Consider the following 72,089-nt stretch of genomic DNA (forward strand, 5'->3'; position numbering starts at 1 on the left):
TTACAGGGGAAACCCCCTTTGTGCTCGCTTTTGGAGCTGAAGCAGTCATCCCTGTAGAAGTTGGAATATGTTCCTGGCAATGACAATATTTTGACGAGCAGAACAACAATGAAAAGCTAAAGGCGGAATTAGACCTCCTTGAGAAAATGCAAGACCAAACACAGACGAGAATCGTAGCGTACCAACAAAAGGTGGCCAGATATTACAACACCTGGGTTAAGGCATGAACATTCAAACTAGGAGATCTGGTCATAAGGAAGGTACAAAGCAACCCTGCAGAACCTGGTTCAAGCAAACTGAAGCCTAATTGGTAAGGACCATACAACGTAGCATCAAAAATCAAGTCAGGAGCTTACACTTTAGAATATCTAGAGGGAAAGGAGATAAAAAAAAAAAACACGGAATTCGGATATGTTGAAAAAATAGTACTCTTAAAATTTCATTGTATAAGTTGTACAATTGAGTTAAAAGGCTTGAAAAGCCCGAGTACAATCTCAAAAGCAATAAAATATTGACCTATAATTTCTAATCACCAGCCTTACTTCCTTCTCCGCCTTCCTCCTAAAATGCCTCGATCTCATCCATCTCCTCCTCTGATTCTAGGCTCTCATTAGCATAGCTATATAAGCATACCCCATCTAGAGAAAGGTCAAGATGCATTGTCTTGACCTGCTCTTGGCACCTCTAAAAGCCTATTTGATAAGACTTGGAAGTATTAAGGATGAATTTCTTGGAGCTTCGGTAGTTTGATATTGCAGCGCTGGCAGCCGCAGCAGGGATTTCCTCATTCCGAATCCTCGCTATCTCTTCTTGAGGAACTCTCTCACACCAATCAGCAACGGCTTTGGCTTCAAACAACACATTCTAGGTAGCAACATATTTATCCCATGACTCTGTAAAGATCTGGTACATCTCAGCCACCTTGTCTTCAGAAGCTAGAGACATAGTAGCTAGCTGCAAGCAATATCGAAATTAGAACGCAGTAATGAATGGTAGAATCAAACCCTATAAGAAGAACTAACCAAGCTACCTGATAGGTGGTGTGCCCGATACCGGAAAGCAGGTTTTTAGGGAGGGTCAGCTTCACCTCCACAAGGTCCTCAACGTGCATTGCACACTGAAGGGCAGAACCAGAAAGAGTGGGATCATAGAAGATGGGTCCTCCAGAAGAAGTAGCCACAGAAGGAATCAACTGAATAGGTGGAGGCTTGTTGTTCACAACAAGAGTGTCCTCCATCTAAGAAAAGTCACCTTGTAAGCCTTGCTTCTTCTTCTTCCTACTCGCTCTCTACTTTTTGGCCTCAACCATTACAACCTCATATTGATTGAAGTCCATATCTGCAAAAAGAAAAGAGGGGGGGTAAGGAAAAATAAAGTGGACCAAGGTACACGTATATGCATAAAGCCCAAGAAAAGCAAAGACCAAGAGAGACACGACTTAGTCCCCACTGCACAAGCACTCGCTCCTTGAGTAACTATTCGTGGGGGATAAGCCCCTATCAAGCACTAGCTCGCAGTTCTCGAAGGATGGCTTCCTCTGAGTGAGATAGAGTGGGAACCAAGTGCAGCAACCAGGCTGAAACAAAGGATATAGTTATATAATAAGGAATATAACTTAGGAGGCATATGCAGAATAAATAAAAGGTGAAGGGAGGAAAATCACCATCCGAAGGAGTGGACCACACGCGAGGCCCATGATAATCTAGCTCCCTGGACGCAAAAAAGAACCAAAACTTCCAATCATGAATAAAAGAGCTACCAGGGGTAAATAGCTTGTAGTCAGGAAGGGAATTGAAATAGTATAGGTATTTCTCTATGGTATGCCTTCTCATTTGATAACAACTCCGAAACAAAGACACTATGGGTTGGTGGTCTCATTTGAGGAGAAGGATGGAAAAACATGTTAATGTCAGGTAAGAGTTGGGGGCCAATTGCAAAGGGGCAATGTTATGAAAACGAAGCACATTAGAAAAGAAAGCTAAAAAAAAGAAGCCTAAGACCTAAGTCAAGGTAATCAGTATGCAAACAAATCTCATTAGGGCCAGGCTATTGAGCAGACTCAAACCTGGTGGGCAATCTAAGGCTGATAGTGTCAGGGACAACAAATAAACGGTGTACGGTCTGCAGCTCTGCTAGGGTGAGGTTAGATCGAGCATTACTAACAGTTACAAGAGATTTGTACTGAACCTCAGAAGAATCCATAGCGTTGAAGCTTTAAAGTGTCAAAAAGAGAAACAATTTACACTATACAAAGATTTGGATCAATAGTGCATATTTCCTACAATTTATAAAGAACACATCCAAGGAAAATGAAGAACGCGGAGAACATTCAAGCAAGATATGAAGAAAATTAAGAACATATGAAGAATATAGCAAAAACCAACACACAATGCCAAGAAAAAGAACAAAAAGACGCAAGGAAAAGGACGGAGTGAGAGGTACCTAGCGGCAAAGGAACCTCACGGTTGAGACAAGGAGCAAATGAGCCAGCAAGTGCCTTTTATAGAGAAAATTTGGCTTGAATCCCCACAAAAGCACAAATCTAGAGGAGCCAGAATCATTGATTATTTCACGTCTCGAGGAAAAAACTGCAAGTCCCCATACGGGCGTGCGGTCCAAAGAAGATATCTTCTAACAGGCGCATGCTGGCAAAAACTTCATAAAAGCATGCATTCCAACCAAATGGAACACCAAAGAGATGTATAATGTCAAGACCCAAGGAAAATCTCGATACTCCACAGACACGACTCACTTAACAAAAAATCTTGAAACTCTACAGGTGCAACCAAAATTATGGAGGCTCTCTAAACACTGCAAATATATTCCAATTGGCAAACCCGCCTCAAAAGTTAGCCTAAAAGATGAGCCCAACTCATTAGGTTCAAGAAGTCCCAAAATATGAGCAGAGCTCATTAGGCCCAAAGAAAAACCCAAAATACGAGCATGACTCGTTAGGCTAGAAGACAACCCAAAAGATGAGCACGGCTCATTAGGCCACACCAAGACCTCTAAGATGAGCAGAGCTCATTAGGCCCAAAAAAGAGCCCAAAAGATGAGCATGACTTGTTAGGCTCGAATACGGCCCAAAAGATGAACACAACTCATTAGGCCACAAAGATGCCCAAAAGATGGGTACAACTCATTAGGCCTCACAAGAGGAGCTGCTCTGAACAAATCCTTGGAAAGAGTTGCTCAAAACAATTCCTTGGGAAGAGTTGTTTGGAACAAATCGTCGAGAAGAGTTGTTCGAAACAAAGTTCTGTAAGAGGAGCAGCTCGGCATAATTCCTCAAGAAGAGCTAGTCAAAGCAAAGTTCTGCAAGAAGAGCTACCCGACACAATTCCTTAAGAAAAGCTAGTCGAAGCAAAGTTCTACAAGAAGAGTTGCTCGAAACAATTCCTCAAGAAGAGCTAGTAAGAGCAAAGTTCCGCAAGAAGAGTTGCTCAACACAATTCTTCAGGAAGAGCTGGTCAGAACAAAGTTATGCAAATGGAGCTGCTCGACACAATTCCTCAAGAATAGCTGGTCGAAACAAAGTTCCATGACATGAGCTGCTCGGAAAAATATCTCAAGAAGCACTACTCGGAACAAAGTTATGCAAGAGGAGCAGCTCAGCACAATTTCTCAGGAAAAGTTGGTCGAAACAAAGTTCTGCAAGAGGAGCTGCTCGGCACAATTCCTCAAGAAGAGCTAGTCGGACCAAAGTTCCGCAAGAGGAGCTGCTCAGCACAATTCCTCTTGAAGAGTTGCTCGGAACAATTCCTTGGGAAGAGCTGCTCGGCACAAATCCTCGAGAAGAGTTGCTCAAAACAATACCCTGAGAAGAGCTACTCAACACAAATCCTCGAGAAGAGCTGGTCGAACAAAGTTCCACAAGAAGAGATGCTCGACGCAATTCCTTAGAAAGAGTTGGTCAGAACAAAGTTCCACAAGAGGAGCTGCTCAGCACAATTTTTCAAGAAAGCTGGCTGGAACAAAGTTCCACAACATGAGTTGCTCGGAAAAATATCTCAAGGAGCGCTACTCGGAATAATTTTCCACAAAAGGGGCTTCTCGGCACAAATAACTCATGAAGGGCTCGTAAGAAGAGCCACTCGGCACAAGCCCTCAAGAAGAGCTGGTTGGTGCTTGGCACATATGCCTTGCAAGAAGCAGCTCAGAACAAACGCCTGCGAGGGCCTGCTTGGCGTGATTGGCTTGGCAAAGCTAGATGCACCTCAATATCAGCTCGGATCAGCTGACCTTCCTCGAACCCGACTCGGTAAAGCCAGATGTGCCTCAAACATCATCTCGGATCAGCCGACCTTCCTCGAACTTGGCTCCACAAAGCCATACGAGCCTCAACATCAGCTTGGATCAGCCGACTCCATTTTAGCTCAGAGAAGCCGGTTTCCCACAAACCCAGCTCAGCAAAGCCAGATACGCCTCAACATTGGCTCGAATCAGCCAACCTCCTCCGAACTTGGCTCGACCAGCCCAAAATATACATAGGAAGTAATAAGATAACTTTCAAACTTTCAAGAACAAGTTCCGAAAATTTGAAACTAAGCGGGGACAACTGATATACCCTAAATATATCAAGGTCAAAAGAGTCTGTCTGCCATAAAGGATCATTAAGGCACAATAACAATAAGGGTCATCATCACTGAGAGAATGTTGCTCAACCAGAGCCATTGGCGTCGACTCCATAAAGACTAGAGCGATTCACGCCTGTACCATAATTCGCCAATAAATGGCATTACACCCTCTGGTCAACTTCCATCACTATAAATAGGGACTTGGCGAAGAGACTAAGGTATTTCATTCTTAACTCATCTTTACCGTTGCTTACTACCTCTCTAGAGCAATCTCTTACTTAGGCATCAGAGTGATCCCCCAGAGTACACCCTGGTAGGAGTGAGCAAACGGTCGGTTCGGCCAAATTCGATTAATTAACCAAATTAACCAAAATTTTCAGTTCATGAGAACTATTAACTGAATCGACCAAATAGAGGCGCCTCACCGAACCGAACTCGACCGAATTACCTTTTTAGGTAATTTGGTTAACTGAATTTAACCGAATTAATTTGAAATTAATTAATAAAAACATAATATAATTATAGATTTTTTACCAAATACTTATTAACATATTAACAAATTGACATATACTAATTAACATATTAACAAATTAACATATACTAATTTATATTTAAATTTTAATTAATTATTAAATTGATTATTTCGGTTAACCGAATTAACATTTCTCTTAACTGAACTGATTAACCAAATTTTGTAAAATCATAATCGAACCGACCAATCTTGTGTTTTTAACCGAACCGAGTCGACCAATTTCAGTCGATTAATTCGGTTAATTCAGGTTTTCCCGAATTATGCTCACCCTTATACCTCGAATTCTCCCAGCCTTATTTTATTTTTTTAATAATATCCTTTTCAAGGGATCCAGATCGGAATTTAATGTCATGGCTTTGGGAATTGATATTGACTGCTCGCTGACATGTGCATGGATTGGGGTTTGGATTGTTGCGTATATGCGGCCCAATCAATCCAAAGCTTTTCTCTTTCAGCGTAGCCATTGGAACTGGCATCAGAGTTGGCATCATAATGCATTGCAACTGGTCTCTTTAATTTTGTGGGCTCAACTGAATATATGTTTTTTCAAAGTTAATTACTTAATTCAACTTTCACTAATTAACATCTAAATAAATCACTAAGAAAATAATTTTTTTATCATGACATCAACTAACAATATGCACCCTAAAATGTTATGATTTTGATTGAATCATAAAAATATTTTTAAAAATGAAACATGTAAATACCTATTCACACATTTAATAAATGTATTTTATTTTTAAAAAGAGTTAAGAAATATGTGCTCATATTATTTTTATTTATTTGTACAAAAATATTTTGAATGATCATTATAATTTTTTTTAATTCCAAAAATTAACATTAAATTTTGGAAGCCAATGATTACCCTAAAAAGAATATCTGCAATACATGATTGAAGAAGATGATGAGATCATCAAAGACAACATTTTCTCATTGCAACTTGTAAAGAAATAAAATCCAATGAATTCTTTTTTTATTGTTTTGCTTTACATGATTGCTTTCTTTTTTTTTCCTTCATATAATTTTGTCCAAAAAGAAAAAGAGAAAATTGAAATTAGGTCTTCTATCAAAATTTTGAAATTTAAGAAAATGAGTTGGAGTTTCTTGTTTGCATTCTCTCAACCATTTTAACCATTAGAAGAATTATTTTGTTCATAAGGTTTAAAGGTTAAATCATGTCAATTATTATTAACCAAAATTTAGCTCTATGAGCAATTTAACGCTACTATTTATAAGTATAGTGTATTTGTACTCTTTGGAACCTTAACAAAATTTTCAGTTCATCACGAAAAAGTCATCACACGATCTTATGACGACTAATGTAAGTTTTCAAAATTAATTAAACTTTTTCACGCTCAATCAATTTCAATAAATTATGATATTTCATATTATTTGTGAGAAATTCTTATAAAAACAGAGTTTTCCAAACTTAATTAACATTTAATATATTAAATACACCATTAAATATAAAACTAAAAATAAATAATGTGTCAAACTCATGAAAAATACAACAGCAATATATTAAATACACCATTAAATATAAAACTAAAAATAAATAATGTGTCAAACTCATGAAAAATACAACAGCAATATTTTAACACTTTAAAACATTTTTCATTTACCAGGGAGGACATAACTTTATGCATAATTACAATCACTCGAAGAAGCAACAAAGGCAAAACAGAAAACGAAAGCCATCGCCATTTGTCGATGTATCTTTCGAGGGAAAGAGTTCAATCATCTTCAACAGAGCAAATGAAATTAAATAAAGCAACATTGAAAGGGAAAGAGCCATGATCACACCACATGCAACAGAGCCCCCACTGCGCAAACACCATTATAAGCTCAGATAACCAAACCTGTGATGTCACACAGAGAGATCACAATTTCTTGAACGCCTCTGTTTCTTCTTGCTCTGTTTCAGAGAGAGAGAGAGAGAGAGAGAGAGGGGGGGGGGGGGGAACGGAGGGAGAGGGAGAGATGGTGGGGAGGTGCTGTTCCGGCTCCGGCGATGTGCTGCCATTCGCGGCCATAGTAGCCATGGAGTGCGCCAACGTGGGGCTGAACACGCTATACAAAGCTGCAACTTGGACAGGGATGAACTACTACGTCTTCATAGTCTACGCATATGCTATTGCTGCTCTGCTTCTCCTTCCTTCCCCCTTCATCACCCACAGGTCTCTCTCACTTTCTGTTTTCTACTCTGTCAAATCAAAAAAGTACTAACAATTCTTCTGTTCGGCTGTTTTTTCCCCCAGAAAAGGGCTGCTTCCTCCACTCAACTTCTCTGTTCTATACAAAATTGGCCTACTGGGACTGGTTGGGTACATAAATTTACAACTTACAACTCTGATGATTCTGGTTCCCCAGAAAATATCTATTTCTTGTTTTGAGTTCTTTTATTGATTTAGTCGTTGACTTCGTGTTTAATTTTTGGGTCCAGTTCTACATCTCAGATCATGGGGTACAAAGGCATCAATTACAGTTCTCCTACTCTTGCCTCTGCTATCAGCAACCTCACGCCAGCTTTTACCTTCATCCTCGCGATCCTCTTCAGGTTCTTCCCTCTTTCCTCTTATTTTACTTCAGTCACATCCCTGAATTTTTATCTTCTTTTGCAACATAGTTCTGTTTCTGTTAACCCTTTTGTCGTGTTCAGAAGGGAAAGCATAAAAATCAGAGGATGAAAAATGACAAAACATATATAGATCCTTTCACTATTGCAGTTTTTTCTGCATATCAAACAGGGTTGAGTCGAGTCCATATGAGTGGACATTGGGCACTCACCGATTGAGTTAAAGAGTAAGCTTTTCCCTACAAATATGTTGTATTTGTGTGCGACTCTTGTGCTTATTCAGGTTCATAAACAAAGAAAGAAAAATATATAGATGAAAACTTTGTGTTGTGCAGCAGTGACTCGTCAACGAGTGTCATGTGCTCGTCGATGAGTAGATACTGAGAGATAGAAAATTGCAAAAGTTCTGAGACTCGTCGACGAGTGGTCGTACTAGTCGACGAGTGGTCTTCTCTCTCTCATCGACGAGTGCTCTGGGACTGTGAGGAAAAATTCAAATTTTGAAATGGAACGTTGGGACGGTTGGGCATTCGGAGGGAAGCCTCCGAGGGGTTGTTAAATATGTCCTTTTGGGCATATTGTGTACAGAGAGAGGGTGAGTGAAGGAGAGAAGATTATTGTATATCATTGTAGTGTGTATCTTTGATTTTTATAGTGAAATCTTTTACTGATTGCTCTCGTAGATGTAGGTTTTTCCAAACCACGTAACTCCTAGTTCGTTGCTCTTATTTTTTATTTTTTTTCTTTATATTGCTATGGTTGTGGAAGTATTCTATATTTATTATTTAGATTGTTGCAAGTGTATGTTTGATCCTTTACAACAATATTATTATTCTGCTGTACATTGTTGGAAGAGGCATTATTTCACAACAATTGGTATCAGAGCGTGTTGTATGGTCTCTACATTGAAGGATCTCGTGGTGCAGCAAGGCTTGGTGTAATTTTTATACAGAATTCAACCAGATAGCATGGCGAATGAATTGGGAGCAATCATTTGTCTTTGTTTGGCTAATGATGTGTTGTATCACGTCATGAATGAGAATACGCTGACATTAGTTTGGTGAAAATTGGAATGTCGAAATATGTCTAAGGGTTCGTTAAAATCTACAAGTGTAGTGAAGAAAGATTCAGAATGTAGTGATGGAGATATGCTATGTGTTTCATCAGGTTCGGAGTGCCTCACGGGTGATTCTTGGATCTTAGATACCGGATGCTTTTATCATAAAAAATGATTTGACACCTACAGGTCAGTTTATACTGGTTGTATTTTAATGGAAAAAGATATTTCATGCAAAATATTTTTTATTAAAAATGTCAAAATCAGAATGTATGATGGTGTTATAAACGCCATATGTGATGTAAAGCATGAATCAGGTCTAAGGAAGAATGCTATTTCATTGGGTATTTTAGACTGTAATAGATATTGTTACAAGTCTGAATGTGGAGAAATGAAAGTGTGTGAATGTGACTCGATAGTGATGAAAGGAGAAAAAGTAGCGAGAAATATCTATGCACTACAAGGTGTTAGTGTTGTAGGTGGAGTTGCAACCGTTGAATCTGAGTCAGATATCTTGTGGCATATGCGGTTAGAGCATATGAGTGACTACATGAATTCAAATATTTGGGGACCAATGATGATAGCATCAGGGGATAGACATATGTATTTCGTGTGTTTATCACGAAGGGTCTTGGTGTACTTCATGCGGTGGATGGGATGGAGAACCATACCGAGAAAGAGATTCTCAAGTCAAACATTGGGGCTCAGTACGCTGGTTTTGTTCAAGGAGTTTTGTAAGCGGGGCACGTATATGCAGAGCTTGCAGGGTACTTCTTGGTGAAGTCAGTAAGTATGACGCGTTTCTCGTGGACCGATCGCCAAAGGTATCGTTAAATGGGAAAGTTGCAAGTGAATTGTGAGCAGGTTTTGTGGTAAACTACTTGATTGTGAGTGAATGTCCACATGTGCACTATTCTAGTGATGAAGGATCTAGGTTTGATGTGATGTTCAAACAATACACTTTTATGGGTTATAAGAAGGGTGGGTGCAAACTGGGTGATCTTGTGGCAAACAAAGGGGTGATCGAGGACATGACTTTTGTTGATGAAGTCATGGTGCAACGTCTTAGGTAAAGAAAGAGAAACAAATGCCAAAAAACTACGGCAGCCAGTAATCATGTTATTCAGGTAGAGTTAGGGACTCAGGGAAAAAATGCAAGGAGTTCTTTATTGGGTCAACAGTATCACGGTATGAATGGGCATGTGATGCAAGTGGAGCAACAGACTCAGGGCAATGATGACATAGTTCATATAGCAGGGAGTTTCGGCTCAGGAGACTAGCAGAATCATGGTGGGCTCATGTGCACTATCAGACTACCACTCAAGTATAAATTTGGCATTCTAGCATTTCATGTACTCATTACTTCCAAAAGCAAGGTTTCTGCTATTTTTCAAGTTGCAATGCATGGCAAAGGGAAAAATAGAAGGATAAATGTTATGGTAGAGAAAATGGATGTATTGCATATGTACCAGGTGTGTGAGTTGGTGAAGCTTCCAATATGGAAGAGGATGATAGGATGCAGTGGAGTGATGTATCTGTTATGTGTGAATGACATGTTATTGGCTGAGAAGGCTTTAACTAAGACTGATCAATTGGAAACTCTGTTAAAAGTTTTTGACATGAATGTGTTGGATACGACCAAAATGGGTCTTGGTTTGGTGATTCACATTGATAGAACTATAGGGAGATTAGTTTTATCTCAGGGTGATTTTGTGAACAAGGCTACAGGGAAATGGGTGTTATCTTAGGGTGGCTTTATAGATGGAACCGCAGGGAGACCTCGTTTGCTATCTCAAGGGACTTTTGTGGAGAATCCATATGGAATGTCTACCGCTCAGTACTCAAGGATGGGCTATGATTTCCGTGATATGTAAAAGGTTCCTCATGATTGTGCAATGGGGTGTTTCAGTAGGCAACAGAGTGAACCGTCAGTTGTGAGATTTGTTAAAGACCATACAGGGGACTGGTGATAGAAGGCTTGCAACAATGTTTGTGTTTTCTGTTGTGGAAAGATCTTGTTGGAAGTCTAGGGTGAAGTCTTTGGGTGTTGCATCTACAACTGTATCGGGGTTGATGGTAGAAGCTGAAATTGCCATCGGCAAGTTCAAGTAGTGTTACTTGGACTTGGTGCATGTTTCCAAGTGCTAGAAATGGAGATAGTCTCAACCGAACGTTCTAAGTACAATGTGAACAAATCAAATATTTTTTTTTAGGTTCTCCTAAAGGGCGTATAATCGCCAAATGGAGATTGTTGTATTTGTATGTGACTCTTATACTTGTTGGGGTTCATAAACAAAGGAAGAAAAACATATGGATGAAGACTTTGTGCTGTGCAGCAATGACTCATCGACGAGTGCCCTGTGCTCATCGACGAATAGATATCGAGAGCTAGAAAATTGCAAAAGTTGAGAAACTCGTCGACAAGTGGTTGTACTAGTCGACGAGTGATCTTCTCTCTCTCGTCGGCGAGTGCTCTAGGGCTGCGAGGAAAAATTCAAATTTTGAATTGGAACATTGGGACGGTTAGGCATTCGGAGGCCTCCGAGAGTTTGTTAAATATGTCCTTCTAGGCATATTGTGTACAAAGAGAAGGTGAGAGAAGGAAAGAAGATTATTGTATACCATTGTAGTGTGTATCTTTGATTTAATAATGAAATCTCTTACTAATTGCTCCCGTGGATGTAGGCTTTGCTGAATCACGTAATTCCTTATGTCATTGCTCTTATTTTTTTCTTTCTTTATATTGCTATGGTTGTGGAAGTATTCTATATTCACCATTTAGATTGTTACAAGTGTATATTTGATCTTTTACAATAATATTATTATTCCGCTGTACATTGTTGGAAGAGGCGTTATTTCACAATAAAATATTTCTAATATAGAAAGATGATTATATATACTCATATTTCCCCAAAATGATGTCAATTTTTAAGGTGTTAGTGTGCCAAAAATTTCAGTACTTGGTTTTGTTTGCTACTTTGGTTTGGTTTGGTATGTGTTGCTGTTGTGAGTGGTCCTCCACTTTGGGTCCTGGTCTCTTTTTCTTTTTACTTTCTTTTTTTCCCCCTCTTGCGCTTCCTTTTCTCTACGCAGAAGTAATGGAATTTCTTGGCTGTGATGTGTATCTTTGTTTTCCATTTGCTAGGCAAAGAACTTTACCTATTTCATCCCATGAAAAGAAAAGAAACATATTATTGTCAGCAGTCGGCATCTCTTAAGATCATGCACAATTCCCACAACAAATCGAAAAAAGAACACAGTAATTTTTACATAAGTGGAACCTCTGTTCAAGCATCTTAGGGGCCATTACCATGATTATTATTTTCTCATGTCTTACTCGATGATTTCAGTAATCATCCATGATTTTTTTTCTTCCTTTTATGTATTTCTTCTTTTTCTCCCCTTCCCCACTTTGGCCCCAAAAGGATGGAGAAGGTAGCTCTGAGAAGCTCAAGCAGCCAGGCTAAGATCATGGGCACCATAGTATCAATATCAGGAGCATTTGTAGTCACGCTCTACAAAGGTCCAGCGATTGTAATATCTTCATCACCATCCAAATCACTCCATTCCCTGGCCTCATCACAGTCCAATTGGGTCCTTGGCAGCCTTTACCTTACCACTGAATATCTACTCATACCAGTCTGGTACATTATTCAGGTATCCCTACTGCTGATTTCACTCTCTACCCAAAACTAAAATGTCTCGAACATGTTCGACAGTATTTCGATACGCATAGCAAAAGAGAAAACTAAATTTAAAATGTACGGCATTATCAGGCAAAAATTATGACGGAGTACCCATCAGAGCTCACAGTGGTTTTCTTCTACAACTTGTGTGTGGCCATTGTAGCTGCCGTCGCAGGTTTAGTTGCAGAAGTGGACTTGAGTGCTTGGAGAGTTGGACTCAACATAGCATTGATATCTATCTTATGCTCGGTAAGATACTGAACGACTACCACCATTGCACGATTGGTAAAGAGCCTTCTCTTCAGTGTCGAAGACTAGATGTGGCTAATTAATTATTTACCTTTGTGTAGGGATTTTTTGGGTCATTCATGAGCATTGCAGTTCACACATGGGCTCTGCGCTTGAAGGGACCGGTCTATGTAGCTATGTTCAAGCCATTATCCATTGTAATAGCAGTTGCCATGGGAGTCATATTCCTGGGAGACACACTCCATCTTGGGAGGTACTCTCACAGTTTTGCTCTATGTTTTTTCTCTCGCCAATCACCCCCTCTCCCTGCACACACGGAAAAGCAAATTTCTTTCCTCCAACAAGGGTAAAAGGAAATGAACGTGCAATGGGCCAACTAGTACACTTTCTTGAGGGGAAAATTTCTTGAGGTTGAGAGAGAACAAAGAAGGAGGAAAATTGGTGCATGTTTTCTTCTTTTGTTGCTAAAGTTATTGTTCTACTTTCATTTTCCTTTGGCCTCCCTGTGCAGTGTTGTTGGAGCAACCATAATATCCCTCGGGTTTTATACGGTCATGTGGGGGAAAGCGAAAGAAGAGGTGAATGAGGAATGTGGGTTTAGAAGCTTGGACTCGCAGTCTACTCAAAAGACCCCTCTGTTGCCAAGCTAATGAGCGATACAGTTGATGAAATGTAAAACCAATTGTATGCATATGAATTGAAGCCCAGTTATGTTCCCCAGCTAGCTAGCTACTTGCATTCTGAAAATTTTAATGGGCTTCTTCAGATTCAGAGCACAGAACCCGTCACTGAGGATCATATAAAGCATGCGGTGAGGCACACATGAACTGACACAGCTCAGGCATTTGAATATTATGACATGATAGTATTATCCCACCCAGATTTATGAAAGAATGAAGGGAAAAAAATTGAATAGCACTTTCAGGAATAGACAGGGATGGTACAGAAAACATCTACTCTTTACAAGAAAGTGTGGTGGGCATCCAAAATAAGAGCCTGTAATATTCTCAACATATATAATATCTCAGAATCTTAAGCCTTGTGACATAGGGAAGCGCCACTGGGATGGTACAGAAAACATCTGTAAAGTGTGGTGGGCCTCCAAAAGAAGAGCCTGTTATGTTCTAACATTTATAATATCTCAGAATTTTAAGCCTCGTGAAATAGGGAAGCCCCAAAACTTCTCTATCATCTATCCAACAAAATGTAGATAAATGCATGTAAACATGCTGCTGCTGCAGCAGAGAAATATTTGGTAATCTAGCTTTCTGAAACGAAAATCAAACATTCCAAGGTCTGCAAAAAGAACTAATCCACAATCCATATGCTAGTAAAAAATAACTTATAACTAATCCATAATCCATATAAAATTTACTACCGTTCAATCCTAATCCATATTCTTATTTCATACCCTTAATAGGAACCCCTCTCAATTAATCAAACACTGGCTGAAAACATGTGATTTGCAGATATTATATAATAGGAAGCAACAATAATTATTATATTTAAACAAGCTAATCCCTCATAAACAGCTAGAGGAACTACATGGTCCACAGTTATAAAACATCCATTTTCCACCAAAATAAATATGGAGAAGGAGGTTATTTATAGGCACAATGAGGCCCTTTCCATTTTCACCACAAACCCAGTATAGAGATTCTTTAAAAAGTATACAACAATACTAGCACTCACAGAAACACTAAACCATCTTCTTCTCAACCTGCTAATTGAGACTAATTTTTTCCAGTAGTTTTACAAAAGCACCTCTTACATGTTTCTGAGCTACCACACCCCTCAACACAAACAAAAAATGGTACATGAAAGGGCATTGGAAACAAACTTAACATCATCCCACTTTTCTTGTCACATAAAATAAAATGAAACAAAATATCTATGCCCACTGAGATGCATTCAACCTTGCAGGGTAAACCCAAATCCCCCAGTTCCCTGAACTTCATCTACATATGGAAATACTGTATTGTGTTGTGCCCCAAAACAGAAAGGCTGGATCAATATAAGTTGAGATGGAAAAAATCTGACACTACAATGTTCCTTAAGTCTTCAGGTCCTCCGACATAGCTGAAGGTATACAATGTGTTGTAAGAATGTCTAAAGTTGCTGCCTTGGCAGTCTTGGTCTGTAGCACAACTATCTGCAGAAAAAGAATGGATGAACTCACAATGAGCATCTATGAGGGAGAGAGAGAGAGAGAGAGAGAGAGAGAACCTGTTGGTATTCAAGATCAAACTTCAAAAATTCTTCATCACAATTCTCCACCATGCTGGCCAAGCCCTTCAAATTCTTCACAGGCTCACCATTAAAAGCAAGAACCTACATAAACGTGCATAAGATCAGCAAGAGAAGCGCATTTAGAAGTAAATGTGCTTTGTTACATAGTCACTTGTGTAGTCACAGATATCCCTCACCTGGGTGTTCACAATGTCCTCATATCCAATGTTAATGTCAGCCACAAGAACCTATTACAAGTGGAAAAAATATGCAATGATCTCAAAATCAGCACAACAGAGTCGGGAAAGATATCACACACACAGTGTGTGTGTGTGTGTGTGTGTGTGTGTGTGTGTGTGTGAGAGAGAGAGAGAGAGAGAGAAGAGAGAGAAGAGAGAGACCTGAGAAACAACAACAAGCTGTTCATCTATAGATTGTGCCATTGCATGCAGATGCTTGTCCAACAATTTAACAGGAGCATCAAACTCATAATCTTTTCCATACTGGAAATTGTTCAAACACAGAAGTTCAGAATTAACCAAAATAAAAATAAAAAATAAGGAAACATCATAAGCACTCTTGAAACTCAATTTTGACACAATCAGCTTCTACAAGTAAGAAACAGCATCAGCAAGGCCCGAATGCAGAATTATATAAGGCAACTGGAAAAACTAAATTTTATCAGCCTTCTGGAACTCAATTTTGATGCTTGTCCAACAACATAACCGGAGCATCAATTTCATAATTCTTTCCAAACTGAAAATTGTTCAAACATGAGTTCAGAATTAACTGAAAAAAACCAAAAACAAGTAAAGAAACATCATAAATGCTTTTGAAACTCGATTTTGACAAAATCAGTTTCTACAAATGAGAAACAGCATCAGCACAAATACAAAAGCAAGGCCCAAAGGCATAATTATGTAAGGAAACTGGAAAAACTAAATTTTATGAGCTTAAATGGAATGTGTAGTTCATCATCAGGACAGGCAATTCTATAAAAATATGAATGATAAATTGATGTTATTGCATGCGTGCAAATCATCAAAAAGACCAAGCACAAATAAAGTGTCCTATATAAGCACAAACAATCCACTACATCAACAGTGATTTAACAAAAAGAAACTCACTATGCACATACACCTATCTTACAAAGACTTGGGCATTGGTGTTGGTTGCAGGTGTATGTCCAAGGTGGGCTTGCCTCTTTTCAAGGATTTCCACTATTTTTATGCATTAATGCTCAGGTCTCACTGCTAAATTATCCAAGAGGATTACTCCAATGTGAAGGATCATAATATCAGAGACATACACATCACCCACTCTCAAGCTCCATGTGGCCATGCCAAAACAGGCAGCCGTGCACACAAGGAGACACTGAAGCACATAACTAGAGCAGGATACTATATTTCTTCAAATCCTTTATAGTAATCAGTTATTGATATATAACTCAAAAGGTCTTTTACAGTTGGTTTGGTTACAGTTTTCACATTTTACTCAATTTTTTAAAATATTCAAATGGCTGCTTACACAGAGAAGCATGGCATTGGATGACGGCATATAATAGGTCAGATTTGGACTTAGCCAGTGAAGCTTCCAAGACTCTCAAATCCACTAAATAGATTAGGCGAACAAGACAAAGAAACAACAGGATTTGAGAACCCACAAATGGATTACAATGGAAAGAACAATAACCAGCATTCTCACTATTACACAAAATTTTACAAATCCAAAGAGCAATCGTATGAGAATGTGATATGTAAAGAGGAACATAGACAATCTTTTTGCATTGTAACAAGAAAGAAATTCTAACAACTTAATCCAATCAGCCAATCAACTAAAGTTAAACACAACATAGAATCAAATTTAAGATTTGAGCACAAGGGTGCTTGTCAACTAAATAATAACAAAAAAGAACTCATTAATCAGGTTTTCAACAGACTGCAAATATATGTGTGCATTGAGTGTGAGCATTAGAGAGGGAGAGAGTCTACATACCTCAGAACGAAGATAGGGAACAGAGACAGCTGAAAAAACGAATCCGGCAATTATGTAATAAGATGGAGGCCTGCCCTTGATATGAGCTGGGATGAGCCTTTTGTGAGTTGCAAGTTTTATGCTGAAATCAAGGGTCTTTGAGTCACGCAGAACTTTAACTTGAGCATGATCCCCAGTATATTTTTGAGAAACAAGGTAACTAAAACCTATGCGCTCTCCATGCCTGAATGGAACTGAAAATGAAATCCAAAAAAGTTATAAAAAGATATCCACTCACAACAAAAGCAATGATACTTTTAAAGTAGATAAAAAAAAAAAAAAAAAAAGTCCAAAATGTCACAGTCCACTAATGAATGTCCAGGGTGCAGTTGCGTAACCAAAAAGTTACATGACAGTTTTAAAAAAAATTAAAAAAATTAAATTTACTGTATAAAAAATCCAAATCCAGCATTTAGCAAAACTGCAAAATGGTAAAGGAAGATGTTTCTGTCAGGAACAATTCTTCAACTCAAAATAGGGTTGCACAATACAACAAACTACTAGAAAGAACTGCAGAAGAAAATAATTTTTGCAACAATCAGACAAACCAAATTTTCCCCCCCGTACAAAGAAGCCCTACAATGGAACAAGGAATCTTTAATCCATTCATTAGAAAGAGGATGGTGTTAATAACCCTTGCATCAACCTAGCAAGAGACATCAATTCAAAAACTAAATGGTTTGCCCCAATTCTCTCTATTACTGTACCTATACTGAGAAACTGTAGGTGGAAGTCACAACCCAACAAGAACTGTACTCCCACAATATAACAGCTTCCAAAGCAATAAAAGAAAAAAAAATGACACTGCATAAAGGCATTCATGTTTATGAAGTATGAACAATAGCCTGTGCACATATATCAACTTCAGTCTAAGAAATTTGCATAACATCAAACTTGCGGCTCACATGATTGGGTTGTCTGACCTTTAAATTTCAGACACTGAAAGAAGTCTTTAAATGATTATTAAGGACATAAAACACCAAGATGTGCAAAAATGCATACGAGACGATATTCAATACCTATTAATTATCAAGACCATCAATTAATTATCAAGACCATCAACCACATCATTCCAGTGTGTCGCGAGCTAAGCTTGTTAAGGGCATTATGCTTGCCTGTGACCGCTTATCTCGTGTGCTTGGGATGGGTTTCCATCATGTAAATACTAATGTAGGGTTATTTTCTGCTAGTAGAGTCTTTGTAAACCAAATAAGGCAGTATGACTCCTCGGTCACTTTGATGTTTCCTAGTGTCAGGATGATAATTACATAAAAACCACTTTAGGGGAGGGTGAGTGTTCATCAGTCATTGTAAAACTCACTAGCAATTGTCAACGTGCTTAGCCTACTTGCCTCCCTCGCTAAGTACACCATGTCAACGGAGGATTTGTTAATGAATTACGTTTGCTTCAATGTTTACTGCTTGCTTACCACGGCTTTCATGAATTGATTACTGTTTCCGCTGCAATCTGAATGAATGTTAATGAAAGTGCTTCGTGGATGAATGTCGGTAAACGATAGGCTGGCTAGCTAAACAAGAGTGCTTTAGCTAGCGCCGCACGCCCTCCACAAGGGTGTGAAAATAGTCGGACCGTGACATTTGGTATCAGAGCCAAGTCGGTGACACTTGGTGAGAGCCCAAGGTTGAGTTGCTACGTGAATTCAATTGCCTTCGTTGTTGGATTTGGGAAGCTTTGGTCGTGACCATGGCACCAAACACTGCTGAGAGGATCAACGTGCTGGAAGCACGGGTTGAGACAACAACCAACACTATTGCCGCAGAGGTGGCCCAGATAAGAGAACTTGTTGATGAGGTGATGGGATCACAAAAACGTCAAGCAGGTTTGATAGGCGACATGTCAAAGGACTTTCGCCACACAGTTGAAACTTTGCAGTCGCGGATGGCAGATCTGGATGCAAAGATGAATGTGATGGTTCTTGCTATGGGGAACTCCAACACTCCGGGAGTTAGCAAGACCAAGGTGCCAGAACCCAGGACGTATGGGGGTGCCCGAGATGCCAAGGAGATAGAGAACTTCTTGTTTGATGTGGAGCAGTACTTTCGCGTTGTGAAGATGGCCTCAGAACAGGCAAAGGTGGATACTGTGACCATGTACTTGATTGGTGATGCCAAACTGTGGTGGTGTACCAAGTATAGAGAAATTGAAAATGGAAGCTGTGTAATTGATAGTTGGGCAAACTTGAAGAGAGAGCTCAAGGCCCAATTCTTTCCTGAGAATGTTGAGTATAATGCAAGAAGAAAACTGAGAGATCTCAAGCATACGGGGTCGATCAGCGAATATGTGAAACAATTTTCTGCTTTAATGTTGGATATTCGGGATATGTTGGAGAAGGACAAGTTGTTCTATTTTCTTGAGGGGATGAAACCGTGGGCAAGAAATGAACTTCATAGGCAAAGGGTTCAAGACTTGTCAACTGCACAAGCGACTGCAGAACGCTTGACTGACTATGCTAGTGATGATACCGCTTCGTCCAAATGGTTTGGTGGAGAGGGAAACAATGGAAAGTCTTTCAAGAATGGCAAACCCAAGAGTAGGGGACCCGACTCTAAATCATCAACCTCAAAGGAAGCTTCGTCGTCTCAAGGGTTCAACACATCCAATGGAAAGGGGAAGAGTAAAATTTCGTGCTACTTGTGTAGTGGGCCTCATAGAGTTTTTGAGTGCCCTCACAAAGCATCACTTAATACTTTATAGGCTTCTATTGCAGAACAGACAGTGGAAGACGATGGGGAAGAGGATGATGCCCCGAGGGTGGGTTCAGTGCGGCTAGTGAGCGCATTGGAAAAGCAGGAAAGAACACCAAAAGTTACACGAGCAAAAGGGTTAATGTTTGTGGACTTGAGGATAAATGGGAAAAGTACTCGCGCTATGGTGGATACGGGAGCTACTCATAATTTTGTTTCGCAATCGGAAGCATGGAGACTCAACTTATCTTTAGAGAAGGATACAGGACGCATGGAAACAGTTAACTCTGTAGCCCAGCCTACTCTGGGAGTAGCCAAGCAAGTGACTGTGAAGCTTGGACAGTGGGAAGGTCATGCGAATTTCACAGCGGTGCCATTGGATGACTTTCTAGTCATTCTAGGAATGGAGTTCCTAAGGGGGACGAGAGCAGTGCTGATGCCTTCGGCTGGTTCCCTGTGTTTGATGGGAGATCACTCCTGCATGGTGCAAGTCGTTGCAACGAAAGGAGACGACGGGAAGTCCCTTTCAACCATACAACTCAATGAGGGATTGGGTCAGGGTGAGCAGACACGTATAGCCATGGTGGTGGTAGACAAAAAAGTAGGCCAAGAGCTGGAGCCTACGACCATCCAAGCGGTGTTGCATGAGTATAAGGAGGTGTTTCCGAATAAGCTGTCTCACAATTTGACTTCACGACGGACGATGGAGGATGAGATCGAGTTGTTATCAGGAGTGAAACCACCTGCTAAAGGGCTATGTCGGATTGTGCCTCGAGAGATAGTAGAGTTGGGGAAGCAACTTGATAAATTGGAAGCGGGATGTGTTCGCCCTTCCAAAACACCGTTGGGAGCATCGGTGTTATTTCATAGGAAACATGAAGAGCATCTATGGAAGGTGTTCGACAGGCTAAGGGCAAACAGTCTGCATGTGAAGAAGGAGAATTTCTCTTTCGCTTGGCGAAGCAACAAACTCCTTGGTCAAGTGGTTGAACAAGGTTGTATCCGGAGAGGTATGGAGAAGGTAAGGATGATTCAAGAACGGAAGATCCCCACGACAATAAAGGAGTTGCGTTCCTTTCTTGGCCTTACTAAATACTGCAGGAAGTTCGTTGAGGGGTATTCGCAGAGAATGACTCCAATGATAGGACTACTAGGGAGGTATTATTGGCCGCACACGCGGGATGATGTGGTTGATTTTACCAAAACTTGTCACACTTGCCAACAAGACAAGGGGGGGCGGAAGGAGTATGGTACTTTCATGGCCACACCAAAGTACTGTTTGGCAGAGAAGACGACACAATTGTTCCTTGCGACTATTGTGAAACATTGGGGTGTTCCCCAAGTTATTATTTGTGACCGAGACTTAATGTTCACTGACAACTTCTTGACAGGGTTTTTCAAGATATTCAGGTCACCTCTTGACATCTCTTCGAGTTATCACCGACAGATAGACAAACAGATGAAGAGATTCAGAGAGCTACTAGATGAGTACTTGTGCCATTGTGTCAATGACAACCAGAAGAATGGCGTGCTACTATTTGATGTGGCTCCATTCTATGGCAATGCCCAAAGGCGCTCAACAACCAACAAGAGCCCTTTTGAGCTTGTTACAGGCCAGCTGCCGCTGTTACCTCACACAGTGGGTGAGCCGTACAGACAAAAGAGTCCCAGGGCGTACATCTTCACCAGTGAAGGAAGACAGAATCCAGAGTTTGCCCAAGTCTATCTGAAGAAAGCTTCTGAGCAGAGGAAGAAGTGGGTAGATAAGGAGAGAAGACCGCAGTTTCATGTCAGCAGCCTCAAGTCGTTCAACGCCAACACCAACGACCTGAGCATAAGTTAGTTCAACAGAGCAGAGTTGAAGATAGTGCAACCTGACAGACATGACGTTGAAGAGATCCTTGCAGACAGAAAATTCATATCCTCAAGGAAGAAGTGGCAGAAGTTCCTAGTGAAATGGAAATGCCTTGATGACAAAGAAATCAGCTGGATTTCTACGAAAGATATTCAACCGTTCGTGGACAAATTTGAAGTGTACCTACCGCCAAAAGTCTACGAGGACGTCGACCGCATAAGTTGGGGAGAATGTCACGAGTTAAGCTTGTTCAAGGCATTATGCTTGCCTGTGACCGCTTATCTCGTGTGCTTGGGATGGGTTTCCATCATGTAAATACTAGTGTAGGGTTATTTTCTACTAGTAGAGTCTTTGTAAGCCAAATAAGGCAGTATGACTCCTCGGTCACTTTGATATTTCCTAGTGTCAGGATGATAATTACATAAAAACCTCTTTAGGGGAGGGTGAGTGTTCATCAGTCATTGTAAAACTCACTAGCAATTGTCAACGTGCTTAGCCTACTTGCCTCCCTCGCTAAGTACACCATGTCAACGGAGGATTTGTTAATAAATTACGTTTGCTTCAATGTTTACTGCTTGCTTACCACGGCTTTCATAAATTGATTACTGTTTCCGCTGCTATCTGAATGAATGTTAATGAAAGTACTTCGTGGATTAATGTTGGTAAACGATAGGCTGACTAGTTAAACAAGAGTGCTTTAGCTAGCGCCGCACGGCCCTTCACAAGGGTGTGAAAATAGTCGGACCGTGACACGATGCATATCCTCACCTGTTGGAACTAGGTGAGCTAAAGCTACTCCATTTTAGTTTCTATTTGATCAGACTCCACGCACTTTACTTTTTTTTTTAATTGATTCATCATATATATTCTTTTGTCAAGAAAACTAGCGGAACTGGCAGTAATTTAACAATTCAGTAAAATTACAAGACACTGCACCTAGTAGGAGTAAAGGCTTTGTTGGCTTTTTGAGTCCGATTTATGTTTTGATGCTGACAAACACAAGTGTTTCTTATGTGTGTGTTTAAGTGCTGAACAGGTATAATTCAGGTCACACATAAGATCAAAAGAACATGGAAGTCAAGACAAGACTTAAAGCTCAAATCTAGCGTATTCCATGATGTCAAAGAGCAAAAGAGAAGAAGACATAATATTTCTTTTGAAATTGCATTAATTTTTATTATTTGGTTTGTAATAATGCATGCATTTACATGATATGTCTAAATGCTCAAAATGACCGTAAACAGACTTTAGGGCTAACTTAAAAGGCCTTGACCTTAGATACACCCTATGTCCCTGCACGTAACTTTAAACTCAAATCTAGACTTAAATGCACAATTTTAATATGCTCAGCGGACCGAACCTGAACCTACATAGACTTTCGGTCGACCGAACCTCCCAGGGTCAACTGTTGACCATTTGGTCGACCACTTTTAAAATAAACTTGCACTGCATGGTCGACCAAATTGGCACGTGGCTGATTCCCAACGTTCAGGTCGACCGAACTTCTAGTTGAAAAATGACCTAGTCGACCGAACCTCTGAATTTAGTCAACCAAACATATCCTGGTCGACCAAATCTCGGAGGGTTCAAAATCTCTTTGATATGGTCAACCATAACCTCAGTTCAAAAATGCCACAATTGACCAAACTTGTGAATATGGCCGACCGAATTTTAATATGGTCGACTGAAACTCTCGAGTTGAAATTTTTTAAAAATGCTAAAACGTCATTAACTTTTAATTAAATTTTTTCAAAATACTGAGCGTGTCCCCAACGGTCATAATTTTCACAAAATCTATAAATACCCCTTTATTACTCCAGATTAGTAACTTTGATTAGCCCAAATTTTCTCTCTAATCCATTGTTAATCAAAATTCCCCTAAAACGTCTTTTATTGTTAAAATCATTCTTTTGGAGTCAAATCTTTTATACAAATCTCACCAACTCTCTTTCATGCATTTATTTCAAAATCATTTTTGATGAAAGTATTTTATTTAGGACATTTTATTTGCGTTTACTCTCACATAGCTTTTATCTTTGAAAAACATTTTTGAAAGTATTTGCTTAAGTTTCCTCCTGGTTATTTCTTTCATAAATATTTTTGGGAGAAAATTATTTACAGCACAAATATTTTCTTAAACTTAAATTCCTAGATTCTCCAAATATTCTTTATTTGCAAAAATTTTATAGGAGAACAATAGTACTTATTTTTCACATATATTTTATTTGTACAAATTATTTAGATAAGCACCCTTTATTCTACTGAGCATATATTTCATATCATACTAGAGTGTTTGAATTGAGCTTTAATAGTGTACATTCATGCTTGTATTTAGAAGCTTTTCCATATGTACAAAAATATTTTTCATGTATCGATTGGGTTCATCCCGTAATTGAACTAGGGAGTCTCAGCCCATAAGTGAGACTGATTCGGTTCAGCCCAAAAATTGAACTAGAGAGTCTCAGCCTCATAAGTGAGACCGGTTCGGTTCAACCCGGAAATTTAACTAAGGTTTTCCTCGCCCCATAAGGAGAGGATGTAAACGGCTTCTGCTCCACCCGTTTCAGCGAGCAGGTTAAGAAGAATCCTTGAGGGTATGCCTAAGGCGAGGACATAAGCTAGTTTGGCCGAACCTCGATAATAAATATTGTGTTACTCTCTCCTTATTTCATTTAATTTATGCCCTTTAAATTCAGCATGTTTATGCTTGTGCATTTATGGTTATAATTATTTGCATGCACACTTTTATTTAAATGAGATATGCTGCACGTGTATGTTCACACTTATTGTTTAATCATTTTTCATACACGTTATATTGAATAGAATATGATACATGGTGAATCGGCGTAAATGTTTAATTTAGCCAAAATATTTTCAAAACCCAATTCACCCCCTCCTCTTAGGATCACACCAATTCCAATAGGCTTGGTTTGTCGTTCTTATAGTAGTAAAATTACATGACAATTTATGCCTATAAAAAATTGTAAATGTGAAAAATAAATAACATATGAATGACCATAATACATTGATGTCACAACAAACAATGTCAAATGATTTCCCTTTTGAAGTTTGAGGACAACTTTAAATCAGATCTCCCTAACAATCACCAACTCACCATAATCAAATCTGCAAGAATCTAGTGCAGCAAAATCATGGAAAGAGACCCACCTAAACTCTTCACCTTTTCTTTCTTTCTTTCTTTTTTTTCCTTTTTTCTCTTTTTGTCTCTCCCAAATGAGAGATGAAGGGGAAGTAATGCAGGACAAAACAGCAACAAAAACATAACAGAAAGAACTATGGCAAAGAAAGAAAGAGTAGGGAAGAAGAAGAAGGAAGAAGATGAAGAGGGTTGCACATGTGCGTGAGAGAGAGAGAGAGAGAGAGAGAGAGAGAGAGAGAGAGAGAACAGGAAATCAGTCTGAGATTTAAATGATTAACTGTTTCACACACCTCAGCCACCAAATTAACCCTGACATGACAGAAAATTACGCTACAGTACTATACAAACAAAAGATCTAATACGTGCATTTTGCTTCTAAAGTATACCAAATCGGTGGCCTAAATGATGAAGACAGTCCCCCATTGGGAGGGGAAAAGGAACAAAATGATGTGGTGTATACACAAATTCATATTCATACATTAAGTACAATAAACTACTTTTAGAAAATTCTAAAAAAAAATTGAGAAAATTTGGGAATGTTTTAAAGACTCTTTTTGATCAACTTGGATGGATTGTTAATTATTATCTGTATATATTTTATTTTTGTATATGTGCATCCCAATGATTAAACAAAGGATAAAGAGGCATTTCAGACATCACCTATATTAGTTCTAAGGGAGTTTATCTAATAAGATTTTCTAATTTGTAAGTCTTATTAGACATTCCTAAATCATACCTTATTTTACATTTTTTTTTTTTTTAAAAAATTCATATTTATTTATTTTTTACAGTGTTAATTAAAGATCATTAGATTCAATTTAGAGATAATTCATAATTAATCGGGTACCATTTGTAGAACGGGTGCTAGTACCTTCCCCTCGTATAACTGAACTCTCAATCCCAACTCTAGTAAATGCAGACTAAGACTACTGGCTCCTTGGCCTTAGGATTAGTCTAGAAACCAATCAACGAATAGTAATTAAGTGAACTAACTGCAACTAGGTAAATAATAAGTTAGTAGCGACTCCATTGAACTTTTATTATTATTATTCCTCGTCATTCCAAACCCTTTTTCCGGAACGTTGCGACAGGAGGAAGTCACATGACTCGCAATGCGCCAAGAAAAAAGAGGGTGGGGTTGGAAAGCAAGCTATACCTTAAGCCAACAAATTTTCTTCCTACATTAAATGCACCTCTGCAAAATCAACGCCAAATTTCAATTCAAATTTGAATAAGTCCATCTGCTCAAACGAAAAAAGGGGGAATGCTTGGCCCCAACAAAATTTGGAGGCCCAAGAAACAGAATTATGTTTTGATCTCCTGAAAATGCAACTTTTAGCTTCACTTATTTCAGCACAATAAAATAGAAAGCATGTCAAGGGCTCCATGTACAACCCACATAGTCACTAAAGTAGGGCTCAAAAAATCCAAAAAAAAAAAATGTTATGGTCGCAATCAAACAAGACCAAAGATGATTTGTCTTTCTTAAGGTCAAACTTTATTAAAGTTAGAATAAAAATAAAATATAGACCAAGACAGTAACAAAATAATGGACAGAAGAAGACTTGGGTCAACAAGAAAAAAAAATACAAGGTGTCCGTCTGCAGCATAAGAGTTGACCCAACTTCCAAACTTCACTGCACAAGCCTCAAAGGGCTAGTCTACTTTAAGAAAATTCCAGTTCCTTGTCCCCTTGCAGCCACAAAAGCTTCAAAATCCTAGTTAAATCTTGAGAAAAATCTCTGATTTTTGGTAAGCTAATATGTGCCCCACCCAAGTGATATAAAACAAGAAGGGGGACCATAGGTAGACCCTTGATTGAGACTGATTCAGAAGAATTGAATCAAGGAATTATTGGATCCTCACTCATATGCCCAGATTTGTTTTAGTAGCTGTTATTGCACGTAGTTTATGATTATTTTTTATAACAAAAGAAGAGATGTCATTGATAAGAGAAGAATTAAAAATGGAGAATACGACTTCTCCCGTCAAAATTCGGGAATAATCCAGAAAAAATAAACTAATAAAACATAAAAACTAGGAAAAAAATCAGAACAAAAGATTTCTCCATTCTCACTGAACATCTGAAATGCTAGCTCCCTTAAAGCAACCAAAGTCAACAAACCATAAACAGGCCAGGTATTGACTCTTCTTCCATATCAGTTCTCAATTCAATTCACCCCGAAAAAATCTGTGCATTACGCTCCAACTATAATCCCCACAACACTGAAAAGATGCCGCATTTCCAAAAGTGCGGCCCTCTCCTTCCTTCTTCTAAACCCCTCAAAAGAAATAGACAACAACGCCAAACAAACCCAAGTTTCTCCCATCACACCATATAATTTATTCCAGATTCTCCAAGCATAATCAGTGTGTACAAACAGTGAGGTGCCATTTCAGAATTCATATAACAGAGCAAGCAAACCTCATGAGATAAGTAGGCTTATGAGTACTTTGTAGGTTGGTTTCTAACATATGTGTGTTTTCGAGATCCATTTGTAATTTCTTACACCTTTAGGATTTTACTTGTAATTTTTCTGGTATTTTTTAGTCTTTATTATAAATAGGGCCGTGAGAGCAATGTAGGAGGTCGTTTTTGGTGAATTTGAAAATTGAAGTGAACATGTGTTCGTGCTTGCATCTCCCTTCTTCCTTCTTCTCCTTCTCCTTCCTCTCTCTTATCTATTTCTCTTCCGATTTCTCTCTTGGCATTAATTTCTCATTGCTATTCTGCATCACCAAGTTTTACTCTCTAACATCCTCATCACAATCACTATATTTAAACAGAGGTCTCCCTGGTTGAAAGAATTGGATTAACTTTCACTAGTTCCATTCACTTTCTTCTCAAAATATCTATTCTTATGTTGTCATGGTCTAAAGCTTATACTAAATCTCCTTGAATAATATCATAGCATTCTGTTCCTACTCTTGCCATCCTATCAACCCTAAGAAGCTCATCTTCAGAAGACTTAATGTCAAATATTTACCAAGTTTTACCATGCTAACTGGTTCCCATTCTATCTATAATCTCCTTGGGATACATCAGCCACAAAAGGCATCTTTAATGGACACTATTGGACAGTGACAATAATATCATGTCTATTAACACAACCACCTAAAACCATTACAAAACTACAAGTCTACAAGTATCAAACTTTAGTCAACTCATGTCATCAAATACTTCCATTGTGAGATTTTTGTGAATTATTACATTACTTTAAATTTTAAACTGAAATAAACCAAGCCCTCACAACTTTACAAATCATATAAATATGTAATTTTAATGGATTTGTCATCCTAGAAAAGGCCAACTGTTCTCTTCAAAACTAAATGAACTTCACTTTGAAGCTTTAACATGACTGTTATTAAACAGATCAGAAGGTTCCCAAGGCTCATTAAGATATTCATCTAAAACCGGCCATAACTCAATCATCCTGGTCAAATATCCATGTAGCAATTCCAAGTGAATTAAAAATGGATACTAAATGTAAAAGTGTCTTTCTCACAAAAACTTAACAAATTAAATTTGAGAATTTATGGGATGACTACCATAGCAGATTAATTTCTTAAATAAAATAGTGCACTGAGAAAAAATACACATTCAAAGACTTTATAGAGAATATTAGACAACAAAATAAAGGGCATTATTTCATAAAACATCTTTCCAGCCTCTGCAAAACACGAGCTAACGTCACAATATTAATATTGCACTCCACGAATAAAAGGTACTTCCATAATGTTATTCTACAAAGATACTGTGGAATCACTGGGCTAATTGGGCAAACAAAAAATGAGCAGGAAATCTAACTGCGGGAGACATGGCTGACCTGTTCCATCATTAGCAATATTTACCCCATCAAAGCTAAGAATAACATCAGACGGCCTCAGAACATGAGATTCAGGAGCTGTAGGCTCAATTCTTCTAATACGGACACCCTTCTGATCAGGTCCCATCCCAATTGACATGCGCAAATCAGGATTTTCCATCTTCTGCCACTCAACACCAAGAATTGGGAATCCTGGAATATTGCAACCCAAATTATTAAAGTGGTTTGCTTTTTAATTCTTCAAGAAGTAGAGAACAGTAAGAACATTTTATCATAGTAACCTGAACACAGAAAAAGTCTCTGACTCTCCACTATACAGTTATGTGACAAATGGAAAAGAGGAAAACTATATTTTACAGACAGTGGCCAGCCACAGTAAAACAAACACGCACCTGTATAGGCCCCATTCTTCTCATAATCTTTAATGAAGTGCATGATAACAGGTGTTGGTATGACATAACCAATATTCTCCACATCTTCATGTTTAAGGGACTGGAATGCAATACCCACACATTTTCCCTTATCATTAAAGGCTGGTCCACCAGAATTCCCAGAATTTATGGCAGCATCTATCTGCAAAATCATCTCATAATCAAAAGGACTTAATATAATATAACCAGTGACAGAAAAAAAAAAGAACAAACAAAGACAAGGTAGAATCTCAATTCTACAACCTGCAGTCCCAGAAGCTCGGTGGACCCATGAACATACGATAGTATCTCCATGCGTGACACAACACCACTTGTCACAGAGATAGTGTCTCCACCAATTGGGTATCCAACAACTGTAACAGCATCCTGGAGTGCAGGCAAATCTCCAAACTCAACTGGTGAAACACCTTCCCAGAACTCATCATCACTAACTGTAAGCATTGCTGAAGCATGCCAAAAAAGGAGGGGAAATTATCCTTCATTATATTTTTAGATAATAAAAATGTCTATTAAAAAGAATACATAATTACAATCGAATGAGGACAAGAGATCCTCCAAGAGAAAAGCACAAAAAAGGAAAAACAAAAAAATTACATCAAAGCTGCCTTCCAATCCCTTTGAGTATCAGACAGAAAAAGACCCCTGAAACCCCCCAAAAGAATAGTAGAAACAGCAGAGTCCAAAAGCATCCTCTCTCTCTCTCTCTCTCTCTCTGAAACCCCAAAACTTCACATTCAAAAAATCCTGAGTTGTAACCGCAGCCACCCAAAGAGTACAAAAACAAATTGTTCCACATGTACCTCACTACCATACAATGAATGAACATATGGCTAATATTCTCATTAGACTAATGCACAGCTTATCTGGACTAAGGGCTTTGTAAGCCCTCCTTGTTTGTTGCATATCATTTGCATTGATCTTCTTAAGAGTTAAAGTCCAAATGAAAGCCTGGTTTTAAAAGGCACCTTTGCTTTCCAAACAGCTTTGAGTAAGAGGAAAGGGCTAGGATTTGTGGATTTTATGAGATTGGAAAAGACAGATGTCGAAGAAAAAGACTCTTAACACATCCCCAATCCAAAGCCTTGCATCCCCTGCAAACTTGGCATGAAAGAATCTAGCATGCCCAATAAAAGAGTCAACTGAACTCATCAACCTCTCTTTCATTGAGACTTTTGAAAAAATGGAAATCCCAAGAAAGAAAGGGCAAAGGGCCCTTCAAAAGAATAAAAAGCTGAAACTGATGCATTGTGAACAGTGGAAATTCTAAACAAGCACGAAACCAATAGCTCCAACAAAGAAACTTGGCATGAGTAGCGGTACCGCTCCCTCTCGGATCATATTTACTCTTTATTATCTGGTGCCATGAGGAATTAGATTCTAAGGGAAACTGCCAAAACCATTTCCCTATTGAGGATATGTTCTTAGAAGTCACATTACCAAGCCCCCCCTCCACCAAAAGATTAGGCCTATTAACATTATCCCAACTTACTAAATGGTCCCCTTTATTCCAGTACCCGACCATAGGAAATCTATCACAATCTCCTCCAACTTCGCAACCACCCTATAGCGGATTTTGAAAAGGGACAGAAAATAAATTAAAATATTAGCTAAATAAGCACTAATGAGAGAGATTCTACCCCCTAACAGAAGACAAGCCCTCTTCTAAGTTCAACCCCTCCAATCTATTCCCCACTCTCTAAACCAGTGGGTCCTAAAAAACTTCTGATAAAGGGTTAGACCCCTAAAGGAAGACCAAGATAAGACAAAGGCCAAACCAAGGACTCACAACCTGCTAAAGATCTGAAATCATAAGCTCCCTACTACACAGATTAATACCCTCTATACCAGTATTAGACAAATCAATCTTTAACCCCATGATTCTCTGAAAGACTAAGCAAAGTTTGAACCTTGCAGAATTTCTCAGCATCATTATCCAGAAACAAGATAGTGTTGTCCACAAACTAAAGATGTGACACCTACAAACCACACCCCCCCCCCCCCCTACAGACAGGCCACTAATAACCCGAAAGTTCTGGGCTCAGGAATTATCCTACAAAGATCATCTACAACCAGAGTAAACAAGAAAGGGATAACAGATCTCCTTGCCCTAACCCTCATGAAATACCAATACAATCCCTGGTCTGCTCATTAACAATCACCGTTATATTAGTAGCGCTAAGACACCTTCTTATCCATTTGTGCTAAATATTCCCAAAACCCTAATTCTGAACAACTTTCTCCAAAAATCTCCAATTGACCATGTCATAGGTTTTTTCAAAATCCAATTTAAAAACCATGCCTTTTTGTGTCTCTTTCTTGCATCCTCTACCCACCTCATTTGCTACCAAATCTGCATCTAATATTTATCTTTCACAAAAATGGATTGGACCAACTACACCCTATCCACCCCAACACCTCTCTTAACCTCCTCAAAAGAACCTTAGAAAGCACCTTATAAACACCATTAACCAAACTAATAAGCCTAAAATATTTCACCCTCTTGGACCTGTCCTTTTCCGGGATAAAAGCAATGAAAGTAGAGGTGATACTCTTACTACTCTTCCCCTATGAAACTCCTCAAACAAATTCATAATATCCTCCTCCATCATATCACAACAATCATGAAAGAAAGCCATCGTGCACCGGGACACTTGGTGCTTTGTCTCTATCCATATCAAACACTACCCTTCTAACTTCCTCCAAATCAAAAGGCCTCTCTAACCACTTAGCTCCCTATCCCCAATTGGACTTCAATTGAACCCATCCACCATTAACCTATTCCTGCATTCATCATTAGACAAACCTTTGAAAAAATCAGTAATCTCATCCCCAATTTGTTTATTATATTTCACCACCCTCCATGATTCTACCTCTAGCTCCTTAATGAGACTTTCCCTCCTCTTGTTGGCCACCCTATGGAAAATCCTAGAATTACAGTCCCCACTCTTTAACCCAACTAACCTTCAACTTTTGATGCCAACTATTCTCTTCCCTCAACAAAAGCACCTCAAGATCATTATTAAGGCATAATATTTTCTTTCTATCTTCCTCTCCCAATAGGCCACACTCCTCCAATCAATCCAAACTACTTACTTCCTTCAAAATGTTGTTTTTCCTCTCCTTAATATCCCCAAACACTTCTTTATTCCAAATCCTAAGCTTACATTTGACAAATTGCAATTTTCTCATTAGCTTAAAACCCACCCACCCCTTAACTAAAAACTTCCCTTCAAGCTCCAATGGTATGACAAAAAAAGAATGGTGTGAAAGCCTCATTTTCTCAAACCTTAAAGGTATGAGTTCCCAAAGAATAGGATTAGAGCCCAAAAGGATTGTGCAATGATCAAAGGTAGGCCTAACCAACACCTCTCGCACAATATTTGACAACAAATCGTCCCAAACATAATTGAAAAAAGAATCTATCAATGTGAGTCAATGCTTGTCTATTCCCATCAGCCAAAGTGAATCTACCATTATTCAAAGGGGCGTCCGTCAATCCACTATCACTAATGAAATAGTCAAAAGATCATCACCCTCAATCCCTCAAACTTCTCCTTAGATGTTCTAATAACATTGAAATCACCCCCTACAACCCAACAAGGATAGAAATGGCCATACAAGCTAGCCAACTCTTCAAAAGAATCATTCCTCAGGGAGTATATTGTTGGGCTACAAACAGAAGTAAACCACCAATCTTCAACCCCCATATCTTTGCATGCGTATTTAAAATAAACTATTTGCAATTACCTTCATAAATTAATTCAACGATACCGTTACGTACAATCAAAAACAAGGAGCTGGGAAGGCATCCGATAACCAAGACAGATGAGTAAGGTTCTAATATTTTTCATTATATACCTACTCGTTTATATAAAATTGCATTAATTATGATTCAGGATGTCGTGGTCACATCGCAAAAATCAATTTCATGTATTGATTTTGATTTATTTAACTATGATCTCTAGCAACCATTATTAATATAGATTTTATTTGCTAGTTTCTATGCATTCTAATGGTTTTCAGAGTCAAGATTTAAGTCCTAGGGGGCATATATGTTAGGAACATCTAGAGGGCATTTTAGTTAACGCGGAAGCTTAATTTTAGCATTTCAGGAGTTATCCAGAAGGCTTAATTTTAGGAGTAACTTTAGAACATTTGTCCTTGTAAGGCTGCTTGCATGAATATTGTTTTGATTTTAAAAATTCAGTCTCTTACCATCGATGTTCGCAGCTAGGACAGAATCTCTTCAGCATTAAAATATTAAACACTTTATGCTTCCTTTGCATCAGTATGTACCAAAGCACACTTACCTTGACTAATGCTGAACATTGGAGGAGGGCACAACAACTCTATGGCTAAAGAAGCTCTTACAAGAGCCAAGTTCATGTTTTAGCGCAACAGAATGAACAAATGGTATGGGGAATCTGCAAGTTGCTATGCTTTTAAAAATGAGAAGGTGTAAGGCAGCATTTTAACCTTAAGAGGTGAGACATAAGCCTTGAGAATTTTATTTCTAAATAAAAATATGTAAATAAATTACATATATTTTAAAAAATAAAGAAAGCTACAAATAAAATGTCAAAAAAATCAAATATATTTGTAAACTGCTTGTTGGCTATTCAAAAAACACTGACTTGAATTCATTTAGTAAATCATGCCAAGAGATAATAACATTACAAAGTTCAAATTATTTTTAAGATCTAAGATGCAACTCTCAATTATTTTGGAAAGAATGAGATTCAAGAGTTTAGAAATCAATTCATATTACAACATTCCATTCATATAAGCATGTAGTTAAAATTTTCTAGCCAAATCTAACTTGAAATTCGCACACCTCAGCTCTCAACTAAAAAGGTGCAAAAGGGAGTGCCTTTTGTAGAAATGCATAATTCTCAATGTGTAATATGTTGGCCTTCTTGTGATTTGGTATTTTGATTGAGCATTTTAGGCATCCCTTGAATTGTGGTGAGCCTTGAGGCAAGCCCCTATGCCTTTTAAAACATTGGCAAGTCGCAACAGAAAGGCTTACAACTGTTCCTAATGAAAACCCAACAAACCCTGTGCTAATGTGCCCATGTGGGCATTAAGGGATGTCCAATACAAATGGGCTGAGCCACCTTAGCTTTTATGGTGAAGGGGTGTGATTAAGGATGATTTAGATGAAGATGACACTAATCTAATGGTTGATCTGATTCAACAACGGATAGGATTCCACATTGACTATCAGATTAAACTAGATATACCCAACTTCAATAGGAATTTGGGTATAGAAAATGAGGAGCAAATCTCCAAGGAAGATTCAAATGTCCAAGAAGTTGAAGTTCTTCAGCTTCTTTCTCCATAATCTGATAACTTGAAATATTAAAATTATCATGTTGATTATTCCCTTAAAGAACTTATTTGCCAGTGATTGGAGAAAATTGTAAAATTCAAGATGAGATTACTATTAAGAAAATAATGGAGGACTCTGTTGAGATCACTCCTCAAGATGAGAATGTAGTGTGCAGATATCAATATTTCTTTGAATACAAAACAATTGAACACATTGATTTCATTGGAGTTGATGCATTTGATTTTTTTTTTAAGAAAAAATGTAGAGCACTTCAAGGACTTAGTACATGAGTTAAAAATTGATTGGAAGAATATTTGGCATGCAAATATATTGGGAAAAAAATGGAAATAAAATCAACACTATTTGAATGTTCTAAATATTTTTTTTAGATGGAGCGAAAGATTGTAGACTCAAACAATAAACTCAAGGATGAGTTTTCCTTAAGTGAAGGGTACTGATGTAATGTGCAATATAGGGATAAATTAAACTCATATGCTGATTTTGATCTATTCTATTGTATTTTTCGCAGCCATTATTTATAGGGTTTTTATTAGCTGAATTTGAGGTAATCTTTACAGATTTTAATTTTTAATACTCAAAATTAAGTCCTGGTAGGTTATCATATAAGCTAGGAATATTATGGAAGTACTTTTACTTAATGGGAAGGATTGATTTTAGGATTTCATGAGTTATCTTGAATGATTAATTTTAGGATTTGGGACTATAAATAGCTTTGCAAGGCTGCTGGCTGTGAACATATTTTGATTAATAAAACTCAGTATTTATCATTACACTGTTCACTGTGAAACCTAGAATTGATCTATGGCAGGATTAATTGCTCCAGAATTAATACCTTAAACATCCTATGCTTTTGTTATCCCTCTCGTCACAAAAATGAGGGAGTTATATACATTGTCCAAGATAATTCTATAGGGCATCCATATTCCATATCATACACACAAAGAAATGATAACCACCAAATACCACCATATATATATAAGGGCAGCCCGGTGCACAAAAAGAAAGGTGATAGTGGGATCAAGAAGTTCAAAAAGCAGTTAAGACAAAAAAGAAATTTGTATAAAATAAGGCAAAATTGTAAAAATATAGAAAATCTTGAAAACTACAAAAAAAAAAAAAAAAAAAAAAAAGAAGCAAGAAAAAATGCAAAGAAGAGTATTAGTGAAGCTAAACATAAAGCTTAATTAGCTTATGATACTTTATATACTAAACTAGATACAAACGAAGGATAAAAAGAAATTTATAACCTTGCTAGAACTAGAGAAAGAAAATGCAAGAATTTAGGTGATGTAAAATGTACAAAGGACAAGAATGATAATTAGAGAAGAAGACGTAAAAGAGAGGTGGCGGAGATACTTTGATAATTTTTTAATAAAAACCAAAATAAAAATTGAACTTGTAAGTGACAAATGAGGAGAAGACTAAAAATAGAAGATTTATTCACAAAATTAGAGTCCTTGAAGTTGAGATGGCAATAGAAAATGAAGAGTGGGAAATCTATACGACCAAATAAAATACCAATTGAAGTTCGAAAACATTTAGGGGATAAAGGAATTGTTTGGTTAACTAATCTACTCATCACTCTTATAAAAACCAAGAAAATGCCAAAAGAATGGAGGAAAAGTACATTAGTACCTGTGTACAAAAACAAAGTCGATGTTCAAAATTGTAATAACTATCGTGGAATTAAGATTATGAGTCATATGATGAAGTTATGGGAAAGGGTAATTGAATATAGAATAAGATTAGAAACAAAGATTTTAGAAAATCAACTTGATTTTATGTCTGGGAGTTCAACAATAAAAGCTGTTTATTTTTTAAGAAGTTTAATGGAAAAATTTAGGGAAAAGAAGGACTTGAATATGGTTTTTATTGACCTAGAGAAAGCTTACGATAAAATATCTAGGAAAGTTCTTTGGTGGGTCTTAGAAAAGAAGTGAGTTTGTAGTAAATATACAGAGGTCATTAAGGATATGTACGATAGAGTAGTGACTAATATTAGGATTGTAGGAGATAAATCTAGAGATTTTCCAATCACAATAGGTGTACATTAAGATTATACTTTGAGTCCTTATCTTTTTACTTTAGTAATTGATGAACTAACTAAGAATATCCAAAATGAGATCCCTTGGTATATGTTGTTTGCAGATGATATTGATTGATGATAGTAGGAATGGAGCTAGAATTTTGAAGAACCACATTAGAGTCTAAAGGGTTTAGGAAAAGTAGGAATAAGATAAAATATATGAAATGCAAGTTCAGTAATGTAAGGAGTAGCAATAGAGAAAAGATTAAACTTGATAATCAAGAGATTAATAGCAGTGATAGATTTTGATATCTTGGATCTATTATGCAAGTTGCAGGGGAAATTGAAGAAGATGTAGTACAAAAAATTAAAACAGGTTGGGTAGATTGGAGGAGTGCGACGGATGTATTGTGTGATTGTAGAATATCCTTAAAATTAAAAGGAAAATTTTATAAGATGACTATAAGGACAGCTATGCTCTATGATTGAGAATGTTGGGTAACTAAGAAACAACATGTACAAAAAATAAAAATTACTGAGATGTGAATGTTAAAGTGGATGAATGGTCTAACATTAAAAGATAAAGTAAGAAATGAACATATACATAATAATTTCGAGTTTTTTCCTTTTTTGAATTTTTTTATATTAAAATATTAAATAATGGTTGGGTGGGAACTTTATTTCCCACTTTGATGCGTGAGCAAAACTCGCAGGATGGTCCAGCGAGTTTTGCATGGTGGACAAGAGAGGGACAAAATCTGATTGGACAAAACTCGGTGGATGGTCCAGCGAGTTTTGCATGGTGGATGAGAGAGAGAGAGGCAAAGGGTGATTGGACATGCATAGGAGACATAAGTGAATATTGTAATACCTTTTTAGTTTTACTTTTTATGAGAATAAAGATACAAAACCCACATTCAAGTGGATAAAATTAAAATAATAATTTTATGTTTTTTTCTATCAAAAAAATTATATTATTTTTATTAAGTAATTAAAATTATGTGAGTTGAAAAGATTAAAATGAAAAAAAAATAACATATATTCATATATTAAAAATTAAATATTTATATTCATCAATTATTGGTTCATGTTCAAATTATGATTAGTTTACAAAATCATATTTAAATTAGCATTCAAAACTTAAAAGTTCATTTATTCAAATACCTCCTAACTTTGTTTAGTTATGTAAAATAACTTTTTAATTTTCATTAAATATAAATAATATTTAAAGCTAAAAATTAATTTTGTTTTCATCTGAATGTTATAAAAATCTTGAAAACATTTCATTTTAAAATTTTCTAAATTTATATGAAAAATTAATAAAATATCTTTCTATTGTTTTCTAAATTTTTTTTTTTTTTTTTCCAATTAACAAACATTTAGCATTTGTGAAAATGTGATGTTCATGGGCATTCTCATATTTGTTTAAAGGTTAAAACCAACATGATCGGTTATTAAACTTGAAATTTATATCAGTTATGTATTTGAAGCTATAATTAGTTCACAAATATAACTTGTTGAGAAGTTAGGCTTTTTATATAAACTAAGTCGGTTCAAGGTTTTATATTTACCGATCATGTTGGTTTTAACCTTTAAACAAATATGAGAATATCCATGAACATCACATTTTCACAAATGCTAAATGCTTGATAGAAAGATATTTTATTAATTTTTCATATAAATTTAGAAAATTTAAACAATGAAATGTTTTCAAGATTTTTATAAAATTCAGATGAAAACAAAATTAATTTTTAGCTATAATATTATTTATATTTAATGAAAAATAAAATTTTATTTTACATAATTAAACAAAGTTAGGAAGTATTTGAATAAATTAACTTTTATGTTTTGAACGCTAATTTAAATATGATTTTGTAAACTAATCATAATTTGAACATGAATTAATAATTGATGAATATAAATTTTTAATTTTTTTCATTTTAATCTTTTCAACTCACATAATTATAATTACTTAATAAAAATAATATAATTTTTTGATAGAAAAAAATTATAAAATTATTATTTTAATTTTATCCACTTGAATGTGGGTTCTAAATCTTTATTCTCATAAAAAATAAAACTAAAAACATATTAAAATATGCACTTATGTCTCCCATGCATGTCCAATCACCTTTTGCCTCTCTCTCGTCCATCATGCAAAACTCGCTGGACCATCCAACGAGTTTTGTCCAATTAGCTTTTGCTTCTCTCTCGTCCACCATGCAAAACTCGTTGGATGGTCTAGCGAGTTTTGCCAACACATCAAAGTGGGAAATAAAGTTCCCACCCAACCATTATTTAATATTTTAATATAAAAAAAATAAAAGGAAAAAACTCTAATAATTTTGGCATAACACTGGCTGAAAACAAGATAAGGGAGTGGCGGCTTAGATGGTCGGGCATTTGAAACTTAGACCTAGTAGAGCAACTGTAAGGAGGAGTGAGTTAGTGATTGTGTTTGGCATAAAAAGGGGTAAAGGTAGACATAAAATAACTTAAAATGAGCTAGTGACTAGTGAGGAAGGATTTAATAGCCCTTATTCTAATAAAGGAAAACACTCTTGACAAGTGAATTGGCGAAAAAAAGGATTCATGTAGCCCACCCTTCCTAGATGGACTTAAGGCTTGTTCTTCTTGTTGTTTGTTGCATATCCACTACTTCACATACATATCAACATTTTAAACTTAAAATTTTCAAATGCAAACTTGGAGTGTATCCAATACCTCATCTAAAGATTTTAGAGGCATATAAAAAATACACCTAATCCAAATATACACTTTTAAGCACAAATTAAGAATAAGGTATAAGTAAAAGCACAAAAACATAATACATACAACTTTTAGCTAACTATAAGAAGGTATGTTCTTAGATTTCACCTATAATAATCTCACAATTGTAGAATATCACATAATTCAGAAAAAGCTTTTTTTAAGTTTATATAACGAAAAAGCTCGCATTAACATAGCAAATATACATTTTTGTTTATTAACATATGCCTGAGGTATAGTATCCTATTATTCTAGAATTGCTCCATCACCATGTTTGTATCATGTTGTCCTCAAATCCTATTTTTCTAAATCAGTAAATGTAATATTTAAAGGCACCAGAAAACAGGACGCCAATCATGTACATAGTGTGTATAACAAGAAAGCTAAAAGAACAGGGCAATCTGCTTAGCAACCCTGGAATAGAATTCAAGCTTCACAGGAAATGTTAAGCCAAAACATAAAGTAATCAACATTATTTCTTTCAAACTAGGCAAGGACAGGTTCATCTTCCAAAACTTATTGGTTTCTCACAAACAAATACTTCACATGATGCAGAAAGGCACCAAAGCCTAGTCCTTCCTCCCATATTTGTCCCCATGTCCACTCTAGCAGCATAACAAGATGTATATAATGGTTTTTGGCATAAACCATTCAACCCCAAAAAGAGATTAGAGCATGGCCCACTCTCTATAGTATTTCAGCAATAAAGCAACAAAAAATTTACACTATCTTCCTCCATTAAGCACATGTAAGATCAGATAACAAGAATCTTACTCCTGCATAAATTATCCAATGTAAGAATGGACTCTCACATGACCACAAAGAAGGATGATTTAGCTGGTGCTTTTCTTCCAAACTGCTCTCAGATGGAAGTATTATCAATATTTCGTGATCAGAACCAGATACATTTCCTTGTGGCCCATAAAAATCCATTGGTCTGACTCCTTGAAATATCTGCTCCATGTGGCATCAACAAGAAAAAATACACCTCCACCTCCTAATCCCAAAGTGGTCTTGTGAATGTAGGTCATAAAACCCCTATTCTTGTAAGTCTCTTCAAAAATTAAAAACAAATTTCATGCCAAAACTGCACTTCTTGCAGTTCTCCACATTGAATCTTATGGCAACATTTGGGCCTCAAAACAAAAATCAGCTACGCAGCAGTCCAACCAAATCTATCCCCGTAAATGACTGAATTTACATCCCATAGTGAGATAGAACTCGATTCGAAATACCGGCCTAACAAATTATATCCACTGGAAATGGAGTGCCATATTCCATATTTCCATTCATATATTTGGAATAAATATATTGGAATGATAATCACTGGGAAAACATATCCTTTTTTTCCCCCAGGAAAAGAAATTCCCACCATCCCTCGTCACCCATTCCCATGGAATTATTCCAAAATCTCGAATATGGTTCATGTGTTTTAAAAATTTAAACCTGCTCTTTCAAATTCCTTTCAAAATCCACCATGAGACATTCTAACCCCCACTGTCCCAACTACTGCAAGACCACCACAGTTAGTCCTAACCCTTACCATAATCCCCCACAAAAAAAAAAATCCTTCTCCACAGTAAACCTCCTAAATCATTTCCCCAAAAAAGCCATGTTGAAAGGTCTTGGATCTCTGGGCCCAAATTCTCTCTCTCTCTCTCTCTCTCAAGAAGGAAAAAAGAGAAAAAAAAAAAACCTATCGCTGTCTTTCATAGCCTTCAACTAAGTAACATCTGCATTCAAACTCCATCTTCTCAGGATTTAATAACATTTTCTTCCATGTCAAGTCAACAGTTCAATAAAACTAAACTGATTCAGTTTTTACATTTTACATTCCAGCAGCGTCAAATTAGAATAAACTAGTAACTTTCAAGTTTCAACCCTTCAACCCATCAATAATAATAATAATAATAATAATAATAATAATAATAATAATAATAATGTGCAAATATCGGCAATTGAAATAATTCATCGACTGAGTCATTCATAAACGAAAACTACATCTTAAACAAGTCATTGGCATTTTCACCCCATTTAAACGTAATACACACATCTTCCAAAAAAACGCTTAGTCATACAAAGAATTAACAGGCACATAAAAGAAATTAGCACCCAAAAACAAAAAGGGAAAGAAAAAAAAAAGGTGGAAAGAACAAACTCAAAAAAAGCCATACCAATATCGCACTCAGTTCCAATAGCTAGCACAGTTGCCAAATACTTGGTGTCCGAACCACGCTTCTTAAGCTTAACCTGAGTATGATGCTCCACCGAATGCGCATTCGTCAACACCCTCCTCCCTCCAATGATAAACCCACTACTACTCGAACTGTACTGTCGCTTCCTCTGCCACGGCAACGAGAAATTCGGCTCTGTATGGACGCAGAACACCTTAACCACGGCATCCATCGACGGCACCACCCTCACCACACTCTCCCACCTCGGCGGCGGCTCCGCCACCACCGCCGCATGTCTCGCGTCTCCATTAATCGAAACGGAAACCGTGCAATCCCCATTTTGTTCGGCAAATCTCGACTTCTTTCTAGTGGGCGAAGCCGCACCCAAATTCGGGTCCGGGTTTTCTGCGTGCTTGCTGGCCTTTCGGGGCCTTCCGCGGCCGCGGCGTGATGGGGGGTCGAGGTCGGAGGGTTCAGGTGGCACGCCGTCGTCAACGGCGGCGGCGGCGGCTGAAGCGGAGACGGGACTGGGATTGGTGTACTGGAAATCCATGGTCTCGGCCACTGGGTTCTTGGGTTTGCGACCTCGCTTTCTCTTAACGTCTCCCATTTTTGGGAATTGAGGAGCTACCGGGACTGTTTGATTTGATAGAAGCCTCTGAAAACCCTTTTCAGGGTCTTTGATTCTTCACCTCAGATAGTGAAATCTCATGGGGGGATTGGAAGAAACCCCTCGAATGACAGGAAAATTTGGAAAATGATTTTTCTATTTCATTTCCAAAGATAGAAAGGGGAAAGTGATCAGTGGAGAGTAAAGTCGAGGAAGCAGAGTTTAGGGTTTGGATCCAGGTGAGCCCATTCATCTTTGGGGTGAGTTGGGCCTGGACTGTTTCGCAAGTAAGGAGTTTATTTTTAAAAATTAAAAAAAAAATTATTTCCATTTTATTTTCTTTTTATACTATATCTTTTTAAAAATAAAAAACATTTTAATATGATTAAGCTCAAAAAAAATGTTTATAGCACTTATTACTAAAATAAGCACTTTTACGGAAAAAAAAAAAAAAGGGCTTTTGACTTCCACTATAATAAACATCACTTTTTTAAGAACTATTTAAGTAAATTTTACTTTTAGTCATTTATAAGTAATACTATTCATAGGTGAGGTCAATTTTGTAAATATAATTAAATCTAGTGACTATTTTATAATTTAAAAATACATTGGAAGATAATTATATATTATTTTATTATGTATTTTAACATATAAATTATTAATGAAACGTAATTAAATTTTGAAATAAAGAAGAAAAATCATCTATTAATTTAAATTAATATTAAAAATTAAAATTTCTAAATTATTTAATAATATTATTTTAACATTATTAATATGATAATCATACGTTATAAATATACATTAAGAACAAGATTATTATTAATTAAAAAATAATATTCTATTTTTTACTTAATAAAAATACTTAAATGTTAATAAAAATAATAGTTAAAACTTATTAATTATTAATAAAATATAATTAAATTCTGGAATGAATAAAAAAACCATCTATAAATTTAAATTAATATTAAATAAATTTAAATTTTTGATTTAGTTATTAATACTATTTTTAACATAAATTAATGTGATAATTATATGTTATAAATATACATTAATAATAATATTATTGTTAAATAATAAATAATATTATGCTATTTTCATTAGTAGAAAATATTTAAATTTAATTATAAAAATAATATAATTATCATTTAACTTTTTAATTATAAAAATATTAATATTTTTATTTAAAATATATTTTAAAATGCATATTAGCTATTATAATTCAATTCTAGATTGGATAAAAATTATTTATTAATTTAAATTAACATTAAATAAATTAAAATTTTTAAATTTAATTAATAATATTATTTTCATCATAATTTAATATGATAGTAATATGTTATAAATATACATTAATAACAAGACTATTATTATTTAAAAATAATAATATTATATATTTTTTAATATAAAATATTTAAATTTTAATTATGAATAATTAAAATAACTATTAATGAAGTTGTTATTTAAAAATATTAATATTTATAATTTAAAATATTTTTAAAAATAATTTTATAGTACCCTGTAATAAAAATAAGTATCCAAATACCACTTATTTTAAATACAACTAAATATCACTTATAACTTTCAACACTTATTATCAACACTTATTAAATTTAGTATTTTTTTTCTGAAGAGTACTTTTGCATAAGTGGATCCAAACGATCCCTAAAAACCTTTTAAAAACTAAATGTTTATAATATGTAAAATTAAATTTTTATTTTCTTTCTGATCACTTTCCTTCATACCCAAATTTTTTTTTTTTTTTTAAATCCTTCAAATTTTCTTTTTTTTTCCAATATTTTTAAAATTTCAAACAATAGCCTTAATAAACTTTTACGTCATGTTTAGTGTTGGCCTAACAAGGCTTACAAATCTTATTTTAATGATAACAAATCAAGGAAACTTAACAACATGTTTTGGTTAAATGATGATGTTTTAGGAATCAAGTATATGAATTCAAGATCAAGTGCTCACAAGTTTTATTGAAAGTTTATATTCCAAAGACAGATGATCAAATGAAAGCTTAAAGTATATTTAAAGTTTGGATTCAAAGATAGAAAAATCTGATGAAACTTAAAGTATATTGAAACTTGAAAACAAGATGGACTCAAAGAAAGACAAGCATGAAAACTTAGTGCTTAAAATATTTGAAGTCTTAAGAAATCTTATGTAAGTACTTCATTTAATGTCAATATGGATGCATTGAAGCTCTTAGGTTTCACTATTGACTTAGAACCAAATTTTAAAAATCTCGAAAAATATTTTCAAAAGTATCAAAGTAATATGGCAAGTATAAAAGTTAACAAAAGTTTTTGGAAACAAAATTGTAAAAGCATATGTTGTTGCACAATTAGGCGACTGACCTGTTCTGGTTAGGTGACTAACCTTTTTATGCTGAAATAAATTGGGAAAACAGAATAGGCCCAGTCGACTAACCCTATGAGTTCAGGCCACTGACCCCATTCTGACTTTGAAATTTTTCTGGATTATAAAAGATTAGGTGACTAACCCCGATAGTCCAGTTGACTGAACTTTGTAATGGTCAAATTTAAACAATGAAGAAAAGTTTTCAAATATGATTACTTGGACCCCCAAACTTTGTAATAACTTGAGAAATACTCAAAGTAACTTGGGAAACACGAAAAAGAAGCTTTCTCCATCTATAAATACATGGAAAACCTAAAGATTTTACACACCAACAATTACAATCAACTATCAAGTTATATTGTTCATACTATTCAAAACCTCATTGCAAACACTCTGCTAAAGTTCTTGCTGACCAAATCACATGATTCATTGCTCAATTACTGAGAAATTAAAATCTAAGAAAGAACTCAGTGATAAATTTATGAGCTTCAATTTTTTATATATTGATATTTAATTGAAGTATATTTATCATGCATTCAATTGTACTAATCAAGTTTTTTTAGAGTGTCATTGTACACAAAATCGTTTCTTGTTGATTCTTGACGGTTCAGGTTATTGAATCGTTGGACTAGCGAGAGGGGATTCTTGCTAGAGAGATTTGTTGACGGTTCAGGGATTGGATTGTTGGACTAACGGAAGGGAATTCTTGTTAGAGAGGTTGTAACTTTGGCCTAATAAAAAAGTTGGAAAGAGAAATCCTCATAATGGTTTGCTTAGGGCAAGGACGTAGGTCTTGGACCGAACTTTGTAACAATGCAGTGTCACTCTCCTTACCCAACTCTCTTTAATTTTTTGCATATATAAATTGTGTGGATGTTTACTTAATTGCTGGAAATTAATTTTTCATTAGAAATCGTGGAAACCTTGATTAAAGGGAGTACACTGATTGATAAATATCAAAGTTCATTAACTTATTGATTGGTTGATTGAGTTTTTGATACAACTTTGAAATCTAAATTGTTTTTATTGCTAAGATGGTTTTAATATTGAACTTGGTATAATTGTTGGTTAAAGTTCTAAGGATTCTTGATTATTGTGTTTGTGTGTAACAGCTAAAAAGAAAGATAGCTGGGATTCAAAATTAACTAAAGGAACTTATAAAAAGAGTTTGTAAAGAAAATTTTTAATCCCAATTCACTCCCCTCTTGGGAGTATACCTTACTTTTCAATTGGTATCAGAGTCTTAGGTTGTAGTAAATCTTAAACTAGAAGCTAGATAAAGATCCCTATGGCACACCTAAGAGTATCTCCCTCTACTGAAGGTCAATCCTCATTTAGACCACCTATTTTCTACAGTGTAAACTACACCTTTTAGAAACAAAGAATGAGAATTTATGTTGACCTTATAGGTCATACCCAATTTTGATAATGATAAATACTCTAATATTTGATAGTTTTCAAGTTTGTGTGCAGGTTTATATTAACAAATCAATTGATGGCACACGAAGTAAAGTCTAAAGACCCTAAAGATTATTTCTTGTTGTAATTTATATTATTTGGGTTTGAAATAATTTATATCGGTCGGTAATAAACTTTGCATGTTATGCATGTAGGTTTTATAAGCTCAACATGACCGTAGATTCACTATAGTGATCGAATGACCTTAGGGCACCCTTCAGTTGACCGATGCTGGATTTTTGGAACTATCTCAAAATGGCTTCAGTAAGACCCTAGTATGACGCTAGGTCCCAACACTCATGCACATATATCATACAAAATTGAGAAGTGTTAAAAATGAACAAAATTGAATAATATAGGGAAAATTGAGAGAGTTCAGGCCACCGAACCCCAGGAGTTCAAAAACCCTCGAGCGCCCGAATTGTTGAGAAGTCAACAGTTGACCTAAGCTCTCAGGTGACTGAACCATTTTATGCATACCTTCCACGGACACCCGAACCCTTTGAAAGGGATCCCTCACCAACTCGGGCTACCGAGAAATTTAGTTCAAATTAAGCCTTGAGCGACTGAACACATGCATTCGGGCTACCGAACCTAGGACCGGGCACCCAAAATTCCAAAAAAATGCTTTTAACTTTTGTTCGGGCCATCGAACTGGGACTCAGGCAGCCGAACTGATTTAAACTCCTTTTATAAATGTGTTTGTTCAGGCAACCGAACCACAATTCAGCCACTCGAACCCTGCCGAGTTAAAATTATTTTAACTGAAGTAAATAAGGGTTAATTTGAGATTAATATTTCCTAAACATTTTAGACTTATCTAAGAATACCTAATAGGTCTTAAACGGTTATATTTTTTACCTAGCCTATATATATGGGTTCATTTGTGTGGATTAGTGAGTGATTAGCAAAAAATCATTAACAAGAATCCTCTCTATTTCAAAATCCTATTCTTGCCCAAATACTCTTATATCTCTATTCTCTTGATACATTTTAGTATTGTGAGAGCATATTGGTTGGACTAGTGTATATTAGGTATTGCTAATACTCTCATTGTTCTTGTTTGATTGATTGATTGATTTTGGGGGAGTTTAGTTAAGTTTATCCCATAGATTTCAATATTACAAATCTTGTGTTGGAATAAATTAACAAGCTTAGGGATCTTTGCATTGTCATTGCAAGATTCCCTTAGCTTTGATTTTGTTGTGTAAAAACATTTTCTACAAGCTATAATATTTTTCAAACTACTCTTGAACTCATTATATTGAAAGAAAATGTTTTGAGTTAGTTTGAATATTTGATTAAGCATCTTTGAAACCTTGATTTATTATTGAAATTTGATATTTACTGTTTCAAAGAAATAGCTTGATTAGAACACTCTTGAGCATATTAGTGATAATACCTTGTTAAGTGTTGTTGACTCTACGAGTACAATCTTATTTTGATAATGATAAATCATTTAATATTTGATCTATGGATTGAGTTTGTGAACATGACTTACACTAAGCATGCACGGAGAGTTAACAAATCTTGACAAGATCCATGGAACTCAAAGAGTACGAGAATCAAGATGCAAGTGGTAAAGTTCAAGAATATCTTGGGAAAGGATATTTAGAACTCATGTATCTACATTTTCGTATAATTTATCTTGAGGCTCAACATAACTTAGAATGATTTTAGGATTCATGCATTTCATGTATATCATTAGGGAACCTTCATGGACTTAGAAATGTTTTTGAAATCATGGAAAATATGTTTTATAAAAGGTCCAAGAAAAAGAGCAAAGCATTTTTCTAAAATTAGAAAAAGAAAATAAAATTTTGGACTTCGGTAGCCTGAACTTCACTTCAGTAGCCTGAAGAATTTCTTCGGTTGCCTGAAGATTAAGTTCAGTCGCCTGAAGAATTAAATGGGAAAGACAGAACCTGACAGAGGTACCTCGGTCGCCTGACCTTGGAACCTCAGGCGCCTGAAGTCGAGGTCGATTGTCTGAACTCGCAGGAAAGCCTAAAAATCAGTTCTTTATTAAAAAGACACGCGAGGTATCTTATTGATCCAATGGCTGAGATTAATTCTAAGGGTAATATACTATATATTATTAATATCTAAACCCTAAAAAAAAAAAAAGACACACAAGAAATAGAAGAACACACCTTGTTGCAAGTTTGTTGATTAGTGCTATTCGTTTGCCTGTACATCAATCTCATATCTTCAAGTTTGGGCAAATCAATTCAGATTTTCAAAGGGAACTTGGTTACTCTATTGTACTTCAATCTAGTATTGAGGTTTGATCTTTCAAGTTATTGGTCTTGTGATTTTTACATATCATCTCATTGGTTGTTCTTGACTAGTATTGATAAATATTGATCTTCAGTGTGCCTTTCGTACAAAAATTAATTTTCTAAGAGATCATTACTTGAGAAAGTTTATCTAACTTGGTAGATTAAATCTTCGTTCAAGAGTATATAAATATACATATATTTTCTCAAAGGGCTTCTTATTGAAAAACCTAATTTTTTATTAAAAGAGTGATTTTGAAAGTATCTTTATATATACCAAGCTATTTTAAACAAGATCATTATTTGTTTTATGGTGTGTGACTCATTGAAAGGTTTGATTCAAGTGTGTGGTTTCTAAAAGGATCTATCTTTAGATACATTAGAACTTGATTTAATATCATTGATACTTATAAATATAATTTTAATTGAGGGATATTTTTCTACAAAGTAATATACTTAGTTTTGTGGTTGAGTACTTGAAATAAAAATTTTGTGATTTTGATTGAGTGTATATTCAAGATGAAGTTTTTGTCAACAAGTTCACTTCAATTATATAAGTGTGCATTTTTGCAAAGTGAACCAAGAACCCTAGATTATTCCAAAACGTTTTGAATTTATCTTTACTTGAAAGTTTTGGTTAAAAAGGGATTCGTGTGTTGAGGCATATCATACATAAAACGATTTTATCGTTTTCATACATTCACAAGCTTCAAGTTATATCATATGTTAATGTGTTAGGAAATTGAATTGTACTCACTAGCTTTTGTTAGAAGCATTGTTTTGAGTGTTATTTTTAGATTTCATTATAAACACGGTTCGGGTTGTGAACCGGGTGTGAGGAGGAAGTTGTACCCCTTGTGAGCAGCGGATAAGGAGGGAGTTGTACCTCTTATAAGCAGCAATTTGTAAGGGAAGCTCCATCCCACTTTAAGGAGCAGGGTTTTTAGTGAATCCTTGAGTGGTTGCTCAAGGCGAGGACGTAGGCCAAGTCGGCTGAACCTCATAAAATCGCGTTTGTCTTCTCTTTTCCCTCTACTCTTTATTTTCCGCATTATATTTAAATTGAGTATATTGCATGCATAGATAGGATTGCCACACACATACATAATTGAGCAATAAGAAGTAGTTAGTAAATTGATAAGAAGTGTGTAAAAGGAAACTAAGTGGCTTAATTTTTTTTTTATATTCAATTCACCCCCCGTCTTGGGATTACACCTTAATCAACAAGTGTTGCTTGCACAAAATCACATCACTAAGCTTACATTTCATATATTGTTGATGTGTGGTTGATTGAATATACTGTGCGTATTGTAGTACATACCTGCTTAGTTGAGAAGCACATTTCCGTATACAAAAAATTTAAATATGTTATATTCCAGGCACGGGCTTGAAGAGGGAGACTAGCCCTGTTGAATTGTCCCGGACTGGCTTAGACACAGTTAGGAAAACTAAGTGTGTTATCCTGGTAAGGCGTGTTGGTTGAGGTCAGCCCCATTAATTGACTTAGTTGTAACCGGTGCCGCTCCACCCGTTAAGTGAGCATTAGTGGAATCCTCAGGCTTACGAACTAGAGGCGGGGACGTAGGTACAGTTGTCCGAACCTCGATAACATATCGTGCGTATTCTTTATATTTCCATAATTTTATTTTCCGCACTTTTATTTTTCAGCACATGTATGTAGTATGCTTAATTCATTATATGTAGTACATGAATTGATTGGGTTTATAATTAAATAGAAAGACCCTAGGTTTGTGCAATGCTACTGCTAGATTGGTTAACCTAGGGACAAATTTTTTAAATACCCAATTCACCTCCTTCTTGGGAATACACCAAAGTTAACAATTTATTTATAAACTATGGATTAGAAAGCATGGAAAGTTATCACACATGGTGACCTTATCCCCACTAAAATTATGGATGGTAAAGAAACACCTAAAGAAGAAAAAGAGATAACTAACAATAACCATAAGATGTCGCAAGTAAATTCAAGTGCTATGAATGTATTATATTGTGCTCTTGATGTAAATGAATTCAATATGATTATGATATGTAAATCAGCTAAAGAATTTTGGGATAAACTTGAAGTAACTTATGAAGGTACTATTGATGTAGGAGATAATAGAATCGATATGCTCACTAGCGAGTATGAAACTTTTAGGATGAATCCTGATGAGACCATTCTAGTATATACACTAGGTTCACCGATATAATAAACTTCCTCAATGCCTTAGGAAAGAATTACTCAACTTATGAAATGATCCGGAAAATCCTTAGAGGACTTCCACCAATTTGGGAACCTAAGGCAACTGCAGTAACAGAAGGAATTGAAAAATACTTCTCTAGATGAATTGATAGGGTTGCTCCTCACTTATAAGATGGTGATAAATGAAAGAAATTCTGAGAATAAAAACAGGAAATCAATAGTCCTCAAGGCTGCTAAAGATAGCTCTAGTTAAAAAGAAGAAAACGAATTAGACGATGATGATATAGCCTTCCTCATTAAAAGACTTGGAAAGTTTTTCAAAAAGAATAAGAAGTTCACTTGAAAGCTTAAAGGTTCAAAATCTGACAAAGGAGAGATAAGTAAAAAGGAAACAAAAAATGAACCCCCTACTTGTTATAATTGTAAAAATGTTGGACATATTAAACCTAATTGTCCACAACTGAAAAAAGACAAGAAGAAGAAGAAGAAGGCAATGAAAGCTACATGGGATGACACAACCTTAACTGAATCAGAGGATGAATCAAGTGATCAAGAAGTGGCAAACATCTGCTTCATGGCTAGAGATGCTGAGGTAAACTCCTACACTAGTTCATCTGAAGGATCTAGTGATGAATCTTGTAGTGATTCTTGTGATAGCATGTCCTCATATAAAGAAATTTATGCTAAAATATTTTCCTTACATAATAGGTTCATAAAAGTAGCTAAAAGAAACATAGCTTTGAAAGAAAAAAAAATGAGAAGCTAAAAAATCAGCTAGAAACTTCAATATCTGCTGAAAAAGAAAAGGACTCTCACATTGATGATCTCACTGGTAAAATAAACAAGATGTCTCAAGACTTGGCAAAGATGAAAATAAATGATGAGAGCAAGAAGGATCTTGAAATAAGTAACCTTAAAAGTAAAATTGAGGATAAAGATAAGATCATCTACAATTTTACTAAAGGAAAAGAAAATTTTGAAAAAATGGTTGGGCATCAAAAGATGACTTGTGATAAAAAAGTAATTAGATTCAATGAAATTGAAAGCAAAAAGAAAAAGAACTTATATATGGGATATTTCGTAAAGTACTCAAAATACTATGCAAACACATCTTCTTCAAATGCTTATAACTAATCCAGCAGCAGTACACCACAACCTAGGGTCTGTCTAGAACATATACCAAATCAATATATAAACAGTATAATCACAGTAATGAAAAATACCATAAGGTTCAAAAATTAAATTGCAAATAAATAAAGTTGACACCGGATATGATATCGGAGTTTGGCCAATACTACCTATATCCCTGCCTTAGCTCGCAAGCCTAAGGATTCCACTAATGCTTTCTTAATAGGCAGAGCGGTACCGATTACAATCAGGTCAAATTAAAGCAGGGCTAACCTCAACCTTTACACACTCTCCTTGCGGGGCAGAGAAGGCCTTAGGTCAAATTCATAGGGCTAACCACAACCTTTACAACACACTCCTTAACAACGCAAACTATACCCTCTTCAGACCCACGCCTGGAATACAATCAATCAACTCAAATTTTGCATACAAATAAAGTTGCTTCTAATACAAGAAGATTTGTACCGATACACACAAGTAATAACTAATGCACTTCAATATTATATGAATGTATAAACTTAATGAAGTCAGTATTGCAACTCTCAAGGTAATGTCAGTATGGAAATCAAAGTGTGAGAGCGTGATATGATAATATCTTTGAAACAATATGTATAAGTATATCAATCACAAATAGGGTTTCAAAGATTTCAACAGTATAAGCAAATATCTCAAATATATTTGTAGAAAATCAAACTCAAGATATATTTAACATAAGCTTGTCAAAAATTATTTTCTTCACAAAAAACACAAGACAAGCTCCAGAGTCTTGCAATAAATATGCAAAGACCCACAAGCTAATAGAAGTTTCCCCACGAAAGGGATTTATGAACTAGATCTATGGGGAAAACCTTTTGGGCTTAACTCTCTTTAAAAATCAACAAACAATCATGCACAAGAGAGTATAAGCTTGTAGGATATCTCACAATACTCTCACTAAATATTATTTTTCAAAGGAATGAGCAAAGGAGGAGTATTTGGGCTTGTATGTGAAAGAAGAGCACTTGAAAAAATAGAGAGAAAATTTCTTAATCAAATTGCTAATACCTTTTCATCTCAGCAAATGAACTCATATTTATAGACCTGACAAAAATTATAACCGTTGGGGATACCAAGGGAATTATTAAAATTGTTTTAATTGAGTTTTAAAAAATTAACCATGTTTAGCCCCAATTAATCGTGGTAAAAATTGGGCCAACCTGAGGGTTTCGGTCGACTGAGCCTTAGGTTTGGTTGCCCGAACAGACACATGAGAAAAATGCAATTTTGAATTCAAGTGCTTGAAAAATGGTTCGGGTGGCCGAACAAGGCAATTTTCCAAACTGTCCAAGGTTCGATCGCCCGTCCTCAAGTTCGGTCGCCTGAGGGTATTTTGAACAAAAACGTTCGGGCACCCGAGTTGATGGAAAAGGTTAGGGTACGAGTTCGGCCGACCGTGAAAACTCAAGTCATTTGAGTTCGGTCGCCCGAAGTCAAGTCAACTATTTGATCGGTCAACAGTTCAATTGACCGAGGCAATTTGACTTGCTTGGTTCGGCCGCTCGAAGTCTTTGTGATTTTAAGCCTAAGGTCCATACTTTAATTTAAATTTACCCTTAATGACATGTGAACTTAGTGGGGTCTTATACACTAAGTGTGTAGGAACCTAAGAGTCATTCTAAGGCATTTTCAAGTACACCTAAAAACCTGGCGTTGGTCAACCAAGTCTTGTCTAAGGTCATTTGAGCTTTATGCATACCATCATACATGTAATGCAATTATTATAGTCCATAATATTATAGACCCAAAATATAAAACAAAATGCATTTACAATATAGCACAAATGTCTTCTCCTTTTTCTTTTGCTCCTTTGATTTGTCATGGAGTATGCTAGATGATATGGTCTTTACGTTCCTCCTGGCTTCCATCACTTCCTTATGTGTGTGCTAAAATATTAAGTCTACTAAAGCACTAAAAACACACATAAGTAACTCGCAGTTTGTTATTATCAAAACCAAGGATCGGACTCAAAAGGTCAACACTTTTCGTCGACGATTCCCCTATGTACGTTGACGAATCCCTTCATTCGTCCGTCGACGAATCCCCCATACACGTTGACAAGCCCCTTTACTTATATGAACGTGGACAAGTTTCAAAGTTGGTTTTCGTTCAAGAAAAAGTTACATCTTGTCCATAATTAATTCTTACTAATTTCAAGATGTCTTGTTTTGATAAAATATGTTTGAATGCCATTTTGACATCTTATGTAGTTTAAGTGACTCGACATACATGTGTGAACTTGGAATCATGTTGTGACGCCCTGAACCTGCCAAGTGGGGACTGGGTGCCACGTGTTCTAATCACCTGTATCTGTTACCATAATTAACATGCACGCAGTAGAATATAAATAAATAACCTCAAATAAATATTAGAGTTCTATATAACAACCCAAAAATGAACACTACAACATCCAGATATTTGTATCCATAACCAACATTTAAAACATAACTCAATACAAATATATCGGTATATATACCAGTATCTCACAATACCCCAAAAAGAAACCACCAAAAACAGTCTTAGCCTAGGCCTTCAAACCTGATTTTTAGAAGAACCTGAAAAGTTGTTAATCCACTAGGGTGAGATATTTCTTAATAAGGGTGGAATAAATTATAACAGTGTGTGACAAATGAGTTTTAATATTTATATATCAAAATAAACTGCTTCTCATATAATATCAATAACAACTGAGAAAATGTATCATTAATAACATCACTGACATTTGATATTATACATACATCTAATATGCACAAGTACATAATTTTTATACACGCAGAAGTCCCCGAGGATAGGGAGGATTACCCGCCAATACAAGTAGCTTCCCTCTGCTCTGGTACTAAAAACTACCTACCAGAGCACTCATCTTACTTAGTAAGCCCTTAGGTGAAGAATTACCTCGCCGCCAGTATACACATCTTTATTATTTTAAAGGCAAAGGTTTCCGGGAATCGGGATGTCTACCCGCTTATACAAGTCGCATCCCTTTGCACTGATACCAAGAAACTACCTATCAGAGCACTCGCATTTCTCAGCAAGCCCCCGGCGGTATGTTTACCTCACCGCATGCACACACATGCATTCACAATACGCTATACCATTATTATTATGTTTTAATTAAATTCACATGCACAACACATCCATATAAGAATCATGCAGCTTACACTTCATCTTCCAATTTCCTCAGTACGTGGCTCACATAAAGCAACTGCGTACATATCAGTATGTGGCCCACACAGGCACCTACACACTTCTTATCTACACATGGTCCATATAGGCACCACTACCCACATAGGGTACATAACATGGCCAACACAAGCATCACCATCCAAACATGATACATAACATGGCCCACACATGTGCCATTATCCACACAGGATATAACGTGGCCCACACAGGCACCACTCCAGCTTCTGCGACATGTGACCCACACAAGCACCACTATTCACCAGTATCCAATTCCCATGACCTATTCATAGTATATCAATAGAACAACCTCCTCGATTTGCCTATGTCCTACCCCATATAAATGACAATATGATGAGCTCCTCGACCTGTCAATGTCATATCATGGTTTATATCTAGGCAATATAACAACCTTCTCATTCCAACATTATATTGAGATGCATATGAATAACCACACCAATTAGTTCACACAGACGCATCAATGCATTATCACATAGGTATCCAATAGATCAATACATCCCCATGCAATAATCTAATAGATCACTACATTTCCAGACATGAGTCAAACGTTAACAATTCATTCATCATGTCATAATCATTTCAAACATTCCCACATGCAAACCCAAATACCACAATAATTCATATTCAATTTATTAGGAAAAATTGTTCTCATGTCACACAAATTTAATACCATATGCAATTATCCCAAATATAAACCTTAAACAAAATCATCATTTTCCAGTACTCAAGCTGTTCTAAAAAAAAAATCATATAGATAAATAATAAATTTTATATGCTCACAAAAAACTGGTTCACCTTAATAAAATACTGATATAATTTTATTCCCCCTTACCTGATTTCCTGAACCACGCTTGCAGGGCTCCCAAAATTGTACTCGTGGCATTCACCTGAACCCTAATTCAATCAAATCAACCCCAATAAAATATTATTTTAAAATTTCCTAATTTACAATAATTAAATAATAATTAATTTCTAAATAACTCATTTATCCTAGTTTTGGAGCTATGCTTACAACGACCCCACGAGAAATCCGCTCCGCTAGACCTGTAGAGAATTATCTCAAGATTCTCGTGGTGGTGTTTGATCATTAATTTGGCTTAAAATTTAAGAAAAATTGAGGTAAGAGTGAGAATTTGCCTTACCTTAGGAGATATGTCTATGTTACTCCTACGACAAATCCACTTCGGTAGAAATGTTGGTGGTGGAGAATGGAGTCCAGTGGTATTTTCATATTTTCAATTGGGCGAGAATCCGCCACGAAATCGTAAAGAGAGAAGAAGTGGAGAGCGTGAGAGCCTGAGAGAGTATTTTTTTTTTCTTCTTCCTGCTTCCAGGAAGCTTCAACATTAAGCTTCTTTATCTTCTTCTTTCTTTTTTTCTTTTTGTTTTTTTTTTTCCTTTATCCCTTATTTTATACTTATTTATAGATAGACACACACACACACACACACACACATAACCCACAGATTTGTTAATTTAATTAGTTTCCTTAATAATGTTTAATTAATTAATTAATTAATTAATATTTATTTATTTATTTATTTTATTATTATTTTTTCCTAGTTACTACATTCTCTTCTCCTTAAAAGAATTTTGTCCTTGAAATTTGCTAATCAATCCTTTTACAAAATTCTAGAATTACTTAATCATGATTATACCACAAATTCAATATACTCCACAATTCTATGTAAGCATATGAATCTAAAATTAAATCAATCTTTAGTATAAAATCATACCTACTCCTACACCACGAGCAATATCCTTATCAACTGGAACCAAGGTATACGCATGCGCCAGACCACCATGAGGCAGTGGCTCATTCCTCTGGTGTTGATCAGGAGCGGGTGCGTTGTTCGGCAGTCCCCAACAATCTCGGGCCATGTGGTCGTATCTGCTGCACCAATAGCACTTAATGTTCTTGGTTAGGCATTCTCCCCAATGCCTCAACTTACAACGAGCACAATAGGGAGGTGACAAATCGATCTGATGTCCTTGATCACCTCTATAAGATCTCTATCCCTCAACATATCTGTCACTCTTCCACGAGCCATGTCTGGCATCATTAGAAAAACTAGGAGGCATAGGCCTCTTCCTCTACTCTGCCATCTCTGCACTCCTGTGTAGACTCAATTCTGCCACAGTGGCTCTATCCACCAGCTCTGAAAAACTCTGTACCTTCAGGACTACCACTTGTTCATGAATTCTCGGCTTCAATCCCCTCTCAAACCACCTCGCCTTCTAGAATTCATCTGAAACCATAAAAGGTGCAAAACGGGAGAGCTCCATGAACTTCGCAACGTACTACTGCACAGTAAGTTGCCCTTGAGTCAAGTGGAATAATTCCTCTGCCTTTGTAGCCTTGGTGGTGGCAGGGAAGTACCGATCGTAGAAAAGCTCCTTAAATCGACTCTAGGTCATATGTGTGGGTACTACCCATTGTTCCTCTAGTAGCTTCACTGCTTGCCACTAGCGCTCAGCCTCCCCTATTAGCTTAAAGGTAGCGAAGAGAACCTTCTGTGCCTCAGTGCAAGATAACACTGCCAACATTTTCTCCATTTCTTGCACCCAGCTCTCCACTATGAGTGGGTCAACACTACCCTCAAATGTAGAAGGTTTCAAACGAGTAAATTGGTCAATCGAACGGCCCTAGTTCATAGGTGGGCAGTTCTGTCCTCCAGAGTCTCGCCTAATTTCTTCCCGAACTTGTCGAACTAAACCCTGCAGTAGAGTGGAGGGATTGATCTCTCCCACATTGGTAGCTCCTACATCATTCTCCTCTCCAGCATCAACGTCCTTTCCCTCAGAATCCATCCTGTAGACAGAACAGAAGTGAATTTATAACCTTCATATCACATTAGGTACAATTTTAGAACAATGAATCAATTTAACATCTAAATCCTCAATTAAAACATCAAACAACTGGCTTATCCCCAAATCAACCTAACCCTCAAGTTCTAATTCCGAGTTCCAGTCTCTTTGCTCAAAAACATCATCGTCAACAGATTTACTGTGGTTTTCTGAAACTAGCCGAATTTAGAAACTGGATTTAGAAACTCACAGAAGTCCATCAAGGCATTTCTACCTCTAAGCTACGAAACAAAACTCAAAATATCCTATCAACATCCTAATCTACCCATTCCTACCCTTATCCTTATTCGTACCTATACTCTGGTATTAATCAATTATAAAGTCTGTTGAACCTATAACCTAATGCTCTGATACCACAATGTGACGTCTCGAACCCCCTAAGTGGAGCCTGGGTGCCATATGTTCCAATCACCTGTATCTGATACCATAATTAACATGCACGCAACAGAATATAAATAAATAACCTCAAATAAATACTAGAGTTCTATATAACAACCCTAAAACGAACACTACAACATCTAGATATCCGTATCCACAACCAACATTTAGAACATAACTCAATACATATATATATATATATATATATATATATATATATATATCTTTATATATACCATTATCTCACACTACCCCAAAAAGAAACCACCAAAAACGATCTCAGCCTAGGTCTTCAAACCCAATCTCCAAAAGAACCTGAAAAGTTGTTAATCCACTAGGGTGAGACACATTTCAATAAGGGTGGAATAAATTATAATAGTGTGTGACAAATGAGTTTTAATATTTATATATCAAAATAAACTACTTCTCATATAATATCAATAACAACTAAGAAAACGTATCATTAATAACATCACTGACATCTGATATCATACACACATCCAATATGCACAAGTACATAATTTTTATGCAAGCCGAAGTTCTCGAGGATAGGGAAGATTACCCACCCATATAAGTAGTTTCCCTCTACTCTGGTACTAAAAACTACCTACCAAAGTACTCACCTTACTCAGTAAGCCCTCATGTGAAGAATTACCTTGCCGCTAGTATACACATCTTTATTATTTTAAAGGTAAAGGTTTCCGGGAATTGGGATGTCTACCCGCCCATACAAGTAGCATCTTTTTGCACTGATACCAAGAAACTACCTATTAGAGCATTCGTCTTTCTCAACAAGCCCCCGGAGGTATGTTTACCTCGCCGCATGCACACAAATGCATTCACAATATGCTATACCATTATTATTATGTTTTAATTAAATTCACATGCACAACACATCCACACAATCATGCAACTTACACTTCTTCTTCCAATGTCCTCAGTACATGGCCCACACAGAGCAACTACGTACATATCAGTATATGGCCCACACAGGCACCTACGCACTTCTTATCTACACATGGCCCACATAGGCACCACTACACACACAGGGTACATAACATGGCCCACACAGGTGCCGCCATCAACACATGATACATGACATGGCCCACATAGGCACTATTATCCACACATGATATAACGTGGCCCACACAGACACCACTCTAGCTTCCGCGACACATAGCCCACACAGGCACCACTGTTCACCAGTATCCAATCCCCATAACCTAACCGTAGTACATCAAAAGAACAAGCTCCTCGACCTGCCAATGTCCTATCCTATATAAATGACAATATGACGAGCTCCTCGACCTACCAACGTCATATCATGATTTATATCTAGGCAATATAACAACCTCCTCATGCCAACATTATATTGAGATGCATACGAATAACCACACCAGTTAGTTCACACAGATGCATCAATGCATCACCACACAGGTATCCGACAGATCAATACATTCCCATACAGTAATCCAACATATCACTACATTTCCAAACATGAGTCAAACATAACAATTCATTCATCATGTCATAATCATTTCAAACATTCCCACATGCAAACCCAAATAACACAGTAATTCATATTCAATTTATTAGGAAAAATTGTTCTCATGTCACATGAATTTAATATCATATGCAATTATCCCAAATATAAACCTTAAACAAAATCATCATTTTCTAGCACTCAAGCTATTCTAAAAAAAAAACATATAGATAAATAATAATTTTCATATGCTCATAAATAACCGGTTCACCTTAATAAAATACTGATATAATTTTATTCCCCCTTACCTGATTTCCTAAACCACGCTTATAGGGTTCTCAAAATTGAACCCGCGGCATTCACCCGAACCCTGATTCAATCAAATCAACCCCAATAAACTATTATTTTATCCTTTCCTAATTTATAATAATTAAATAACAATTAATTTCTAAATAACTCATTTATCCTAGTTTTGGGGCTATGGCTATAACGACCTCACAAGAAATTCGTTCCGTTAGACTTGTAGAGAATCATCCCTAGATTCTCGTGGTAGTGTTTGATCGTCAATTTGGCTTAAAATTTAAGAAAAATTGAGGTAAGAGTGAGAATTTGCCTTATCCCAATAGATATGCCTATGTTGCTCCTAGGACAAATCCACTTCAATAGAAATGTCGGTGGCGGAGAATGGAGTCCAGTGGCATTTTTGGATTTTCAATTGGGCGAGAATCTGCCACGAAATCGTAGAAAGAGAAGAAGTAGAGAGCGTGAGAGCCTGAGAGAGTTTTTTTTTTTTTTTTTCCTTCTTTTTGCTCCCAGGTAGCTTCAACATTAAGCTTCTTTATCTTCTTTTTTGTTTTTTTTTTTTGTTTTTTTTCCTTCATCCCTTATTTTATACTTATATATATATATATATATATATATATATATATATAAATAAAATAATTTATCCTTATATGTATTTAAGCATATATATATATATATATATACACACACACACACACACACATAACCCACAGATTTCCTAATTTAATTAGTTTCCTTAATAATGTTTAATTAATTAATAAATTAATAATTTATTTATTTATTTTATTATTATTTTTTCCGGGTTACTACACATGTTCTAACCTATTATTATCTATATGCATGTGTGATTTACTCGTTTCTTGCAAGATACTTTTGAACATACCATATGCACGCATAGGAGTTACAATATCAATCTTATACGCACAACCCAACACATATATGTAATGTAGAAATCATAAGTGTTTTGCTTGAGTGGTTGAGTTCCGGATGTGCCGTATGTTGGATTTTGTTGATGGTCGTTTGCTCTTTGCTTGTTCGATAGATGTTTGACCCTTATGCTTGCCTTGGAGTTTTCCTGTATATCTGAACTGAGCTTGAGGAAAATGTTAGCATGCTTTAAGAACTACTAATGGGTTGTTGTCATCAAAACAAGATGGAATGAGAACTCTTAGCCACTAGGGCTAACAGATGCAACTACAATTTATTTGCTCTAGATAAATTAAGTAGCCAAGCACAAAGCAATAAAGTAGATAAAATAAAGGTGACACCAAATGTGTTTTCAAGGTTCGACAAATGTGCTTGCGTCCCCACCTCTAGCTCGCAAGCCCAAGGATTCCACTAAAGATGACTTCACGAGTGGAGTGACACCGAATACAACACCAGGTCAAATATAAATTTTCGTGTACAATATACATGCTTCTCCAATAAGTAGATTTGTACCAGTATAACCAATGCACTTCAATATGATAGGATTTATAAGCTCAATGAAGATTAAATGACTGCTCCCAAGATAATGCAAATATAGCAATTAGAGTGTGAGAGTGTATGTGTTGGGATCTTTGAATAACAATATCAATCACAAAGTGCAGTATCAAAGATCTTAAGCACACAAGCAAATATCTCAAAAATGTTTTTCTCAAAAATCAACCACAAAAGATATTTGGTTTTTAGCTTGTCAAAAATGTTTTTCACAAACAAATACAATACAATCTCTTGAGTTTTGCAACAATAATGCAAGACTCACAACCTAGAGAGTTTTCCTAAAGAAGATTTGTGAATAAAATCACAAGGGAAAACTCAAGCTTACTCTCAATAAAAATCAATATCAATAAGAGAATAAGAGAGTGTAAGCTTATATGAATAATCTTTAGAAACTCTCACTAAAGGTATCTTGCAATAGGAATGAGTAAGAGTAGGTTTTCGAAGTTTATATAAGAGAAATAGATATTTGAAATTTAGAGAATATTTTTCTAATGATGTTTGCTAATCAGTGCTAATCAAACCAAATGAGGGAGTATATATAGACTCTCCAAAAAATATAATCGTTAGGGACTCATTCGGTATTTTTGAAAAAGTTTAAGTATGGTTAATAAAAAACAACCCCTGTTTTACTTCGGTAAAAATTGGGCAACCCGAGAGGTTCGGTCGACCTAGTTGCCAAGTTCAATTGACCATGATGATTTTGAGCTAACAATATGATCGACCGTCTCAAGGCAATTTTGAACCCCTTTGTGGGTTCAGTCGACCAGATCAAAGGATGGTTGGCTACTCATCAGGTTTGGTCAACCGTGGCCAAAATGAACTACACATTTGGTCGGCCAAATAGTTTGGGTGTCAGACATGTGGTGATTTGATCGACTATAGAAGACACATTCAAAAGGTGAACGGTCGACCATGCGAAGTCAAAATGTTTTCTTTGACCATTCGGTCGACCATGGCATTTATACTATCATAGTTCAGTTGACTGTGGTTAAGCCTTTTTAGCCAACGATGGTTCGGTCGACCCAACATAGTATAACTGTATTGGTTTGGTCGACCGGGGCCCTTTCAAAGTTAATTTTATGTCTTGATTTTTATGAGAACTCACCCTTGTTCACATAGGTATAACTTTTGAGTCATAGGGAACTTTTCATGTGATGTTTAGGAACCTAAAGTCAATCTATGGTAATTGAGCTTATCTTTCCTATCATGCATGTAATGCATTAATTATTATAGATCATTATTAATATTACAGACCCACAATAAAATGAACAACAAATACAATTGAAATTATTTTGGTCTTCATTTCCTTTGCTTCTTCAATTGGCCCCATATGATGTGAGTATTGTGGTCCTTATGGCTTCCTTGCGTTCTTACCATCCGTGCCTGCTAAGAGTTAATATAATTCATGTTCATAAGCTCAGTGCACAGGTAAGAACTATTAGATTTGTCATAGTCAAAACGGGAAGGACTCATAGAGTCAACAGAATTTAATATTTGTTTGAGTTCTTTTTTATTGTTGAGTTAGTTTTGTTTTTATTTAAAGTTATTCTTGGAATTAAATTTTGTTTAAGATATTAGTGTGTTGAATTTATCTTAATATTGAAGGATTCTCTCTCTCTCTCTCTCTCTCTCTCTCTCCATCTTTTCCCTTCCTTAGTTTATTTACTTTTTGTTCTACTTCATTGTTATTGCAATACTTATTTTAATATTTAGTTTGAATTGATTATTGGATTGAGTATTTTTATTTAAGTATTGTTAGGTTTATTTATGTTTAAGATCTTGTTGGATTAAGTTTATTTTTAGTTAAGTTAGTGTTGAGTTTTTTTTTTTGTTTAAGATATTGTTAGAAATTTTTTTTTTTGTTTATGTTAATAATGTGTTGAGTTTATTTTATTGTTCTTTCAATATCTCGTTTGAATCTATTGTTGGATTGAGTATTATTTTTGTTTAAGTTATTGATCGGATTGAGTTTATTGTATTGTTGAATGGTTTTATTAGATTAATAAAGTTCTTACTTTTGGGTCATTATTTGGATGTTTAAATATTCAGTTGTTTGGGTTGTCCGGATGCGGACACGACTTCTGTGCATCAGTTAGACGTTCGGCCAACCCGCCTCCTGGGACACATCTCCATTACCATCCACAGTCCCCGCTAGCTCACAGAGTAAACTATCACCATCCATAGGTACTGTTGGCTCTGTGAGTGTACTACCTAGAATTGAACCTTCGATGCTCCTTCTTACTTGCTTATGCCTTTCCACTACACCATGTCCTGGGGGCATTCATTTTTTTATTTGAATGAACCATTGGATGAGTGATATTAGTTGTGTTGGTTTTGCCATCGTTTATTTACCATTATTTGTTTCTCATTGTTAACTTAATGCATGTTATGTCCGTAGTTTATGCTTTACATTGTTTTAATTTCGTTACAAACTCCTAAAAACCCAGAAATATGAATTTGAACTGTGTTCAGTAAATATTTTTTTTTTATTTTTTATTTTTTGTTTTAACGCGAGTTTGAAATTAATCTACATTTTCTGAGGAAACAATGTGGCTTTTTGGGCTAATTATTACGAAACATAACTCCTATACTTGGGATAGCCTTTACGTTGCTTATTTTTGAGTGAGTCAGTGCCTAATGAAATTACATTCTTCCTTAGATCTGGTACATGTCTTACATTTCATAAGGTTCTCATAACACCATCATACAATTTTATTTTGACATTTCCAATACTAATTATTTTGCATGAAATATCATTTCCCATCAAAACTAATACAGTATTAACTGACCTGTTGGTGTTGAACCATTTTTTATTTACTGTCATGTGATAAGAGCATCCGGTATCTAGGATCCAAAAATAATTTAAGAGACACTCTAAACCCGATGAAACACATAGCATATCACCATCACTACTTCCTGAACCTCCTTCAACTACATTTGCAAATTTTGATGGACCTTGCTGATTTTTAGCATTCCCTTTCTTTCACTCCAAACATTCCAGTCTTATCACTACAAAAAAAACTAACTTTTAGTGACGAAATTATTAGTGACGGATTCAATTTTGTCACTAAAAGTGAGTATAAGTGACGGATTTTAAACCGTCACTAAAACTAGGAAAAAATCATGGGAAAACACTTTTTGTGCAGAAATTATCCCAAAAAAAATATTAGCTATGACTTCTGTAGTATTAGTGATGAATTAAATCTTCCACTAAAAGACCCTTATTAGTGATGATTAAATAACCGTCACTACTATTATTTTAAAACAATTAAAACATTTTTTTTCAAAATATTAATGATGAAATTGAGAACTGTCACTAATACTTCTTTTATTTAAAATAAAAATAAAAGAAAATTATTTTAGAGTATTAGTGACGAATTTAAAATTCGTCACTATTAGACCGTTATTAGTGATGGATTCCCATCATTAATACCTCTTTAATTTTTAAAAAATAAAATAAATTTATTTTAGAGTATTAGTGATAAATTTAAGGATTCGTCACTATTAGACCCTTATTAGTGGCAGATTTGAGAACCGTCACTAATACTTCTTTTATTTAAAAAAAAAAATTATTTCAGAGTATTAGTGAGTAATTTGAAGATTCGTCACTATTAGACAATTATTTGTGACAGATTTGGGAACCGTCACTGGTAGCTTTGGTGTATTCCCAAGAAGAGGAGGGGTGAAAGGGAATTTTAAAACTTATTCCTAGGTTAAACCAGATGTTAGCAGAATATCATAACCTAGGGTCTTTCTATGCAAACTCAAATGCGCAAATAAATATAATATGCGAAAATTTAAATCATGCACATCATTCACATTATAACATACACGTGTGATAAATATAAAGTGCGGAAATATAAATAGACACACGATATGTTATCGGGGTTTGGCAAATTGTGTCTACGTTCCCGCCTCTAACTCGTAAGCTTGAGGATTCCACTAAAACTCACTTAACAGGTGGAGCGGCATTGATTACAACCAGGTCAATTAGCACAGGGCTGACCTCAACCTTTACGAATTCTCCTTGCAGGGCGGAGAATGCCCTAGGTCAAATTCACAAGATTGACCCCAACTTGATCCTTTTAGTTTAGATCAAACCCCCTCAGGCCATGCTTGTAAATATAATAGTATTTTTCTCAATCAAACTGGTACAGTGATTATGCTTTCATGTAAAGTAGATATGTACCCCAATACGCGTAGTATACTTAATCAATCACATACACATCAGCAATGTAGGTCATGTAAGCTCAGTGATGCAAATAGTTATGCTATCTACACTCAATATGGTATAATCAGTGATATGCTCAAGAGTGTTCAAAACAAGCAATATCTTGGGATCTAAGTGTTATTTGTGGCTCTTATACTTTAAGAAAAGAATAAAGAAGGAAAAACATGAAGGAAGCAGCACAACAGACTCGTCGAAGTGGAGCTATATTCGCCGACGAGGAGACAGCAAAGACTCGTCGACGAAGGCTCTAAATTTCGTCGACGAGTAATTACCGAGAGCAGGTGATTTCAGATTTCTGGATTCGTCGATGAAGCCCTATGTTCATCGACGAAGTTTCTTCTTAGTCTCGTCGACGAAGTCCTATGTTCATCGATGAGAGATGCCTGGGCTGTGAGCAGTTTTTCAGAATTTTTGAATTTTGAATGTTGGGTGGTTGGGAAAAAGGGGGGAAACCTCAGAGAAACTTTTATATACGTTATTCTGGGTATATATGAGAAAAAAAAAGGTTGATCATTTTGAATAGTGTATTGTGTACATCTTGATTTCTTAGTGAAAAATTTGTGTGCCATTGCTTTCGTAAATGTAGGCTTTGCTGAACCACGTTAAATCTTTGTGTTGTCATTCTGATAGTGTATTTTTATTCACTTATTGTTTTATTTCCGCTGTGCATCTTCATTATCCGATTCGACCATTTTCACAACACTAAGCAATGCACAGTTCAATAGCAAATCAATATTCCAAAGATATGAATCAGATAGTCAAATTAGTTCAAGAAGTTTTTCTTTAATGAAATACGCACAATACTAGTTTAAAAATGTTTTGCTTGTTTGAAAAATATTTGCACAACAAAACCAAGCTATTTGACACTTGCAACAAAGATGCAAATATCCTAAGCTTACTAGGTTATCTCAATACAAGATTTATAATGTGAAAATCTGTGGGATAAACCTAATCTAAACTCCCAAAAAACAATATCTCAATCACACAAGCAAGTGAGAGTTTTAGCAATAGCTAGTATACACTAGCACAACCAATATACTCTCACAATACTAAAATGTATCAAGGGAATAGAAATTTGAGAGTATTTGGAGCAAAGTGGGATTTTAAAATAGAGAGGATTTTTGGATAATGATTTTTGCTAGTCCCTGCTAATCCACACAAATGAACTTATATATAGGCTAGGTAAAAAATATAACCGTTTGGGACCTATTGGGTATTATTAGAAAAATTAAAAAATGCTTAAGTACATTTAACCCAAATTAACTCAATTTTACCATAGTTAAATAATTTTTAACCTGCCAAGGTTCAGGTGGTTGAACCTTGGTTCGGTTGCCCGAATAGACACAACTTTAAAAGTTACCTAAATGAGTTCAGTCGCCCGTGTCATGCTTCGGCAACCCAAATCAAAGTTAGTAGCCTTTGTTCGTGACTTCGGGTACTCGGTCCTTCAGTCGGTGGCCTGAACTCAAGTGTTCAGTCGCCCGGGGCTCAATTTGAACTAACAAGGTTGGTCGCCCGAGTTGGTGGAATGTCCCTTTCGAAGGGTTCGGGTGCCCGAGGACAGCATGCACAATTCGATTCGGCCACCTGAGAACCTAAGTCAACTGTTGACTTATCGACAGTCCGGGCGCCCGAGGAGTTTTGAAACCTAGGGGTTTGGTTGCCCGAGCTCTCACAAAATCCCTAATAATATTCATTTTAAGCACATATTTAACACTTTTGTATATTATATGATATATGTGTAAGTGTTGGGACCTAAGGTCATACTAGGGTCTTTACCGAGGCCGTTTTGAGATAGTCTCAAAAATTCGGTGTCGATCAACTGAATGCCCTTAGGTCATTCAGCCCCTATGGTTATTCTACAGTCATTTTAAGCTTACAAAACTTACATGCATGACATGCAGAGATTATTACAGACCCTCATTGAATTAAAATGAATTACAACATGAAAGAAGTCTTCAAGGTCTTTAGACTTTGAGTCTTCATGTGCCATTAATTGATCTGCTAATTATATACTTACACACAAACTCGAAAGTCGTCAAATACCAAAAGTATTTGTTATTATCAAAACTAGGTATAACCTATAAGGTCAATAGTCACTAATACCTCTTTAATTTTTAAAAAATAAAATAAATTTATTTCAGAGTATTAGTGACGAATTTAAGTATTCATTACTATTAGACCCTTATTAGTGACGGATTTAAGAACTGTAACTAATACCTTTTTTATTTAAAAAAAAATTAAAAAAATTATTTCAAAATATTAGTGACGAATTTGAAGATTCGTCACTATTAGCCACTTATTAGTGATGGATTTAAGAACCGTCACTAATACTTCTTTTATTTAAAAAAAATTAAAAAAATTTATTTCAGAGTATTAGTGACGAATTTAAGGATTCGTCACTATTAGACCCTTATTAGTGATAGATTTTGAGAACCATCACTAATACTTCTTTTATTTAAATAAAAAATATAAAAAAAATTATTTCAGAGTATTAGTGACAAATTTAAAGATTTGTCACTATTAGACCATTATTAGTGATGAAATTGGGAACCATCACTAATACCTCTTTAATTTAAATAAAATAAAATAAATTTATTTCAGAGTATTAGTGACAAATTTAAACTATTAGAGCCTTATTAATGACAAATTTGGGAACCGTCACTAATACCTCTTTTATTTTTTTAAAAAATTATTTCAGAGTATTAATGACGAATTTGAAGATTTGTCACGACTACACCATTATTAGTGACAGATTTGGGAACCGTAACTAATACCTCTTTAATTTTAAAAAAATAAAATAAATTTATTTCAGAGTATTAGTGACGAATTTAAGTATTTGTCACTATTAGACCCTTATTAGTGACAAATTTGAGAACCGTCACTAATACCTCTTTTATTTGGAAAAAAATAAAAAAAATTATTTTTAGAGTATTAGTGACGAATTTGAAGATTCGTCACTATTAGCCACTTATTAGTGATAGATTTGTGAACCATTACTAATACTTCTTTTATTTAAAAAAAATAAAAAAAATTTATTTCAGAGTATTATTGACAAATTTAAGGATTCGTCACTATTAGACCCTTATTAGTGAAGAATTTGAGAACCGTCACTAATACTTCTTTTATTTATAAAAAAATAAAAAAAATTATTTGAGAGTATTAGTGACAAATTTATTAGTGACGAATTTGGGAATCGTTACTAATACCTCTTTAATTTTAAAAAAAATAAAATAAATTTATTTGAGAGTATTAGTGATGAATTTAAAGATTCGTCACTACTAGTTATTTTCTTTTAATAAAATAAACAAATTTTTGTAAAGCTAGTAGTGATGGTTTTTGGTATTCGTCACTATTAGTAGAGTAGTAGTGACAATTTGGAGGATTCGTCACTACTAGTCCTTTTCTTAACCCCCCGAGTTTCCCCCAGTCTCCCTCATTTTCACTCCATTCCCTTTTTTGTTTCCCTCCTCTTCTCTATTTCCTACCTCCCCTCCGCATCCTCCTCTCTCTTTTGCAGCCCCTCGCCGTCACCTGTAGGTGTCGCCCCTCGCTTCGCCGTTGCCCCTCGTTGTTGCCCCTTACCGTTGCCCCTTGACCGAACAAAGCCCCTCACCTCACCTCGCCCCGTCGCCCATAGCTGTCGCCCCTCGGCAGAACAAAGTGGACTTTTGGAGATTTTTTTTCCAAGACTCCATTGTTGGATGCCATTGATCGTTCCTTCTTTGTATCTTACCAGGTATTTTTGTCCGCCATCTGCTTTTCCAATCAGGATTTTAGGTTAAAGTTGTTGGTTTAATATCTACTATTTGTTTGCAAATCTGCGATCATTTGATGTGTTGTTGCCTGTTTGGTTGCTGAAAATGTTTAGGAAAAGAAAATAATTGTGGGGTTTGTGGAAAGTGCAATTGTCTATTCAGTTGAACCCAGTGCAAGTATTTGGTTTATTGTTTTCTTTATTTTAATTTTATTTTTTAATGTAGTATTTCCATTACAAAATTTAACTCAAATGAAATTTTGTCCCTTTACATTGTATCATTCATCCAACTATTAATGAGAATAAAGGGGTAGCAGTCTCTTGGTTAACATTGATTGCGTTTCCATCCTAGACAGTCTTTTATTTTTATTTGTCACTAAATTTTCTCTCAATATCGAATACCATTTGAAATACAAAATTGTTCTAATATGATTCAAAAATTAAGAAAAACTAAATGCCAAGGATAAGTAAAATTAATATGTTATTAATTGTGTGTTTTAGTGTATATTTTTTTATTGAAGGATATACATTCACACATGCTTTCAATATCCATTAAAACTTCAAGCTGTCAAAACTTAAATATTTTTTACTCTTGATATACTATAACAATTAAAATTTTTTAAATTTGTAAATTTTATTGTTGCTAGTTATTATTTTTATCATACTTAAAGCTAATAGGTGATCACTAATCTATAAGCACATATTTATGCTACTATCTTTGATTGTAAAAATAAATAAAGAAATATCAAGAGAATCCAATCTTAAGTATGCCCCTTTGAAAAAATTTTGTTTTGAACTTAAATCGTAGGGTTTCCTCTTTACTGACCAATGCCTCTGCGAAGGAATCCTAGGGCAGCGTCAAAGCAGTAGAGGGTTCAGGACTCACCAAGGGAAGAGTCTTCTTCCAAGGGTCAAGCTGTACTGAGTAAGCATGAAAGGATTTCGGATGAGACAAAAGCACCAAGGGTGACTCTTGAGGATGTTCAGTTGCCCCCGGCATGTTTCGATGCGCCACCCATTAGAGAGCAGTCATCCAATGTTAACCCAAGGCTAACAGAGGACATGCCTGCTCATCTAGTGTTGTTTCGTACAATTAGGCCGACCATGCCGTATAATCATGATAATCCACCTTCGGCGGACATTCTTGACCATTTACTGCCTCAGGCATTGAGGCCACGCCTATATAGGGAATCACAACCCTCCCCTCTTACCCCTAAATTGCATCGTCTTCTGGAGGAAATGGCACGGGGCGAGACACCACTAGAGTAGTAGCCTCATCTTGTTGCTTGTTTAGTTTCAATTCTGATTCTGACTCTGATTAGGATAGACTAGATTTTTGGGATCTTTTTATGCGCTTTCTCTTTTGCTTATGTACGGTGCTCATGCACCCTTTGCTTTTATTTTATTTATTTTTCTTTTATTTATTTTTTATTGTATTCTGTTTTACCATGCTTTTGAATGGCTGTACATGTGCTTCGATGTGTCTATCTAAATTGTATTGCCTCTGAAATTAATGAAAATACATGGAGCTTTTGATTTCTACCCGTATTTTGTGTTTCACAATATCATTACGTTTTTATAGCTATTTTTGGAAATTATGTGGATGTTACTTACACAGATAAGGTAGGCAGCTAAGTGTTCATTTTTTTTATCCTTATTGTGCATTCATTTGAGATTGTGCACGGTTAGAAAATCTTTGGAACAACAATGTATAAAATATAGTGAAAGACCAAGATCTAAATGTCATATGAAGTAAACTGCCAAATTAATTACTGTCATTTCTTATGTTCATTGAAACTTAGACCCATTCAAGAATGGTTACTATACATTCATGTCTCATCGTACATGTGAGACAAAACAATTATTGAAATTCAATTGATTATTAGTCATACTATGTTGACTAATAATCAATTGAACATGTTAATTATTTGTTTCACTTACGATTAGTAATATTTATATTTCAACCATTCTTGGATTGTCCATCGTGGATAGTTCAGGAAGTTGTATTTACGTTGTTGTCATCGTTCACGCTTTGTCAATTGTCATTATATATTTCGAGCGCATCTCTACTTGTGTTCTCTTGGTGCATAGTGGGTTGTCGTGACAATTTGTTAGTGATGGAAAACTAACAACATGTTCACTTCCCCCATCTCGCGTACTTGGAGAGCCATGGGGATATGTTACCAAAATTTATTCAGATGAGACGAAGGAATTTAAGCAATTGATCATAATGTAAATGCAACATTGCTGAATGAGATAGGATCCATACCCTTTAGGCGGAAGGTCGTCGATTGTAGGATTCACAATGCATGTGTCATAAACATTATGAGAATGTAATCAACACCATTTACTTGAACATGTTATAGGTTAATTAACGAACATGGATAAGAGTTGGATGAACGCTCGAGGTAGGTTTTTTACAGAATACGTGAAAGGGGTACATGATTTCATAGAGTTCGTGCGTCGTCGTGCAGACAAAGCCAGTAGAATAAGGTGTCCTTACAAGAAATGCCAAAATATAACATTTAAATACATTGATCTAATCAATTAACATTTATTAGACTTTGGAATGGAGAAAAGGTACACAATGTAGAGACCTAAAGAATTATGATATTTAAATAATAAAAGGAGAAAAAAGGAATTGTAAAGGGGGGTCACAGTAGGTCCTTGTCGACGAACGCGAAGCGTTCGTCAACAAAGTGGCTTATTGGGATCATCGACTGGGACATGTATCTCATTGACAAGGAGTTATTGAGAGGGCTATTTTAGGGTCTGAAATTCGTCGACGAAGGTTATGAGTTCGTCAACGAACTCCCTTCTTGACCTTGTCGACGAAGTGACGTGTCTTATCGACGAAGGTAGGTGTATAAGTATGCCAAAATCGGATTTTCAGCGCAAAAATCTTCATGTAGCCCTTTCTCTCTCTCTCTCTCTCTCTCTCTCTCTCTCTCTCTCTCTCTCTCTCTCTCTCTCTCTCTCTCTCTCTCTCTCTCTCTCTCTCTCTCTCTTTTTAACTTTGTCCTCTCTAGCTTCTTTCTAGTTTTCTAGCCTAGTTATTTGTCGAA

The 72,089-nt window shown here is 35.9% G+C and overlaps 2 protein-coding genes across 2 annotated transcripts; one reads left to right on the plus strand and one right to left on the minus strand.

Moving 5' to 3' along the window:
- Positions 1-6,707: 6,707 nt before the first annotated feature.
- On the plus strand, positions 6,708-13,840 carry LOC131167847 (WAT1-related protein At3g28050-like). The gene is made up of 7 exons (XM_058126851.1): positions 6,708-7,286; positions 7,368-7,433; positions 7,553-7,666; positions 12,167-12,398; positions 12,518-12,676; positions 12,778-12,929; positions 13,188-13,840. The coding sequence occupies exons 1-7, from the start codon at positions 6,916-6,918 to the stop codon at positions 13,324-13,326; spliced, it is 1,233 nt and encodes a 410-aa protein (XP_057982834.1). The 5' UTR covers positions 6,708-6,915; the 3' UTR covers positions 13,327-13,840.
- A 425-nt stretch (positions 13,841-14,265) lies between these two features.
- LOC131167848 (protease Do-like 9) lies at positions 14,266-42,123 on the minus strand. The gene is made up of 9 exons (XM_058126852.1): positions 41,241-42,123; positions 29,162-29,361; positions 28,880-29,060; positions 28,488-28,679; positions 16,901-17,133; positions 15,307-15,408; positions 15,103-15,153; positions 14,903-15,007; positions 14,266-14,828 (listed from the first exon to the last, which is right to left on the minus strand). The coding sequence occupies exons 1-9, from the start codon at positions 41,848-41,850 to the stop codon at positions 14,730-14,732; spliced, it is 1,773 nt and encodes a 590-aa protein (XP_057982835.1). The 5' UTR covers positions 41,851-42,123; the 3' UTR covers positions 14,266-14,729.
- Between the last annotated feature and the right edge of the window lie 29,966 nt (positions 42,124-72,089).

Source organism: Malania oleifera, chromosome 11 (assembly GCF_029873635.1).
Source record: "Malania oleifera isolate guangnan ecotype guangnan chromosome 11, ASM2987363v1, whole genome shotgun sequence".
Taxonomy (NCBI): Eukaryota; Viridiplantae; Streptophyta; class Magnoliopsida; order Santalales; family Ximeniaceae; genus Malania; species Malania oleifera.

Bases quoted from the DNA above. Each gene is read 5' to 3' on its own strand.
- LOC131167848 (XM_058126852.1), bottom strand. From the start codon at position 41,850: ATGGGAGACGTTAAGAGAAAGCGAGGTCGCAAACCCAAGAACCCAGTG. The intron at 29,362-41,240 runs GTATGGCTTTTT...GGCATGCTTCAG, and splicing joins TGGAACTGAGTGCGATATTG to CAATGCTTACAGTTAGTGAT. The intron at 15,154-15,306 runs GTCTCTCTCTTC...CACTTGTAATAG, and splicing joins AGCTTGTTGTTGTTTCTCAG to GTTCTTGTGGCTGACATTAA.
- LOC131167847 (XM_058126851.1), top strand. From the start codon at position 6,916: ATGCAACAGAGCCCCCACTGCGCAAACACCATTATAAGCTCAGATAAC. The intron at 7,667-12,166 runs GTTCTTCCCTCT...TGGCCCCAAAAG, and splicing joins ATCCTCGCGATCCTCTTCAG to GATGGAGAAGGTAGCTCTGA. The intron at 12,677-12,777 runs GTAAGATACTGA...ACCTTTGTGTAG, and splicing joins TGATATCTATCTTATGCTCG to GGATTTTTTGGGTCATTCAT.